This window comes from Ambystoma mexicanum, chromosome 14, assembly GCF_040938575.1.
Source record: "Ambystoma mexicanum isolate Mex_15411 chromosome 14, UKY_AmexF1_1, whole genome shotgun sequence".
Classification (NCBI taxonomy): domain Eukaryota; kingdom Metazoa; phylum Chordata; class Amphibia; order Caudata; family Ambystomatidae; genus Ambystoma; species Ambystoma mexicanum.
In genome coordinates, this window is record NC_090940.1 from 655,921,632 (window position 1) to 655,991,361 (window position 69,730).

Genomic DNA, 69,730 nt, shown 5'->3' on the forward strand with positions numbered 1-69,730 from the left:
GAGAAAGTAATGTAAGTTGCCATCTTGGATTAAGCCGCCATTTTAGGTTCTCTTGTTATTTGGAAGTCACCCTGAACATCAAAATGGAGGCCGAATGACATTCTGAGTAAGATTCTGGCCGTTGTGACCTCCGTACACATGAATAATTAATATGCCTGCAGGTCACTTGTTGGGGTCGCGAACTGAGACCTTGTCCTACTGTTGACCTATGTGTAAATGTACAACTATATCAGTGAAACTAATCAAAATGCATATATTATAGGATTGACCTGGCAAGGAACCCATAAGCCCGATCCCTAGAATGGTTAACCCGCAAGAGGGTTGGCCAAGGGCTGGACAAATCATATAAAAGACCCAAGTATTCCAATGTACGGTCTCTCTTACTAATGCATCGAACCTTCGTTGAAGTTCGTTACGTTACTCTGAGAGCCGAATAGCTATCCGTTTGTCAGTTGACTTTGGTAACTGTTGTAGCTTTTAAATAAAGCACTTGTATGTTCTTTGTAACCTGTGTTGGTGTGCTTCTTTTGGGCTTCCCGGCCTCATATTATTTTTATGTTTTCACAGGAGGAGGAGGGGGAATTTGCGTGTTTCAGGGCACTGAAAGGGCAATGTTTGACTGTTCTATGTTGGATGTAGTGTGGACTGGCAACGCAGGAGGCTTGGTGCATAATGCAGCAAGCTGTGAAGGTGATTCGCTTTTCCCCAGGGAGCTAGTGCAGGGATTATAAAACCGGTGTATATGGTCTCTCACTTTCAGCCTCGATATCAGGGTGGAGGCTTGATTGGAGATCACTTTCAGCTGGAGTAATAAGTCTTTGGAGAGTGATAAATACAAGCTGTTACAAAAGTAGATGCACGAGAGAACCGGAAGCTCTTTGGCCTCCATTTTATGTGACATGCGTTTCGACATGTGGAGTTGGCAGTGGGATTTGTTTGCAATGTCATGAATGTCTGGTGCCAAAGAGAGAAGGCATGAAGAAGTCAGGCCATGTTAGGAAGTCTGGTGCCAAAGAGAGAAGGCATGCACGGTACGTCCTATGGTTTTGGCAGGTGAGAATAGAAGGAGTCAGGCCAAGTTAGGAGGTCTGGTGCCAGAGAGAGAAGGCATGCACGATATAACCTATGGTTTTGGCAGGTGAGAATGGAAGGAGTCGATCCATGTTAGGAGGTCTGGTGCCAAAGAGAGAAGGCATGCACGGTTTGTCCTATGGTTTTGGTAGGTGACAATGGAAGGAGTCAGATCATGTTGGGAGGTCTGGTGCCAAAGAGAGAAGGCATGCACGGTATATCCTATGGTTTTGGCAGGTGAGAATGGAAGGAGTCGGGCCATGTTGGGAGGTCTGGTGTCAAAGAGAGAAGGCATGCACGGTATATCTTATGGTTTTGGCAGGTGACAATGGAAGGGGTCAGGCTATGTTAGGAGGTCTGGTGCCAAAGAGAGAACGCATGCACAGTATGTCCTATGGTTTTGGCAGGTGAGAATAGAAGGAGTCAGGCCACGTTAGGAGGTCTGGTGCCAGAGAGAGAAGGCATGCACAATATATCCTATGGTTTTGGCAGGTGAGAATGGAAGGAGTCGGCCCACGTTAGGAGGTCTGGTGCCAGAGAGAGAAGGCATGCACCGTATATCGTATGGTTCTGGCAGGTGACAATGGAAGGAGTCATTCCACGTTGGGAGGTCTGGTGCCAAAGAGAGAAGGCATGCACGGTATATCCTATGGTTCTGGCAGGTGACAATGGAAGGAGTCAAGCCATGTTGGGAGGTCTGGTGCCAAAGAGAGAAGGCATGCACGGTATATCCTATGGTTCTGGCAGGTGACAATGGAAGGAGTCAGGCCATATTGGGAGGTCTGGTGCCAAAGAGAGAAGGCATGCGTGGTATATCCTATGGTTTTGGCAGGTGAGAATGGAAGTAGTGGCCGAGTGAATGGCATGGGAGAGCTAGTCTAGGTGGATCTCAGTTTTAGCACAGTTCCGGAAGACGGCGTTGCCTTTCCCCAAATCATTGATACTGGATAGGAACGCATACAATGCTGCTGCACCGAGCATAGGGTTGCCCAGATTAAAGGTGTTCTGGCTATCACTGACTTAGGTGTGGAGGGACATCGACCAAAGGGTAATGAGGTCATCAAGTGGCTTAAGGTATGCATCAAAAAGTAGTGGAGAAAGGACAGAGCCTTGGGGTACCCTACAGGGAAAGATTGTTGGTCTGAAGAAGAATGGTCCAGACCACTCAGATGGAGGAAGGTAGGAATCCAGACCAGAGCTCAGCAGGTGATGCTTAGCGAGTCCTTCCGGTGGTTTAGAGGCGCCAGCCTCACTTTGCTCATGGACCGTGCCTAAGCGAATCTCCCCTGCCTCTGCTTCTCATCCTGTACCTCTATGACGCTTCACTGTGTGCACGTATTTCCAGCCTGTTCATATTTTATATTATATATCCATGGGTAGAACACTTTGTACATTCCACGTGGCAGACAGATATGATATGGCATTTATAACGCGCCTATACACAAGTGTTCCAAGGCGCGACGAGGCAAGGGGGGGAAACAAAGGGACGACATACAATGATCCTACTAGGCCAGGTGTCATTCAGATCACGCAAGTGCATGGGAGGCGGGGAAAAGGTAAAAGTGCGAGGGGGGAAAGGGGAGGGGAAAGTGCAGTACAAGGGCTAGTAGAATAAATAAGATAATAAAACAGCCAGCTGGTGGCAAGTGCAAGGTAAGTGCAGACATAAGTGCTGGTAGGGGACTTCAGGGAGACAGAAACAGTCCCTTGGTGCAGGGTTGGCAGGAAAGGCAGTGCAGGTGTGCAGCTGGCAGTGCCTGCGCCCGAATCAGACAAAGTGGGCAGATGGTTTTGAACAGTGCAGATTTAGCCAGGAATTCAGCAGGGGAGAGGGGGAGAGAAAGCAGAAGCAAAGAGGAAGGTTTTGAGGTGCTTACGGAACCGGAGATAGTTCTCCTCAAGTTTCAGGGAGGCAGGAAGGCTGTTCCAGAGGGAGGCCCCTGCCGAAGAGAGAGATCTACCACCAACTCGTTGCTTAGAGAAGCGACTGACACTGAGGGAGTTGGAGCCAGATGAGCGAAGAGCTTGAGAAGGAAGATATTTAGGAAGAGAGAGTTGAAGGTAATTCGGCCCCAGGCCCCAGTAGGCCTTGTGGACAATGCAGAGGCTTTTGAACTTAATCCTTGCAGACACTGGGAGCCAGTGTAGAGATTTCAGTCCTGGAGAGATATGATCCCTGGGCTTGAGTCCAAGGACAAGTCTTGCAGTCCTGTTCTGGATAAGTTGCAAAGGGCGGAGAGTAGAGGCAGGAAGATTTAGATAGAGGCTGTTACAATAGTCCAGCCTAGAGAGAACCAGGGCTCTGGAGACGGTGAGCTTCTGGGGGAAGGAGAGGAAAGGAAGAATACCTCTGAGGAGGTGCAGCTGGTAGTGTGACTTCTTAGAGACGTCGGAGATGTGAGGAGAGAAGGATAGTGTGGAGTCGAAGATGACCCCGAGGTTCTTAGCCTTGCAGGTGGGAGCAGGAAGCCGGCCAAGAGAGGCCGGCCAGAGGGCTCCAGGGAAGGAGGGAGTGGGTGTGCCGATGGGTAGGATCTCAGTCTTACTGGCATTAAGGCAGAGGTCATTGGCGGCGCACCACTCCTTGATAGAAGACAGACAGTCTGAGATGAGGGATGGAGAAGAGGTGGCCGAAGGTAGCCTGAAAATGAGCTGAGTGTCATCCACATAGCACTGAAAGTTGGGGCAGAGAGTGGCAATGTGGTGGGCAAGGAGTGCCAGGTACTGGTTGAACAGCCAGGGAGAGAGGTTAGATCCCTGGGGGACACCACAGGTAGAGAAAAAAATATCGGAGAGGAAGGACCCAAGTTGGACCTGGGAGGTTCGGTCAGAGAGGAAAGAAGTCAGCAACGCCAGAGCCTGACCGGTGATACCCAGGTTATCACGGAGACGGTTGAGCAGGATGGCATGGTTGACAGTGTCAAAGGCAGAGGAGTGATCACGTAAGATGAGGACACAGAGGGTATTGGAGTCAAGGTTGGAGACAGGTCTTCACGGATGTTCAGGAGAGCAGTTTCCGTGCTTCTGGCAGCTCTGAAGCTAGACTGATGATCATGAAGATAACCAACAGATTCGGTGTGAAGATTTAGCTGGGAGATGGCCAGTTTCTCCAGGAGCTTGCCCAGGAAGGGAGTGATGGAGATTGGGCGATAGTTAGCCAGGCAGGAGGGGTCAGCAGAGGCTTTCTTAAGGAGAGGGTGCACAAGGGAGTGCTTCAGGGGGGAAGGGAAGACTCCAATGGCGAAGGAGTGATTGCAAAAATCGGCCAGAGCAGGAGCCAAGGAGTTGATGTGGTCCTTGATTGTTTTGGAGGAACAGGGGGGAACCTGTTTCGATGAGGCTTTCATAGATCGGACCTTTCTAGAAACCTTGTCTGCAGAGAAAAGGGGAAAGGCAGAGAAGGAGGGCGGGGAGTGGCTGAAGAAGGGCCAGAGGATGAGCAAGGAGTAGAGGGAGGGAGGCGATAGGAGGAGAGTGAGGACAGGATGTCCTGAGTTTTAGAAATTAAGTGAGAGGCCAGAGCCGTGCAGAGGGCCTGGGAAGGGACAGGAGAGGTGGAGACTGCAGCAGGATTGGCCAGTTCCTTGCAGATTTTAAAGAGTTCAGCCGGGTTGTTTGATGTCGCAGAGAGCCAGTATTGCCTTTGCAGCAGGCGGCAGGCCAGTTTGTCAGAGGATGAGCAGGAAGCACGCCATTTCCTCTCGACCACCCTCTGGGACATCTGAATTGACATCTGAATTGACTGTGGCACACCCAGGGATTTGGTTTACCCCATTATAGGGCTACAGATGGAAAATACGGCCCATGCCAAATTGCTCACAATGGGAGCCTTACACACAAAGTTTCCATTAAACATGGAGTCCAACAAGGGTGTGTTCTCGCCTGTTGGCTTTTTGCTTTCTATATTAGTGCTCTTCCAACTACACAGTTACACCAGATGGTGCAAGCTGTGAATGGCGACGTCTTCCATGCCGTGCGATCAACGGGACACTACGTTCAAAGTAATGATGTTATAGTTAAAGAAGATATTGTCAGAGCACCTAAAGCTGGTAAGTGAATGGATTTGTGCCATGGTCAAGTTTCATTTACCATTAGTTCCCATAGAGAAACCTTGATTACCCCTTTGCGACAATTAATCGCTATAAAAGCTGCTCTCTTTTAGTCCATCTTCACCTGGGCTGTTAATCTTTGAGGAAGCCAGGCCCACAATGGAGAAAAGAAAACATGTTTCGCCTGCTCGCCCTTCTTCAGGGAGTCAGTGGCACATTTGATGCTTTCTGGTTCTTTACGTAATAAACAAAGGGAAGACATATGGAAACATTTCCTTAAGGAGACAGGATTTGCAGGTTGATAAGTAGCTTTGCACTGCCTTTTGTTCATGCTGGGTGTGTTAACCTTTGGGTCATAGAAAACTAGGTCAACGTTGCTTTTTCCATTAGAATTAAATGCATTAAATAGCTGCAGGCATTGGGTGCACGTTGGGAAACATTGTATTTGTCAAATGCTTTTATGGAAAATGTTGAACTCTGAAGTAAAGCTCTTGATTGATTGGTGGCAAAGCAAACACATGGCAGTCTGAGCTCCTGGATCCCCGCTTCTACGGGATCTGCCAGCGTGGTTGTGCTTGGAGTTGGGTGAATGCATGTCTTACTGAATGTTGTCCCTTCGGCATGATAGCACCACCTTATATCCTTGTTAGGATCAGCTGAGTGCGTCAAGAGTTGGTCTCATCCCCACCACAATTTCACTGGCCGCATTCACACCAGACGATGATATGGAATCATATGGACGCAACGTTAACATGTATGCCAACGCCACCATCATCTACATGTGCATGGGTAATCATGTGGGTGTCGCAACTCATACAGACGCTAGGAAGCGGATCCGCCTCAATCCACTAAAAGTCAATTTATTGACGAACTAGACACCTGAATCCCTTTCCAATCATCAGACCGGAAGTGGCCTGCATTCTGTTCCGTGTTTACTGACGTCTCCTCCCTCTTCATACACTGCCGAAAACTCTACAGACCAAATGACTCAGAGTTCACTTGGCCGGTCGCCCACCTAACATTCCATTCATATCCCAATTCTGCTTCCTTCACCTTCGCCTGCCGAAGAGAAGGTATTTCTTTTAATCCTTTCACTAGGCTACTGGCCTTCATAGTTCCATATCTTTGTGTTTAATTATTGCAAAGCCCTTTACCTGTACCCGCCCAAGCGTGCCATGACAGACTGTTGCTCCGACACAAAATCAGAAGCATGGCTGCTCTTCCCTGCGAAATGGGACGTATATGTTCAATAAAAAGTCATGTAAGGACATTGCATGAACTTAGAGGTTACAAAGACCTGAGTTGGCCAAAACACTAAAGGCACCATTTCTTACACCTCTCCTGAACTATTTATTTGTTTATTTATTTATAGCATTTAATTATACGCCCAGACCCCAAGGTATCGCGACATAGGTTGCAGAATTACAGTAGTACTTTCTGGTTACAAGGCAAAGATGTACAGTGATAAGACAATGAGAAGGGCATAGTAGTTACAGAGACTATGAAGATCATTGGAAGGCTGGCAGTAGACTTTTCAGGAATCATGTAAACTGGGTTGAGCGCAGCCATGACACCATGGCTCGTATCGCGATAGAGGAGCACGCTGGCCTTCTTCTAACAGGCGTCGACATGTCGCAAGTGCATTGTCAATAATTTCCTGAAACGATGGAGTTTGGTCTAACACGGACAGACCGTGGACGGTGGAGTGCCTACCACCCCTGCTGGGTCGATACAAATCTTCATGCCTGGAAACATCTGAGCCACCGTCACCTGCCTGAACATTTTGTAAGTGCCCTTTCACGCCTTCACGCTCAACGCTAAGGTTGGGCATCTGCCAGTGAGCACATTCCATCAATTCCTGAAAACTGCTTCTCTTCAAGCGCAAATTGGAATTCCTTCCACTGACACATTTTTGGCCAACACGCCACCCAGCTGCCTCGCCCTCTAATGCCTGCTGTGAAGCGTGCCCCTGTTCAAAGGCTTTGCGCTGTGTGCAATGCCATGTTGGTCTTTGTTGAGTCCTTTGCCTCGGGTCTTTGGGCTTCCTGGCTCCCGCCGCTGTCTCCTTGATCACAACCGACGACCACCGCAAAGGCTGAATGTGATTAACCACACACTGCTACACCAAGACCCCCTCTGCCTGCCACTTCATGTTTAACAAAGAATATTTCTGCCAGAGGATCCAGCAAAGGGATTCGGCATCAGGCCCAGACCCCCTCAGTATCAATGATCATTCATTTACGGGGGTGGGTGAGGGGATGTGGGGGGGTCATCTCACCCACTGATAGAAGAAGGCGTGGCTCTACCCAGCTCGGTCTAAAACAGATTTATGAACACCAGGGCTTGGCTCAGAGACCCACCAAGTGTAAAGGAAGGCTTTTCAGGATATCCACACAGAAGACCCGCATGACAACATCTACAGCTAAAAGGTGTCACCACAGATTCCATGGAGAACTTACAGGTGATTCTAAAAACCCAAGCACATTCCCCCAACCGCTTGGTCTGCGAGGCCAACCCTAAATGAAAGAATCCCTCGAAAGGTTAAAAACAGACGTTCCTCAGATAAACAAGTTTCCTGGGCATGCGTCCTCCACACGAGCCTTCTAATGTGACCCGTGTCATGGCACAAACCCGCGGGGCCCTCTCGGACCTCCTGTCCCAAGTTCTGCAAAGGACCTGACCTGATGGTGAGGAGGCATTGAAAGGACGGAGCAGGAAGGCCACGCGCAGGAACTTTACCCTTGTGTTATCCAATCAAAAGAGGGCTTATAGGACACATCTCTTCATTCATGGTAATTACTGGCCACCAACGATGGATGTGTGACAACACAAACAACTCCTTTATGGAAATTAAAATGCATTTTTACTAGGCTAAAGATAAGCCAGCCAACAACGAATAACTTTTTGAAACGCACTCCCACCTCAAATCTCTATCTCGAGGGCAATTTTCGCTTCCAGCAGAAAACGAATATATACCCACCACGCATGCGTGCGCCCGACGCACAGCCGCAACAGTGACGTGTCCAGACTCTTTTGACTGGGGCACTGACTTCTGCAGGGGTGGCATGAAGTATGTGCGCGCGCACGCGCACACACACACACTCTCTCTCTCTCTCTCTCTCTCTGATCATAGCTTAGGATAATAATGGGGTGGCACCCGGGGTGGCCAATCAGATTCCAGGGTGGCACGTACCACCCCAAGCCACTCCCTGGACACGCCCCTAGGCCAAAAAACTGCTCATGCTGCAGGAGTAAGAAAACGCTATTGGCAGAGGCGTTGCTAGGGGGGGGGGAGGGGCCTATAGCCCCTGGTCTCTTGGCTCTAGCCCCGGATAGAATCTCAGGAGCTACAGCCAAAAGGCTAGCTAGCCCCCAGTCCCGACAGTTCCGGCATCAGCGTAGCCCCGGGTCTTTTCCAGACCTGGCACCTGCCCTGGCTATTGGACATTCATACACCAGGATTGGCACAGAAATGTTTATAGTGCCAAACGTGGGGATTGTGCACTTAGGTCCTGCTAGGCCAAGGTTTCAATCACCACGTGCGCTGCGTGGTGTGTGACGCTCCCAAGTGTGTTGCCTCTTTAATGTGATGCGTCCCTCCCATGGGTATTGCCCTTCTAAGATGGGCCATGACAGATAAAAGGTGCCCCTGCGGGCAGGTGCGTCAGAACGGCTGCAGACTCCCAAAGAGGAACGACTGAGTCCGTCTCTCATTTAGGCCTGAAGGCCCACACCGTGTGAGCACGGGCCTGCAGGCCATGATGCAGTGGGGCCCTCGTGCCAGCAAGGTGGCAAGGATCTTCATGGTCATGGGTATGGCCTGCCCTGCCCCCACTTAAGACCAGGTGTCCCCAGGCAAGCCCATGAGGCACTGGGCCTCCAGGGTGCTGGTGTCCCATAGCACCCATGGGGGCTGGCTTCATGCCAATAGCTGGCCCCTACAACAATAGCGATGAGGAGCAAGAACCGCCGCTAGGTTCCTTGTCCCCGTTGTCCCTCAAACTTTTAAATTTTATCCTCGCCGAGGAAAGGAGGAGGGAGAAAGGTGGAGGCGGCTTCCATTGCTACGAGAAAGGAGGAAGGAGCTGTCTCCCGCGGGGGAAATAAGCGGCTGGGCCGTCACCGCCACCCGCCCTGCAGTAGCAAGATACCCCCCCTGGTGGAGGAGGGAGTCCCGCTGTGCAACCTTCGTCCTCAGTGGGAGTAAAGGAGAGGACGCAGCATCCATCATTATCTGAGGAGGAGTAGATGCCAGGCCTAGCACTCTGCTGGCGGATCTTCCCTGGCCACGGCACCCCTGAGAGGAGGGTGCTCATGCGGTCAGGGTAAGGGTTTGTCCGCAGCCCCTGAGGCTGCCATCAAGTACATCGAGTCCATCTGGGAGAGGATACCTAACTCTTGCTGCAGCAGAAGAGGACAAGCAGCCCCCCACCCCTTGTCAGTGGTGGCATCAGGCTGCGGTCTACAGCTGAGCCCCAGAGCCGTCCCGGCCCGTGGGTGGCGAAGAGACTGTCCACAAACCCTAACAGCACACCCGGGCCGCCGAGCAGTGAAAAAGGAAAGAAGGGCAGTGCGCGTGTGATCCACACCCATTTCCCCTTCAGTGACGGCATTTGGGACACTGCTGAGGCCCCCCATCCAGATCCCGGGGCCCATCCGAAGGTGAAGCACCGCCCATTAGAGCAGATGACAGGAACAACGTACTCCATGCCAGCGCTCGCCCTGTATATCCTGGGCCGCTAGGCAGTAATGAAAGTACGCTCAGGTACAGAGCGGGAGGGCAGGTGGCCCGTGTCCACCGGCACTACGGGGCAGTCTCTGCCAGTGCTGTTTTGTTAGCCCTTGCAAGATCCCAGGGCCATGGCGGTAAACATTATAAAATGCTCCAGACCAGAGCGAAAAGAGGGTGGCGGATCGCCTTTGCAAGGACGACAGCCTGTCTGTGAGGGATCACCCAGCCGGACAACCAGAGGCCGTATTGCCTGCGCGTGTGTGGCCTTCTGCGCTCAACTGTGCAGCGTCCCGCCATGCAGGAGACCCGCGTCTGCATGAGGTTTGGGATACCCCACCCGGCATCAGAGAAGGTGAGCGCCAGATCCCCCGCAAGCAGACCATCAGCGGGTGTTCGCGGTGCTGCCGGAGCTCCAAGAAAGACCCGGGCCCGTAGGGTGGTGAGCTGCCTGGCTATCATACAGTGCTCCACGTCAGAGCATGCACAAGAGAATGCCCACAGTGCTCTCCAGACCCCTAGGCCCATCAGCGGTGAATAGAAGAAGCGCTCCATGCAGCGGGGCCTCATTACGACACTGCTGGTCCGGGAAGAATGGTGGCGGTAAAAACGGGCCGGCTAATTAAGAGTCCTGCAGGCGGGAGGTGTCACTTCCGCCAGGTCTGACCTGGCGGGATTTACACCACCCGCCTGCAGGCGCAAATGGAAACACCGGCTCTGTCATAGATGGAACCATTGTCCCCATCCCACTATGGGACTCCATGGGAATGGGGATTTACAGAATTCCGCCTCTGGAATTCCCTGGTCACCGGGGTCGTAATGCCCCAGTGATTCCGGGAATCACAGAGGCGGAATGGTAATACTGGTCTGGCGGTAGCCTGCCAGTTTTTCCGGCACGGTTACCACTGGACTCGTAATGAGGCCCATGGCCATCAACAGAATCCCAGGCAAGTCGGCGGTGACTGGCAACGTGCTCTGTCCAGGAGCAACATGAACAAGGAAATCGCTCCATGAAAGCACTGCTGTGGCAGAAAAATAAGTACATCGAGGGAAGCCCCAGCAAGATCCCGGGCCATGAGGCGATGAATGGGAAACACAAGAAGGAGGCAGCTGCTGTGTGGGTGTATATGCACCCGGGGTCGGAGATCGGAGCTTCTCAATAAAAACAGCAAAGTGAAGTGTGCCTCTTGAGTACTCGGGGCACAAGAGTGTTAGGAGTGCGCAGAAAAAGCGCAAGACTCCATCTGCTCGCAGTGGCAGGGCCTGGGTATTTTAAGTGACTTATCATCCGAGCAACCAGGTGCATTGGGAAGGTACACACTCTGCGTACCATGCTTCCACACGTGTCACGATGAGTGACACCTTTATAGATCAAGTGAAGAGTGTACCACAATGCGGGAACTGGGGGCTGCATGCAAGCTCCACCGTGAGAGCTCAAGAAAGAGTAGCACTCCTGCCTGGGGGAGAGGACTAAACACCAAGTGGCCCCAACACCCGGCCATTGATGTCGCCCTGCCCTGTCCGGCATCTATAGAACAGGCTGACATGCCCCGGGGCCATTCCTGCCAGCCCCGAACTGGGACATCACCTGCCCAATTGTCCTGCCTGGAAGAAGGACTGGCCAGGACTGCTGCTCCATCAACAGCAGTGACGCCTGCCTGGGGGGAAGAAAAGGAAAGACCCAGACACCTCGTCACCTGTGTCTGGCCAACCAACATCATGCGGCATTGACGCCCGCCACCAGGAAGAAGTGCAACGAGCAAGTGAGCGTTGCAGCTCTGCAAGAGTGCTTGTGGACCCTCCTGTGCCTAAAGTGACACTCCTGCCTGCGGGAGCGTGATAAAGGAAAAGGGGGCGTGAGTAACATGCTGTCACCCCATTGTTATGACTTGATGGTCGTGAAGATTATGGGGCCTCTGTCCACAAGTTCAGCTCAGAAAGATACAAATAACTTCCTGAGCAATCCTTGAGGCCAAAGGTTTTTTGAGTGCCGAAGAACGCCAGGAACCAGGAACACCGGTGACCCCTCGACCGCTGTAAAGCAAGAAATGGGTCAGTACAATGGCAAACAATATACTGAATAACGAGGTAACAATTATCAAGGGGCTTACCAAGGGTCTGGGGACATGAAGAACAAAGATGAGAATGGAGGTGTTCCGTGGGGCTGCAGAGTGTAGCAAGCGGCAGTGGATAGGCGTAGATTGTTGTAGAAATAGGCACTGCAAGACCTGTATGGAAAGGGTACTCCAGCAGGTAACAGAAGAGGAAATCCGAAAACAGTCCGTTAAGAGTTCCAAGATCAAAAGCCAGCCAAGTTCGTCGTAACCAGGGGATAATCCAAAGGAGTCCAAAAATACAGTTCAAAGGTCCTGAAACAGCAGAGCAAAACAATATCCAAGGGCTTGACAGAGGAATCCAAGAAGAACAGTCCGTAGTCCAGGTTCAAGATGTGGAGACAGGAAGACGCCGAACAGTGCCTGATTGGGTCAGCTGTGAAGCACTGAATGAGCGTTCCCTCTCCGGTTTTAAAGGGGCCTAGGAGTGTCACATGACCCATCGCGTGACTGATGATGTAGCACGTTTCCTTGTCACATGACCCACGTTTTCAAAACGCTGCCGGGTCTTCCTGAGGGTGGGACAAAGCAAAGGAAAAAGCTGGCGTCTCCGTCGACTGTCTCCAAGATGCCAGGGCAACTGCCAACGTTGCAATGGGTGGATATGACCATGGTACGTTAGATGCCCTCGTGTGCGCCGCTGCCGTGCTGCTTGAGGGAGTGAGGACATGAGGTCAGAAGAGGAAGGCAGATCAGAACCTGAGATGGAGGGATTGGTGACAGCACGGGCGTTCGTGTGCGTAAGGTGACCAGTGGATAACACCCATATCCCTGTCAACATCAGGGGGCACAGCCTAGACGCCCTGCTACCAGCGTCTCGCTGCGTGCCATAACATCAAGGCACTACGCCAATGTGGCCCCTTGTACCGCCATGTGCGGCTTTGCCGGCTTGTGAGCTGTATCGCGCACTGACCTGGACCCGTGGTAGTGACTATCCTGAACGGACGCTGAAGCAAAGTGACCTGGTCTCCTGCAGTCCTGCAGGTGCTGCAGAAGATGCTGGGGGCTGCATGGAAAGTATGTGCTTAAAGTGGTCCCACCCAGTTACATGGATGTGAAGCTGTGCTGCCCTACGTGGCAGGCGCACTCTAAATGCTGCTGCCTTCCCAGCTAGCTGTGTGTTACATAAACCCAGAGGAGAATACACATTTGTACAATTAATTAAAAACCTGACAGTACATGGCTTTAAAAAAGCAGACATATGGACTCCTCCTGGATGGAGCACAGGTTTTGACATTACTAGCCTAGTTGCCCCGTAAATAACCCTTCTACCTGCCTGAGCAAACCCCGTCCACGTGAAGGGACAGATACATGAAAAGGGGGGAAAGTGAAAAAAGCGCAGCGAAGGCGCTTTTGCCCCTTGTGCCACTTTAAGAAACGTGCAGGTGCCCTTATTCACAAAGTGGACCTGCGCTTTTCTTGGGGCCCTGAAGGAGGAGCGCAACAGATGGGCTGGCGGCCCCCCATACATACACAAGTACACGTGGATGCTGGGAAAGCAACGCATACCCCATTTGCCGATTTTGAAGGGCATTTTATTGTGAAAAGTTACACAAAACAACATTTCTATTCTTGTTTGGGGGATAGAAATGCAACTCTACAGAAGCAGTTCAAATCACTGCCGTCTGTCGTGCTTTGTGCGCCCCCTCCCACACTCCCCCCCACCTACAAGCTGGGGAATGTGTCATTTGTGTGCATTTCACAGTGCATTGCATTTGGGCTGTGCACTGAAATTCACAGACATGCCCCCTAATGTGTGCAAAGGGGGTAGCAAAGGGCCTCTGGAGAACACGCAAAGGCCCTGCGAGGGTAGGATATTGGGTTTAGGAATCCAGCCCAATTCCGTAGCCTTCAAGTCCTGCTTCTTAGTGGTCGGCGTAAAGGGGCGCTGGAAGAAGAGATGGCCTGGGAGCCGGGGTGCAGGCGGCACCACATTCCAGCGGAGCGTCGCCGCATTGTCGACACCTGGTCATTGACCTAGAACCCTAATGGGCACACTCTGGGGCGCGCCTATCTGATGGGCACCTGTGCGCATATCTGAAATCAATGAGCGCGCGCAGGGACGGAGTGTCTCGACTCGTCAAGGTTGGAGTCCCTGGAGCAGGTGGTGTTAACTTGGGCAGGCCTGGGCCTGTCGGCTGACCCCACCGAGGTGTTCGATTGTGCGGCAGAGGGGTAGGCCAACCTGCAAGGCCAGAGTGGCACAAGGCGGGCAGAGCTTCTGTGGATGAGTGATGGCGCCAACGGGAGGCTTCAAGCCGACGGGAGGTGGTCGTGCCCTGAAAGAGACAGAGCAGGGTCTCGTGTCCTGAAAGAGAGAGAGCAGGGGTCCTGAAAGAGACAGAGCAGGGCCTCGTGTCCTGAAAGAGACGGAGCAGGGTCTCCTCTCCTGAAAGAGACATAGCAGGGTCTCCTCTCCTGAAAGACACAGAGCAGGGCCCCATGTCCTGAAAGAGACAGAGCGGGGTCTCGTGTCCTGAAAGAGACAGAGCAGGGCCTCGTGTCCTGAAAAAGACAGAGCAGGGTCTCGTGTCCTGAAAGAGACATAGCAGGGTCTCCTCTCCTGAAAGACACAGAGCAGGGCCTTGTGTCCTGAAAGAGACAGAACAGGGTCTCCTCTCCTGAAAGAGACAGAGCAGGGCCTCGTGTCCTGAAAGAGACAGAGCAGGGTCTCCTGTCCTGAAAGAGACAGAGCAGGGTTTCCTCTCCTGAAAGAGACAGAGCAGGGCCCCATGTCCTGAAAGAGACAGAGCGGGGTCTCGTGTCCTGAAAGAGACAGAGCAGGGCCTCGTGTCCTGAAAGAGACAGAGCAGGGTCTCGTGTCCTGAAAGAGACAGGGAAGGGTCTCGAAAAAGAGCAGGGTCTTGTGTCCTGAAAGTGACAGAGCAGGGTCTTGTGTCCTGAAAGAGACAGAGAAGGGTCTCAAGACAGAGCAGGGTCTCCTGTCCTGAAAGAGACAGAGCAGGGTCTTGTGTCCTGAAAGAGACAGAGCAGGGTCTCCTCTCCTGAAAGAGACAGAGCAGGGCCTCGTGTCTTGAAAGAGACAGAACAAGGTCTCCTCTCCTGAAAGAGACAGAGCAGGGCCTCGTGTCCTGAAAGAGACAGAGCAGGGCCTCGTGTCCTGAAAGAGACAGAGCTGGGTCTCGTGTCCTAAAAGAGACAGGGCAGGGTCTCGTATCCTGAAAGAGACAGAGCAGGGTCTCGTGTCCTGAAAGAGACAGGGCAGGGTCTCGTGTCCTGAAAGCGACAGAGCAGGGTCTTGTGTCCTGAAAGAGACAGGGCAGGGTCTTGTGTCCTGAAAGAGACAGAGAAGGGTCTTGAGACAGAGCTGGGTCTCGTATCCTGAAAGAGACAGAGCAGGGTCTCCTGTCCTGAAAGAGACAGGGCAGGGCCTCCTGTCCTGAAAGAGATAGGACACAAACTCGTATCCTGAAAGAGACAGAGCAGGGTCTCCTCTCCTGAAAGAGACAGGGCAAGGCCTCCTGTCCTGAAAGAGACAGGGCAGGGCCCCCTGTCCTGAAAGAGACAGGGCAGGGTCTCGTGTCCTGATTGAGACAGGGCAGGGTCTCATGTCCTGAAAGAGACAGAGAAGGGTCTCGAGACAGAGCAGGGACTCGTATCCTGAAAGAGACAGAGCAGGGTCTCGTGTCCTGAAATAGACAGAGCAGGGTCTTGTGTCCAGAAAGACACAGAACGGGGTCTCGTGTCCTAAAAGAGACATGGCAGGGTCTCGTGTCCTGAAAGAGACAGAGCAGGGTCTCGTGCCCTGAAAGAGACAGAGAAGGGTCTCGAAATAGAGCAGGGTCTCGTGTCCTGAAAGTGACAGAGCAGGGTTTCGTGTCCTGAAAGCGAGAGAAGGGTCTCGAGACAGAGTAGGGTCTCTTGTCCTGAAAGAGACAGGGAAGGGCCTCATGTCCTGAAAGAGACAGAGCAGGGCCTTGTGTCCTGAAAGAGACAGAGCAGGGTCTCGTGTCCTGAAAGAGACAGAGCAGGGCCTTGTGTCCTGAAAGAGACAGAGCAGGGTCTCGTGTCCTGAAAGAGACATAGCAGGGTCTCCTCTCCTGAAAGACACAGAGCAGGGCCTTGTGTCCTGAAAGACACAGAACAGGGTCTCCTCTCCTGAAAGAGACAGAGCAGGGCCTCGTGTCCTGAAAGAGACAGAGCAGGGTCTCCTCTCCTGAAAGAGAAAGAGCAGGGCCTCGTGTCCTGAAAGAGACAGAGCAGGGTCTCGTGTCCTGAAAGAGACAGAGCAGGGTTTCCTCTCCTGAAAGAGACAGAGCAGGGCCCCATGTCCTGAAAGAGACAAAGCGGGGTCTCGTGTCCTGAAAGAGACAGAGCAGGGCCTCATGTCCTGAAAGAGACAGAGCAGGGTCTCGTGTCCTGAAAGAGACAGAGAAGGGTCTCGAAATAGAGCAGGGTCTTGTGTCCTGAAAGTGACAGAGCAGGGTCTTGTGTCCTGAAAGAGACAGAGAAGGGTCTCAAGACAGAGCAGGGTCTCCTGTCCTGAAAGAGACAGAGCAGGGTCTTGTGTCCTGAAAGAGACAGAGCAGGGTCTCCTCTCCTGAAAGAGACAGAGCAGGGCCTCGTGTCTTGAAAGAGACAGAACAAGGTCTCCTCTCCTGAAAGAGACAGAGCAGGGCCTCGTGTCCTGAAAGAGACAGAGCAGGGCCTCGTGTCCTGAAAGAGACAGAGCTGGGTCTCGTGTCCTGAAAGAGACAGGGCAGGGTCTCGTATCCTGAAAGAGACAGAGCAGGGTCTCGTGTCCTGAAAGAGACAGGGCAGGGTCTCGTATCCTGAAAGCGACAGAGCAGGGTCTTGTGTCCTGAAAGAGACAGGGCAGGGTCTTGTGTCCTGAAAGAGACAGAGAAGGGTCTTGAGACAGAGCTGGGTCTCGTATCCTGAAAGAGACAGAGCAGGGTCTCCTGTCCTGAAAGAGACAGGGCAGGGCCTCCTGTCCTGAAAGAGATAGGACATGAACTCGTATCCTGAAAGAGACAGAGCAGGGTCTCCTCTCCTGAAAGAGACAGGGCAAGGCCTCCTGTCCTGAAAGAGACAGGGCAGGGCCCCCTGTCCTGAAAGAGACAGGGCGGGGTCTCGTGTCCTGATTGAGACAGGGCAGGGTCTCATGTCCTGAAAGAGACAGAGAAGGGTCTCGAGACAGAGCAGGGACTTGTATCCTGAAAGAGACAGAGCAGGGTCTCGTGTCCTGAAATAGACAGAGCAGGGTCTTGTGTCCAGAAAGACACAGAACGGGGTCTTGTGTCCTAAAAGAGACAGGGCAGGGTCTCGTGTCCTGAAAGAGACAGAGCAGGGTCTCATGCCCTGAAAGAGACAGAGAAGGGTCTCGAAATAGAGCAGGGTCTTGTGTCCTGAAAGTGACAGAGCAGGGTTTCGTGTCCTGAAAGCGAGAGAAGGGTCTCGAGACAGAGTAGGGTCTCGTGTCCTGAAAGAGACAGAGCAGGGTCTCCTCTCCTGAAAGAGACAGAGCAGGGCCTCGTGTCTTGAAAGAGACAGAACAAGGTCTCCTCTCCTGAAAGAGACAGAGCAGGGCCTCGTGTCCTGAAAGAGACAGAGCAGGGTCTCGTGTCCTGAAAGAGACAGAGCAGGGCCTTGTGTCCTGAAAGAGACAGAGCAGGGTCTCGTGTCCTGAAAGAGACATAGCAGGGTCTCCTCTCCTGAAAGACACAGAGCAGGGCCTTGTGTCCTGAAAGACACAGAACAGGGTCTCCTCTCCTGAAAGAGACAGAGCAGGGCCTCGTGTCCTGAAAGAGACAGAGCAGGGTCTCCTCTCCTGAAAGAGAAAGAGCAGGGCCTCGTGTCCTGAAAGAGACAGAGCAGGGTCTCGTGTCCTGAAAGAGACAGAGCAGGGTTTCCTCTCCTGAAAGAGACAGAGCAGGGCCCCATGTCCTGAAAGAGACAGAGCGGGGTCTCGTGTCCTGAAAGAGACAGAGCAGGGCCTCGTGTCCTGAAAGAGACAGAGCAGGGTCTCGTGTCCTGAAAGAGACAGAGAAGGGTCTCGAAATAGAGCAGGGTCTTGTGTCCTGAAAGAGACAGAGCAGGGTCTTGTGTCCTGAAAGAGACAGAGAAGGGTCTCAAGACAGAGCAGGGTCTCCTGTCCTGAAAGAGACAGAGCAGGGTCTTGTGTCCTGAAAGAGACAGAGCAGGGTCTCCTCTCCTGAAAGAGACAGAGCAGGGCCTCGTGTCTTGAAAGAGACAGAACAAGGTCTCCTCTCCTGAAAGAGACAGAGCAGGGCCTCGTGTCCTGAAAGAGACAGAGTAGGGCCTCGTGTCCTGAAAGAGACAGAGCTGGGTCTCGTGTCCTGAAAGAGACAGGGCAGGGTCTCGTATCCTGAAAGAGACAGAGCAGGGTCTCGTGTCCTGAAAGAGACAGGGCAGGGTCTCGTATCCTGAAAGCGACAGAGCAGGGTCTTGTGTCCTGAAAGAGACAGGGCAGGGTCTTGTGTCCTGAAAGAGACAGAGAAGGGTCTTGAGACAGAGCTGGGTCTCGTATCCTGAAAGAGACAGAGCAGGGTCTCCTGTCCTGAAAGAGACAGGGCAGGGCCTCCTGTCCTGAAAGAGATAGGACACGAACTCGTATCCTGAAAGAGACAGAGCAGGGTCTCCTCTCCTGAAAGAGACAGGGCAAGGCCTCCTGTCCTGAAAGAGACAGGGCAGGGCCCCCTGTCCTGAAAGAGACAGGGCAGGGTCTCGTGTCCTGATTGAGACAGGGCAGGGTCTCATGTCCTGAAAGAGACAGAGAAGGGTCTCGAGACAGAGCAGGGACTCGTATCCTGAAAGAGACAGAGCAGGGTCTCGTGTCCTGAAATAGACAGAGCAGGGTCTTGTGTCCAGAAAGACACAGAACGGGGTCTCGTGTCCAAAAAGAGACAGGGCAGGGTCTCGTGTCCTGAAAGAGACAGAGCAGGGTCTCGTGCCCTGAAAGAGACAGAGAAGGGTCTCGAAATAGAGCAGGGTCTCGTGTCCTGAAAGTGACAGAGCAGGGTTTCGTGTCCTGAAAGCCAGAGAAGGGTCTCGAGACAGAGTAGGGTCTCGTGTCCTGAAAGAGACAGGGAAGGGCCTCATGTCCTGACAGAGACAGAGAAGGGTCTCGAGACAGAGCAGGGTCTTGTGTCCCGAAAGAAACAGAGCAGGGTCTCGTGTCCTGAAAGAGACAGGGAAGGGCCTCCTGTCCTGAAAGAGACAGGGCAGGGTCTCGTGTCCTGAAAGAGACAGAGCAGGGTCTTGTGTCCTGAAAGAGACAGGGTAGGGTCTCATGTCCTGAAAGAGACAGAGAAGGATCTCGAGACAGAGCAGGGTCTTGTGTCCTGAATGAGACAGAGCAGGATCTCGTGTCCTGAAAGAGACAGGGTAGGATCTCATGTCCTGAAAGAGACAGAGAAGAGTCTCGAGACAGAGCAGGGTCTTGTGTCTTGAAAGAGACAGAGAAGGGTCTCGGGGCAGAGCAGGGTCTCGTATACTGAAAGAGACAGAGCAGGGTCTCCTGTCCAGAAAGAGACAGGGCTGGGTCTCCTGTCCTGAAAGAGACAGGGCAGGGCCTCCTGTCCTGAAAGAGACAGAACAAAGTCTCCTCTCCTGAAAGAGACAGAGCAGGGCCTCGTGTCCTGAAAGAGACAGAGCAGAGTCTCATGTCCTGAAAGAGACAGAGCAGGGCCTTGTGTCCTGAAAGAGACAGAGTAGGGTCTCGTGTCCTGAAAGAGACAGAGCAGGGCCTCGTGTCCTGAAAGAGACAGGGCAGGGTATCGTGTCCTGAAAGAGACAGAGCAGGGCCTCGTGTCCTGAAAAAGGCAGAGCAGGGCCTCGTGTCCTGAAAGAGACAGAGCAGGGTCTCGTGTCCTGAAAGAGACAGGGCAGGGTCTCGTATCCTGAAAGAGACAGAGAAGGGTCTTGAGACAGAGCAGGGTCTCGTATCCTGAAAGAGACAGAGCAGGGACTCCTGTCCTGAAAGAGACAGGGCGGGGCCTCCTGTCCTGAAAGAGACAGGGCAGGGTCTCGTATCCTGAAAGAGACAGAGCAGGGTCTCCTGTCCTGAAAGAGACAGGGCAGGGCCTCCTGTCCTGAAAGAGACAGGGCAGGGCCCCTTGTCCTGAAAGAGACAGGGCAGGGTCTCGTGTCCTGAAAGAGACAGGGCAGGGTCTCATGTCCTGAAAGAGACAGAGAAGGGTCTCGAGACAGCGAGCAGGGACTCCTATCCTGAAAGAGACAGAGCAGGGACTCCTATCCTGAAAGAGACAGGGCAGGGTCTCGTGTCCTGAAAGAGACAGAGCAGGGTCTCGTGTCCTGAAAGAGACAGAGAAGGGTCTCGAAATAGAGCAGGGTCTTGTGTCCTGAAAGTGACAGGGCAGGGTTTCGTGTCCTGAAAGAGAGAGAAGGGTCTTGAGACAGAGTAGGGTCTCGTGTCCTGAAAGAGACAGGGTAGGGCCTCATGTCCTTAAAGAGACAGAGAAGGGTCCCGAGACAGAGCAGGGTCTCGTGTCCCAAAAGAAACAGAGCAGGGTCTCGTGTCCTGAAAGAGACAGGGAAGGGCCTCCTATCCTGAAAGAGACAGGACAGGGTCTCGTGTCCTGAAAGAGACAGGGTAGGGTCTCATGTCCTGAAAGAGACAGAGAAGGGTCTCGAGACAGAGCAGGGTCTCGTGTCCTGAATGAGACAGAGCAGGATCTTGTGTCCTGAAAGAGAAATGGTAGGGTCTCATGTCCTGAAAGAGACAGAGAAGAGTCTTGAGACAGAGCAGGGTCTCGTGTCCTGAAAGAGACAGAGAAGGGTCTCGGGACAGAGCAGGGTCTCGTATACTGAAAGAGACAGAGCAGGGTCTCCTGTCCTGAAAGAGACAGGGCAGGGCCTCCTGTCCTGAAAGAGACAGGGCAGGGTCTCGTATCCTGAAAGAGACAGAGCAGGGTCTCTTGTCCTGAAAGAGACAGGGCAGGGTCTCGTGTCCTGAAAGAGACAGGGCAGGGTCTCGTGTCCTGAAAGAGACAGAGAAGGGTCTTGAGACAGAGCAGGGACTCGTATCCTGAAAGAGACAGAGCAGGGTCTCGTGTCCTGAAAGAGACAGAGCAGGAGGGTCTTGTGTCCTGAAAGAGACAGAGCATGGTCTTGTGTCCTGAAAGACACAGAACAGGGTCTCCTCTCCTGAAAGATACAGAGCAGGGCCTTGTGTCCTGAAAGAGACCGAGCAGAGTCTCGTGTCCTGAAAGAGACAGAGCAGGGCCTCGTGTCCTGAAAGAGACAGAGCAGGGTCTCGTGTCCTGAAAGAGACAGAGCAGGGACTCATGTCCTGAAAGAGACAGGGCAGGGTCTCGTGTCCTGAAAGAGACAGAGCAGGGCTTCCTGTCCTGAAAAAGGCAGAGTAGGGTCTTTTGTCCTGAAAGAGACAGAGCAGGGTCTCGTGTCCCAAAAGAAACAGAGCAGGGTCTCGTGTCCTGAAAGAGACAGGGAAGGGCCTCTTGTCCTGAAAGAGACAGGACAGGGTCTCGTGTCCTGAACGAGACAGAGCAGGATCTTGTGTCCTGAAAGAGACAGGGTAGGGTCTCATGTCCTGAAAGAGACAGAGAAGAGTCTTGAGACAGAGCAGGGTCTCGTGTCCTAAAAGAGACAGAGAAGGGTCTCGGGACAGAGCAGGGTCTCGTATACTGAAAGAGACAGAGCAGGGTCTCCTGTCCTGAAAGAGACAGGGCAGGGCCTCCTGTCCTGAAAGAGACAGGGCAGGGTCTCGTATCCTGAAAGAGACAGAGCAGGGTCTCGTGTCCTGAAAGAGACAGGGCAGGGTCTCGTGTCCTGAAAGAGACAGAGAAGGGTCTTGAGACAGAGCAGGGACTCGTATCCTGAAAGAGACAGAGCAGGGTCTCGTGTCCTGAAAGAGACAGAGCAGGAGGGTCTTGTGTCCTGAAAGAGACAGTGCATGGTCTTGTGTCCTGAAAGACACAGAACGGGGTCTCGTGTCCTAAAAGAGACAGGGCAGGGTCTCGTTTCCTGAAAGAGACAGAGAAGGGTCTCGAAATAGATCAGGGTCTCGTGTCCTGAAAGTGACAGAGCAGGGTCTCGTGTCCTGAAAGAGACAGAGAAGGGTCTCGAAATAGATCAGGGTCTCGTGTCCCGAAAGAGACAAAGCAGGGTCTCGTGTCCCGAAAGAGACAGGGCAGGGCCTTCTGTCCTGAAAGAGACAGGGCAGGGTCTCATGTCCTGAAAGAGACAGAGCAGGGTCTCGTGTCCTGAAAGAGACAGGGTAGGGTCTCATGTCCTGAAAGAGACAGAGAAAGGACTCGAGACAGAGCAGGGTCTCGTGTCCTGAAAGAGACAGAACAGGGTCTCGTGTCCTGAAAGAGACAGAGCAGGGGTCCTGAAAGAGACAGAGCAGGGCCTTGTGTCCTGAAAGAGACAGGACAGGAGGGGCTCGTGTCCTGAAAGAGACAGAGGAAGGTCTCATGTCCTGAAAGAGACAGAGCAGGGCCTCGTGTCCTGAAAGAGACAGAGCAGGGCCTTGTGTCCTGAAAGAGACAGAGCAGGGTCTCATGTACTGAGACAGAGCAGGGTCTCCTCTCCTGAAAGAGACAGAGCAGGGCCTCGTGTCCTGAAAGAGACAGAGCAGGGTCTCCTCTCCTGAAAGAGACAGAGCAGGGCCTCGTGTCCTGAAAGAGACAGAGCAGGGTCTTGTGTCCTGAAAGAGACAGAGCAGGGTCTCCTGTCCTGAAAGACACAGAGCAGGGCGACAGGACAGGGTCTCCTCTCCTGAAAGAGACAGAGCAGGGCCTCGTGTCCCGAAAGAGACAGAGCAGGGTCTTGTGTCCTGAAAGAGACAGAGCAGGGTTTCCTCTCCTGAAAGAGACAGAGCAGGGCCCCATGTCCTGAAAGAGACAGAGCAGGGTCTCGTGTCCTGAAAGAGACAGAGGAGGGCCTTGTGTCCTGAAAGAGACAGAGCAGGGTCTCGTGTCCTGAAAGAGACAGAGCAGGGCCTCGTGTCCTGAAAGAGACAGAGAAGGGTCTCGAAATAGAGCAGGGTCTTGTGTCCTGAAAGTGACAGAGCAGGGTCTTGTGTCCTGAAAGAGACAGAGAAGGGTCTCGAGACAGAGAAGGGTCTCGAGACAGAGCAGGGTCTCGTGTCCTGAAAGAGACGGGGTAGGGTCTCATGTCCTGAAAGAGACAGAGCAGGTTCTTGTGTCCTGAAAGAGACAGAGCAGGGTCTCCTCTCCTGAAAGAGACAGAGCAGGGCCTCTTGTCCTGAAAGAGACAGAACAAGGTCTCCTCTCCTGAAAGATACAGAGCAGGGCCTTGTGTCCTGAAAGAGACAGAGCAGAGTCTCCTGTCCTGAAAGAGACAGAGCAGGGCCTCGTGTCCTGAAAGAGACAGAGCAGGGTCTCATGTCCTGAAAGAGACAGAGCAGGTTCTTGTGTCCTGAAAGAGACAGAGCAGGGTCTCCTCTCCTGAAAGAGACGGAGCAGGGCCTTGTGTCCTGAAAGAGACAGAACAAGGTCTCCTCTCATGAAAGAGACAGAGCAGGGCCTCATGTCCTGAAAGAGACAGAGCAGAGTCTCGTGTCCTGAAAGAGACCGAGCAGGGCCTCGTGTCCTGAAAGAGACAGAGCAGGGTCTCGTGTCCTGAAAGAGACAGAGCAGGGACTCGTGTCCTGAAAGAGACAGGGCAGGGTCTCGTGTCCTGAAAGAGACAGAGCAGGGCCTCGTGTCCTGAAAAAGGCAGAGTAGGGTCTTGTGTCCTGAAAGAGACAGAGCAGGGCCTCGTGTCCTGAAAGAGACAGAGCAGGGTCTTTTGTCCTGAAAGAGACAGGGCAGGGTCTCGTCTCCTGAAAGAGACAGAGAAGGGTCTCGAGACAGAGCAGGGTCTCGTATCCTGAAAGAGACAGAGCAGGGACTCCTGTCCTGAAAGAGACAGGGCAGGGTCTCCTGTCCTGAAAGAGACAGGGCAGGGTCTCGTATCCTGAAAGAGACAGAGCAGGGTCTCCTGTCCTGAAAGAGACAGGGCAGGGCCTCCTGTCCTGAAAGAGACAGGGCAGGGCCCCTTGTCCTGAAAGAGACAGGGCAGGGTCTCTTGTCCTGAAAGAGACAGGGCAGGGTCTCATGTCCTGAAAGAGACAGAGAAGGGTCTCGAGACAGAGCAGGGACTCCTACCCTGAAAGAGACAGAGCAGGGTCTCGTGACCTGAAAGAGACAGAGCAGGAGGGTCTTGTGTCCTGAAAGAGACAGAGCCGGGTCTTGTGTCCAGAAAGACACAGAACGGGGTCTTGTGTCCTAAAAGAGACAGGGCAGGGTCTCGTGTCCTGAAAGAGACAGAGCAGGGTCTCGTGTCCTGAAAGAGACAGAGAAGGGTCTCGAAATAGAGCAGGGTCTTGTGTCCTGAAAGTGACAGGGCAGGGTTTCGTGTCCTGAAAGAGAGAGAAGGGTCTTGAGACAGAGTAGGGTCTTGTGTCCTGAAAGAGACAGGGTAGGGCCTCATGTCTGTAAAGAGACAGAGAAGGGTCTCGAGACAGAGCAGGGCCTCGTGTCCCAAAAGAAACAGAGCAGGGTCTCGTGTCCTGAAAGAGACAGGGAAGGGCCTCCTGTCCTGAAAGAGACAGGACAGGGTCTCGTGTCCTGAACGAGACAGAGCAGGATCTTGTGTCCTGAAAGAGACAGGGTAGGGTCTCATGTCCTGAAAGAGACAGAGAAGAGTCTTGAGACAGAGCAGGGTCTCGTGTCCTGAAAGAGACAGAGAAGGGTCTCGGGACAGAGCAGGGTCTCGTATACTGAAAGAGACAGAGCAGGGTCTCCTGTCCTGAAAGAGACAGGGCAGGGCCTCCTGTCCTGAAAGAGACAGGGCAGGGTCTCGTATCCTGAAAGAGACAGAGCAGGGTCTCTTGTCCTGAAAGAGACAGGGCAGGGTCTCGTGTCCTGAAAGAGACAGGGCAGGGTCTCGTGTCCTGAAAGAGACAGAGAAGGGTCTTGAGACAGAGCAGGGACTCGTATCCTGAAAGAGACAGAGCAGGGTCTCGTGTCCTGAAAGAGACAGAGCAGGAGGGTCTTGTGTCCTGAAAGAGACAGAGCATGGTCTTGTGTCCTGAAAGACACAGAACGGGGTCTCGTGTCCTAAAAGAGACAGGGCAGGGTCTCGTTTCCTGAAAGAGACAGAGAAGGGTCTCGAAATAGATCAGGGTCTTGTGTCCTGAAAGTGACAGAGCAGGGTCTCGTGTCCTGAAAGAGACAGAGAAGGGTCTCGAGACAGAGCAGGGTCTCGTGTCCTGAAAGAGACAGGGTAGGGCCGCATGTCCTGAAAGAGACAGAGAAGGGTCTCGAGACAGAGCAGGGTCTCGTGTCCCGAAAGAGACAAAGCAGGGTCTCGTGTCCCGAAAGAGACAGGGCGGGGTCTTCTGTCCTGAAAGAGACAGGGCAGGGTCTCATGTCCTGAAAGAGACAGAGCAGGGTCTCGTGTCCTGAAAGAGACAGGGTAGGGTCTCACGTCCTGAAAGAGACAGAGAAAGGTCTCGAGACAGAGCAGGGTCTTGTGTCCTGAAAGAGACAGAGCAGGGTCTCGTGTCCTGAAAGAGACAGAGCAGGGGTCCTGAAAGAGACAGAGCAGGGCCTCGTGTCCTGAAAGAGACAGGACAGGAGGGGCTTGTGTCCTGAAAGAGACAGAGGAAGGTCTCATGTACTGAGACAGAGCAGGGCCTCGTGTCCTGAAAGAGACAGAGCAGGGCCTTGTGTCCTGAAAGAGACAGAGCAGGGTCTCATGTACTGAGACAGAGCAGGGTCTCCTCTCCTGAAAGAGACAGAGCAGGGCCTCGTGTCCTGAAAGAGACAGAGCAGGGTCTTGTGTCCTGACTGAGACAGAGCATGGCCTCGTGTCCCGAAAGAGACAGAGCAGGGTCTTGTGTCCTGAAAGAGACAGAGCAGGGTTTCCTCTCCTGAAAGAGACAGGGCAGGGCCCCATGTCCTGAAAGAGACAGAGCAGGGTCTCGTGTCCTGAAAGAGACAGAGCAGGGCCTTGTGTCCTGAAAGAGACAGAGCAGGGTCTCGTGTCCTGAAAGAGACAGAGCAGGGCCTCGTGTCCTGAAAGAGACAGAGAAGGGTCTCGAAATAGAGCAGGGTCTTGTGTCCTGAAAGTGACAGAGCAGGGTCTTGTGTCCTGAAAGAGACAGAGAAGGGTCTCGAGACAGAGCAGGGTCTCGTGTCCTGAAAGAGACAGGGTAGGGTCTCATGTCCTGAAAGAGACAGAGCAGGTTCATGTGTCCTGAAAGAGACAGAGCAGGGTCTCCTCTCCTGAAAGAGACAGAGCAGGGCCTCTTGTCCTGAAAGAGACAGAACAAGGTCTCCTCTCCTCAAAGATACAGAGCAGGGCCTTGTGTCCTGAAAGAGACCGAGCAGAGTCTCGTGTCCTGAAAGAGACAGAGCAGGGCCTCGTGTCCTGAAAGAGACAGAGCAGGGTCTCGTGTCCTGAAAGAGACAGAGCAGGGACTCATGTCCTGAAAGAGACAAGGCAGGGTCTCGTGTCCTGAAAGAGACAGAGCAGGGCTTCCTGTCCTGAAAAAGGCAGAGTAGGGTCTTTTGTCCTGAAAGAGACAGAGCAGGGCCTCGTGTCCTGAAAGAGACAGGGCAGGGTCTTGTCTCCTGAAAGAGACAGAGAAGGGTCTCCAGACAGAGCAGGGTCTCGTATCCTGAAAGAGACAGAGCAGGGTCTCCTGTCCTGAAAGAGACAGGGCAGGGTCTCGTATCCTGAAAGAGAGAGAGCAGGGTCTCTTGTCCTGAAAGAGACAGGGCAGGGCCTCCTGTCCTGAAAGAGACAGGGCAGGGCCCCCTGTCCTGAAAGAGACAGGGCAGGGTCTCGTGTCCTGAAAGAGACAGGGCAGGGCCTCATGTCCTGAAAGAGACAGAGCAGGGCCTCGTGTCCTGAAAGAGACAGAGCAGGGCCTCGTGTCCTGAAAGAGACAGAGCGGGGTCTCGTGTCCTGAAAGAGACAGAGCAGGGCCTCGTTTCCTGAAAGAGACAGAGAAGGGTCTCGAAATAGAGCAGGGTCTTGTGTCCTGAAAGTGACAGAGCAGGGTCTTGTGTCCTGAAAGAGACAGAGAAGGGTCTCGAGACAGAGCCGGGTCTCGTGTCCTGAAAGAGACAGGGTAGGGTCTCATGTCCTGAAAGAGACAGAGCAGGTTCTTGTGTCCTGAAAGAGACAGAGCAGGGCCTCGTGTCCTGAAAGAGACAGAACAAGGTCTCCTCTCCTGAAAGAGACAGAGCAGGGCTTTGTGTCCTGAAAGAGACAGAGCAGAGTCTTGTGTCCTGAAAGAGACAGAGCAGGGCCTCGTGTCCTGAAAGAGACAGAGCAGGGTCTCGTGTCCTGAAAGAGACAGAGCAGGGACTCATGTCCTGAAAGAGACAGGGCAGGGCCTCGTGTCCTGAAAAAGGCAGAGTAGGGTCTTGTGTCCTGAAAGAGACAGAGCAGGGCCTCGTGTCCTGAAAGAGACAGAGCAGGGTCTCGTGTCCTGAAAGAGACAGGGCAGGGTCGCGTCTCCTGAAAGAGACAGAGAAGGGTCTCGAGACAGAGCAGGGTCTCGTATCCTGAAAGAGACAGAGCAGGGTCTCCTGTCCTGAAAGAGACAGGGCAGGGTCTCCTGTCCTGAAAGAGACAGGGCAGGGTCTTCTATCCTGAAAGAGACAGAGCAGGGTCTCTTGTCCTGAAAGAGACAGGGCAGGGCCTCCTGTCCTGAAAGAGACAGGGCAGGGCCCCCTGTCCTGAAAGAGACAGGGCAGGGTCTCGTGTCCTGAAAGAGACAGGGCAGGGCCTCATGTCCTGAAAGAGACAGAGGAAGGTCTCATGTCCTGAAAGAGACAGAGCAGGGCCCCCTGTGCTGAAAGGGACAGAGCAGGGCCTCGTGTCCTGAAAGAGACAGAGCAGGGTCTCATGTACTGAAAGAGACAGAGCAGGGTCTCGTGTCCTGAAAGAGACAGGACAGGAGGGGCTCGTGTCCTGAAAGAGACAGAGGAAGGTCTCATGTCCTGAAAGAGACAGAGCAGGGTCTCGTGTCCTGAAAGAGACAGGGTAGGGCCTCATGTCCTGAAAGAGACAGAGAAGGGTCTCGAGACAGAGCAGGGTCTCGTGTCCCGAAAGAGACAAAGCAGGATCTCGTGTCCTGAAAGAGACAGGGCAGGGCCTTCTGTCCTGAAAGAGACAGGGCAGGGTCTCGTGTCCTGAAAGAGACAGAGCAGGGTCTCGTGTCCTGAAAGAGACAGCGTAGGGTCTCATGTCCTGAAAGAGACAGAGAAAGGTCTCGAGACAGAGAAGGGTCTCGTGTCCTGAAAGAGACAGAGCAGGATCTCGTGTCCTGAAAGAGACAGAGCAGGGTCTCATGTCCTGAAAGAGACAGAGCAGGGGTCCTGAAAGAGACAGAGCAGGGCCTCGTGTTCTGAAAGAGACAGGGCAGGAGGGGCTCGTGTCCTGAAAGAGACAGAGGAAGGTCTCATGTTCTGAAAGAGACAGAGCAGGGCCTCGTGTCTTGAAAGAGACAGAGCAGGGCCTTGTGTCCTGAAAGAGACAGAGCAGGGTCTCATGTACTGAAAGAGACAGAGCAGGGTCTCCTCTCCTGAAAGAGACAGAGCAGGGCCTCGTGTCCTGAAAGAGACAGAGCAGGGTCTCCTCTCCTGAAAGAGACAGAGCAGGGCCTCGTGTCCTGAAAGAGACAGAGCAGGGTCTTGTGTCCTGAAAGAGACAGAGCAGGGCCTCGTGTCCTGAAAGAGACAGAGCAGGGTCTTGTGTCCTGAAAGAGACAGAGCAGGGTTTCGTGTCCTGAAAGACACAGAGCAGGGCGACATGACAGGGTCTCCTCTCCTGAAAGAGACAGAGCAGGGCCTCGTGTCCTGAAAGAGACAGAGCAGGGTCTCGTGTCCTGAAAGAGACAGAGCAGGGTTTCCTCTCCTGAAAGAGACAGAGCAGGGTCTTGTGTCCTGAAAGAGACAGAACAGGGCCTTGTGTCCTGAAAGTGACAGAGCAGGGTCTTGTGTCCTGAAAGAGACAGAGAAGGGTCTCAAGACAGAGCAGGGTCTCCTGTCCTGAAAGAGACAGAGCAGGGTCTTGTGTCCTGAAAGAGACAGAACAAGGTCTCCTCTCCTGAAAGAGACAGTGCAGGGCTTTGTGTCCTGAAAGAGACAGAGCAGAGTCTTGTGTCCTGAAAGAGACAGAGCAGGGCCTCGTGTCCTGAAAGAGACAGAGCAGGGTCTCGTGTCCTGAAAGAGACAGAGCAGGGACTCGTGTCCTGAAAGAGACAGGGCAGGGTCTCGTGTCCTGAAAGAGACAGAGCAGGGCCTCGTGTCCTGAAAAAGGCAGAGTAGGGTCTTGTGTCCTGAAAGAGACAGAGCAGGGCCTCGTGTCCTGAAAGAGACAGAGCAGGGTCTCGTGTCCTGAAAGAGACAGGGCAGGGTTGCGTCTCCTGAAAGAGACAGAGAAGGGTCTCGAGACAGAGCAGGGTCTCGTATCCTGAAAGAGACAGAGCAGGGTCTCCTGTCCTGAAAGAGACAGGGCAGGGTCTCCTGTCCTGAAAGAGACAGGGCAGGGTCTTGTATCCTGAAAGAGACAGAGCAGGGTCTCTTGTCCTGAAAGAGACAGGGCAGGGCCTCCTGTCCTGAAAGAGACAGGGCAGGGCCCCCTGTCCTGAAAGAGACAGGGCAGGGTCTCGTGTCCTGAAAGAGACAGGGCAGGGCCTCATGTCCTGAAAGAGACAGAGGAAGGTCTCATGTCCTGAAAGAGACAGAGCAGGGCCCCCTGTCCTGAAAGGGACAGAGCAGGGCCTCGTGTCCTGAAAGAGACAGAGCAGGGTCTCATGTACTGAAAGAGACAGAGCAGGGTCTCGTGTCCTGAAAGAGACAGGACAGGAGGGGCTCGTGTCCTGAAAGAGACAGAGGAAGGTCTCATGTCCTGAAAGAGACAGAGCAGGGTCTCGTGTCCTGAAAGAGACAGGGTAGGGCCTCATGTCCTGAAAGAGACAGAGAAGGGTCTCGAGACAGAGCAGGGTCTCGTGTCCCGAAAGAGACAAAGCAGGATCTCGTGTCCTGAAAGAGACAGGGCAGGGCCTTCTGTCCTGAAAGAGACAGGGCAGGGTCTCGTGTCCTGAAAGAGACAGAGCAGGGTCTCGTGTCCTGAAAGAGACAGCGTAGGGTCTCATGTCCTGAAGGAGACAGAGAAAGGTCTCGAGACAGAGCAGGGTCTCGTGTCCTGAAAGAGACAGAGCAGGATCTCGTGTCCTGAAAGAGACAGAGCAGGGTCTCATGTCCTGAAAGAGACAGAGCAGGGGTCCTGAAAGAGACAGAGCAGGGCCTCGTGTTCTGAAAGAGACAGGGCAGGAGGGGCTCGTGTCCTGAAAGAGACAGAGGAAGGTCTCATGTTCTGAAAGAGACAGAGCAGGGCCTCGTGTCTTGAAAGAGACAGAGCAGGGCCTTGTGTCCTGAAAGAGACAGAGCAGGGTCTCATGTACTGAAAGAGACAGAGCAGGGTCTCCTCTCCTGAAAGAGACAGAGCAGGGCCTCGTGTCCTGAAAGAGACAGAGCAGGGTCTCCTCTCCTGAAAGAGACAGAGCAGGGCCTCGTGTCCTGAAAGAGACAGAGCAGGGTCTTGTGTCCTGAAAGAGACAGAGCAGGGCCTCGTGTTCTGAAAGAGACAGAGCAGGGTCTTGTGTCCTGAAAGAGACAGAGCAGGGTTTCGTGTCCTGAAAGACACAGAGCAGGGCGACAGGACAGGGTCTCCTCTCCTGAAAGAGACAGAGCAGGGCCTCGTGTCCTGAAAGAGACAGAGCAGGGTCTCGTGTCCTGAAAGAGACAGAGCAGGGTTTCCTCTCCTGAAAGAGACAGAGCAGGGCCCCATGTCCTGAAAGAGACAGAGCAGGGTCTCGTGTCCTGAAAGAGACAGAGCAGGGTCTTGTGTCCTGAAAGAGACAGGGTAGAGTCTCATGTCCTGAAAGAGACAGAGAAGGGTCTCGAGACAGAGCAGGGTCTCGTGTCCTGAACGAGACAGAGCAGGATCTCGTGTCCTGAATGAGACAGGGTAGGGTCTCATGTCCTGAAAGAGACAGAGAAGAGTCTTGAGACAGAGCAGGGTCTCGTGTCCTGAAAGAGACAGAGAAGGATCTTGGGACAGAGCAGGGTCTCGTATACTGAAAGAGACAGAGCAGGGTCTCCTCTCCTGAAAGAGACAGGGCAGGGCCTCCTGTCCTGAAAGAGACAAGGCAGGGTCTTGTATCCTGAAAGAGACAGAGCAGGGTCTCCTGTCCTGAAAGAGACAAGGCAGGGACTCCTGTCCTGAAAGAGACAGGGCAGGGTCTTGTGTCCAGAAAGAGACAGGGAAGGGTCTCATGTCCTGAAAGAGACAGAGAAGGGTCTCGAGACAGAGCAGGGACTGGTATCCTGAAAGAGAAAAAGCAGGGGTCCTGAAAGAGACCGAGCAGGGCCTCGTGTCCTGAAAGAGACAGGACAGGAGGGGCTCGTCTCCTGAAAGAGACAGAGGAAGGTCTCATGTCCTGAAAGAGACAGAGCAGGGCCTCGTGTCCTGAAAGAGACAGAGCAGGGTCTCATGTACTGAAAGAGACAGAGCAGGGTCTTGTGTCCTGAAAGAGACAGGACAGGAGGGGCTCGTGTCCTGAAAGAGACAGAGGAAGGTCCCATGTCCTGAAAGAGACAGAGCAGGGTCTCGTGTCCTGAAAGAGACAGAGAAGGGTCTCGAGACAGAGCAGGGTCTTGTGTCCCGAAATAGACAAAGCAGCGTCTCGTGACCTGAAAGAGACAGGGTAGGGTCTCATGTCCTGAAAGAGACAGAGAAATGTCTCGAGACAGAGCAGGGTCTCGTGTCCTGAAAGAGACAGAGCAGGATCTCGTGTCCTGAAAGAGACAGAGCAGGGTCTCGTGTCCTGAAAGAGACAGAGCAGGGGTCCTGAAAGAGACAGAGCAGGGCCTCGTGTCCTGAAAGAGACAGAGCAGGGTCTCATGTCCTGAAAGAGACAGAGCAGGGTCTCGTGTCCTGAAAGAGACAGGGTAGGGCCTCATGTCCTGAAAGAGACAGAGAAGGGTCTCGAGACAGAGCAGGGTCTCGTGTCCTGAAAGAGACAAATCAGCGTCTCGTGTCCTGAAAGAGACAGGGTAAGGTCTCATGCCCTGAAAGAGACAGAGAAAGGTCTCGAGACAGAGCAGGGTCTTGTGTCCTGAAAGAGAAAGAGCAGGATCTCGTGTCCTGAAAGAGGCAGAGCAGGGTCTCGTGTCCTGAAAGAGACAGAGCAGGGGTCCTGAAAGAGACAGAGCAGGGGCTCGTGTCCTGAAAGAGACAGGACAGGAGGGGCTCATGTCCTGAAAGAGACAGAGGAAGGTCTCATGTCCTGAAAGAGACAGAGCAGGGCCTCGTGTCCTGAAAGAGACAGAGCAGGGTCTCATGTACTGAAAGAGACAGAGCAGGGTCTCCTCTCCTGAAAGAGACAGATCAGGGCCTCGTGTCCTGAAAGAGACAGAGCAGGGTCTCCTCTCCTGAAAGAGGCAGAGCAGGGCCTCGTGTCCTGAAAGAGACAGAGCAGGGTCTTGTGTCCTGAAAGAGACAGAGCAGGGCCTCGTGTCCTGAAAGAGACAGAGCAGGGTCTTGTGTCCTGAAAGAGACAGAGCAGGGTCTCGTGTCCTGAAAGACACAGAGCAGGGCGACAGGACAGGGTCTCCTCTCCTGAAACAGACTGAGCAGGGCCTCGTGTCCTGAAAGAGAAAGAGCAGGGTTTCCTCTCCTGAAAGAGACAGAGCAGGGCCCCATGTCCTGAAAGAGACAGAGCAGGGTCTTGTGTCCTGAAAGAGACAGAGCAGGGCCTTGTGTCCTGAAAGAGACAGAGCAGGGTCTCGTGTCCTGAAAGAGACAGAGCAGGGCCTCGTGTCCTGAAAGAGACAGACAGGGTCTCGTATACTGAAAGAGACAGAGCAGGGTCTCCTCTCCTGAAAGAGACAGGGCAGGGCCTCCTGTCCTGAAAGAGACAAGGCAGGGTCTTGTATCCTGAAAGAGACAGAGCAGGGTCTCCTGTCCTGAAAGAGACAGGGCAGGGCCTCCTGTCCTGAAAGAGACAGGGCAGGGTCTCGTGTCCAGAAAGAGACAGGGAAGGGTCTCATGTCCTGAAAGAGACAGAGCAGGGTCTCGAGACAGAGCAGGGACTGGTATCCTGAAAGAGACAGAGCAGGGTCTCGTGTCCTGGAAATGACAGAGCAGGAGGGTCTTGTGTCCTGAAAGAGAAAAAGCAGGGGTCCTGAAAGACACAGAGCAGGGCCTCGTGTCCTGAAAGAGACAGGACAGGAGGGGCTCGTCTCCTGAAAGAGACAGAGGAAGGTCTCATGTCCTGAAAGAGACAGAGCAGGGCCTCGTGTCCTGAAAGAGACAGAGCAGGGTCTCATGTACTGAAAGAGACAGAGCAGGGTCTCGTGTCCTGAAAGAGACAGGACAGGAGGGGCTCGTGTCCTGAAAGAGACAGAGAAGGGTCTCGAGACAGAGCAGGGTCTCGTGTCCCGAAAGAGACAAAGCAGCGTCTCGTGTCCTGAAAGAGACAGGGTAGGGTCTCATGTCCTGAAAGAGACAGAGAAATGTCTCGAGACAGAGCAGGGTCTCGTGTCCTGAAAGAGACAGAGCAGGATCTCGTGTCCTGAAAGAGACAGAGCAGGGGTCCTGAAAGAGACAGAGCAGGGCCTCGTGTCCTGAAAGAGACAGAGCAGGGTCTCGTGTCCTGAAAGAGACAGAGCAGGGTCTCGTGTCCTGAAAGAGACAGGGTAGGGCCTCATGTCCTGAAAGAGACAGAGAAGGGTCTCGAGACAGAGCAGGGTCTCGTGTCCCAAAAGAGACAAAGCAGCGTCTCGTGTCCTGAAAGAGACAGGGTAGGGTCTCATGTCCTGAAAGAGACAGAGAAAGGTCTCGAGACAGAGCAGGGTCTTGTGTCCTGAAAGAGACAGAGCAGGATCTCGTGTCCTGAAAGAGACAGAGCAGGGTCTCGTGTCCTGAAAGAGACAGATCAGGGGTCCTGAAAGAGACAGAGCAGGGGCTCATGTCCTGAAAGAGACAGGACAGGAGGGGCTCGTCTTCTGAAAGAGACAGAGGAAGGTCTCATGTCCTGAAAGAGACAGAGCAGGGTCTCCTCTCCTGAAAGAGACAGATCAGGGCCTCGTGTCCTGAAAGAGACAGAGCAGGGTCTCGTGTCCTGAAAGAGACAGAGCAGGGCCTTGTGTCCTGAAAGAGACAGAGCAGGGTCTCGTGTCCTGAAAGAGACAGAGCAGGGCCTCGTGTCCTGAAAGAGACAGAGAAGGGTCTCGAGACAGAGCAGGGTCTCGTGTCCCGAAAGAGACAAAGCAGCGTCTCGTGTCCTGAAAGAGACAGGGTAGGGTCTCATGCCCTGAAAGAGACAGAGAAAGGTCTCGAAACAGAGCAGGGTCTTGTGTCCTGAAAGAGACAGAGGAAGGTCTCATGTCCTGAAAGAGACAGAGCAGGGCCTCGTGTCCTGAAAGAGACAGAGCAGGGTCTCATGTACTGAAAGAGACAGAGCAGGGTCTCGTGTCCTGAAAGAGACAGGACAGGAGGGGCTCGTGTCCTGAAAGAGACAGAGAAGGGTCTCGAGACAGAGCAGGGTCTTGTGTCCCGAAAGAGACAAAGAAGCGTCTCGTGTCCTGAAAGAGACAGGGTAGGGTCTCATGTCCTGAAAGAGACAGAGAAATGTCTCGAGACAGAGCAGGGTCTCGTGTCCTGAAAGAGACAGAGCAGGATCTCGTGTCCTGAAAGAGACAGAGCAGGGGTCCTGAAAGAGACAGAGCAGGGCCTCGTGTCCTGAAAGAGACAGAGCAGGGTCTCGTGTCCTGAAAGAGACAGGGTAGGGCCTCATGTCCTGAAAGAGACAGAGAAGGGTCTCGAGACAGAGCAGGGTCTCGTGTCCCGAAAGAGACAAAGCAGCGTCTCGTGTCCTGAAAGAGACAGGGTAGGGTCTCATGTCCTGAAAGAGACAGAGAAAGGTCTCGAGACAGAGCAGGGTCTTGTGTCCTGAAAGAGACAGAGCAGGATCTTGTGTCCTGAAAGAGACAGAGCAGGGTCTCGTGTCCTGAAAGAGACAGATCAGGGGTCCTGAAAGAGACAGAGCAGGGGCTCATGTCCTGAAAGAGACAGAGCAGGGTCTCCTCTCCTGAAAGAGACAGATCAGGGCCTCGTGTCCTGAAAGAGACAGAGCAGGGTCTCGTGTCCTGAAAGAGACAGAGCAGGGCCTTGTGTCCTGAAAGAGACAGAGCAGGGTCTCGTGTCCTGAAAGAGACAGAGCAGGGCCTCGTGTCCTGAAAGAGACAGAGAAGGGTCTCGAGACAGAGCAGGGTCTCGTGTCCCGAAAGAGACAAAGCAGCGTCTCGTGTCCTGAAAGAGACAGGGTAGGGTCTCATGCCCTGAAAGAGACAGAGAAAGGTCTCGAAACAGAGCAGGGTCTTGTGTCTTGAAAGAGACAGAGAAGGGTCTCGAGACAGAGCAGGGTCTCGTGTCCTGAAAGAGACAGGGTAGGGCCTCATGTCCTGAAAGAGACAGAGCAGGTTCTTGTGTCCTGAAAGAGACAGAGCAGGGTCTCCTCTCCTGAAAGAGACGGAGCAGGGCCTTGTGTCCTGAAAGAGACAGAACAAGGTCTCCTCTCCTGAAAGAGACAGAGCAGGGCCTCATGTCCTGAAAGAGACAGAGCAGGGTCTCGTGTCCTGAAAGAGACAGATCAGGGGTCCTGAAAGAGACAGAGCAGGGGCTCATGTCCTGAAAGAGACAGGACAGGAGGGGCTCGTCTTCTGAAAGAGACAGAGGAATGTCTCATGTCCTGAAAGAGACAGAGCAGGGTCTCCTCTCCTGAAAGAGACAGATCAGGGCCTTGTGTCCTGAAAGAGACAGAGCAGGGTCTCGTGTCCTGAAAGAGACAGAGCAGGGCCTTGTGTCCTGAAAGAGACAGAGCAGGGTCTCGTGTCCTGAAAGAGACAGAGCAGGGCCTCGTGTCCTGAAAGAGACAGAGAAGGGTCTCGAGACAGAGCAGGGTCTCGTGTCCCGAAAGAGACAAAGCAGCGTCTCGTGTCCTGAAAGAGACAGGGTAGGGTCTCATGCCCTGAAAGAGACAGAGAAAGGTCTCGAAACAGAGCAGGGTCTTGTGTCTTGAAAGAGACAGAGAAGGGTCTCGAGACAGAGCAGGGTCTCGTGTCCTGAAAGAGACAGGGTAGGGCCTCATGTCCTGAAAGAGACAGAGCAGGTTCTTGTGTCCTGAAAGAGACAGAGCAGGGTCTCCTCTCCTGAAAGAGACGGAGCAGGGCCTTGTGTCCTGAAAGAGACAGAACAAGGTCTCCTCTCCTGAAAGAGACAAAGCAGGGCCTCATGTCCTGAAAGAGACAGAGCAGAGTCTCGTGTCCTGAAAGAGACCGAGCAGGGCCTCGTGTCCTGAAAGAGACAGAGCAGGGTCTCGTGTCCTGAAAGAGACAGAGCAGGGACTCGTGTCCTGAAAGAGACAGGGCAGGGTCTCGTGTCCTGAAAGAGACAGAGCAGGGCCTCGTGTCCTGAAAAAGGCAGAGTAGGGTCTTGTGTCCTGAAAGAGACAGAGCAGGGCCTCGTGTCCTGAAAGAGACAGAGCAGGGTCTCGTGTCCTGAAAGAGACAGGGCAGGGTCTCGTCTCCTGAAAGAGACAGAGAAGGGTCTTGAGACAGAGCAGGGTCTCGTATCCTGAAAGAGACAGAGCAGGGTCTCCTGTCCTGAAAGAGACAGGGCAGGGTCTCCTGTCCTGAAAGAGACAGGGCAGGGTCTCATATCCTGAAAGAGACAGAGCAGGGTCTCTTGTCCTGAAAGAGACAGGGCAGGGCCTCCTGTCCTGAAAGAGACAGGGCAGGGCCCCCTGTCCTGAAAGAGACAGGGCAGGGTCTCGTGTCCTGAAAGAGACAGGGCAGGATCTCATGTCCTGAAAGAGACAGAGAAGGGTCTCGAGACAGAGCAGGGACTCGTATCCTGAAAGAGACAGAGCAAGAGGGTCTCATGTCCTGAAAGAGACAGAGCAAGAGGGTCTTGTGTCCTGAAAGAGACAGAGCCGGTCTCGTGTCCTGAAAGAGACAGAGCAGGGTCTTGTGTCCCGAAAGAGACAGGGCAGGGTCTCGTGTCCTGAAAGAGACAGGGCAGGGTCTCATGTCCTGAAAGAGACAGAGCAGGGTCTCGTGTCCTGAAAGTGACAGAGCAGGGTTTCGTGTCCTGAAAGAGAGAGAAGGGTCTCGAGACAGAGTAGGGTCTCGTGTCCTGAAAGAGACAGGGTAGGGCCTCATGTCCTGAAAGAGACAGAGAAGGGTCTCGAGACAGAGCAGAGTCTCGTGTCCTGAACGAGACAGAGCAGGATCTCGTGTCCTGAATGAGACAGGGTAGGGTCTCATTTCCTGAAAGAGACAGAGAAGAGTCTTGAGACAGAGCAGGGTCTCGTGTCCTGAAAGAGACAGAGAAGGGTCTCGGGACAGAGCAGGGTCTCGTATACTGAAAGAGACAGAGCAGGGTCTCCTGTCCTGAAAGAGACAGGGCAGGGTCTCGTATCCTGAAAGAGACAGAGCAGAGTCTCCTGTCCTGAAAGAGACAGGGCCTCCTGTCCTGAAAGAGACAGGGCAGGGCCTCCTGTCCTGAAAGAGACAGGGCAGGGTCTTGTGTCCTGAAAGAGACAGGGAAGGGTCTCATGTCCTGAAAGAGACAGAGAAGGGTCTCGAGACAGAGCAGGGACTTGTATCCTGAAAGAGACAGAGCAGGGTCTCGTGTCATGGAAATGACAGAGCAGGAGAGTCTTGTGTCCTGAAAGAGACAGAGCAGGGTCTTGTGTCCTGAAAGACACAGAACGGGGTCTCGTGTCCTAAAAGAGACAGGGCAGGGTCTTGTGTCCTGAAAGAGTCAGAGAAGGGTCTGGAGACAGAGCAGGGTCTCGTGTCCTGAAAGAGACAGAGCAGGATCTTGTGTCCTGAAAGAGACAGGGCCCCCGGTCCTGAAAGAGACAGGGCAGGGTCTCGTGTCCTGAAAGAGACAGGGCAGGGTCTCGTGTCCTGAAAGAGACAGAGCAGGGTATTGTATCCTGAAAGAGAAAGGGTAGGGTCTCATGTCCTGAAAGAGACAGAGAAGGGTCAAGAGACAGAGCAGGGTCTCGTGTCCTGAAAGAGACAGAGAAGGGTCTCGAGACAGAGCAGGGTTTCGTGTCCTGAAAGAGACAGAGCAGGGTCTTGTGTCCTGAAAGAGACAGGGCCCCCGGTCCTGAAAGAGACAGGGCATGGTCTCGTGTCCTGAAAGAGACAGAGCAGGGTCTCGTGTCCTGAAAGAGACAGAGCAGGACCTCGTGTCCTGAAAGAGACAGGGTAGGGTCAGAGAAGGGTCTCGAGACAGAGCAGGGTCTCGTGTCCTGAAAGAGACAGAGCAGGGTCATGTGTCCCAAAAGAGACAGAGCCGGGTCTCGTGTCCTGAAAGAGACAGTGCAGGGCCTCGTGTCCTGAAAAAGGCAGAGTAGGGTCTTGTGTCCTGAAAGAGACAGAGCAGGGCCTCGTATCCTGAAAGAGACAGAGCAGGGTCTCGTGTCCTGAAAGAGACAGGGCATGGTCTCGTCTCCTGAAAGAGACAGAGAAGGGTCTCGAGACAGAGCAGGGTCTCGTATCCTGAAAGAGACAGAGCAGGGTCTCCTGTCCTGAAAGAGACATGGCAGGGTCTCCTGTCCTGAAAGAGACAGGGCAGGGTCTCGTATCCTGAAAGAGACAGAGCAGGGTCTCTTGTCCTGAAAGAGACAGGGAAGGGCCCCCTGTCCTGAAAGAGACAGGGCAGGGTCTCATGTCCTGAAAGAGACAGAGCAAGAGGGTCTCGTGTCCTGAAAGAGACAGAGAAAGAGGGTCTTGTGTCCTGAAAGAGACAGAGCCGGTCTCGTGTCCTGAAAGAGACAGAGCAAGGTCTTGTGTCCCGAAAGAGACAGCGCAGGGTCTCGTGTCCTGCAAGAGACAGGGCAGGGTCTCATGTCCTGAAAGAGACAGAACAGGTTCTCGTGTCCTGAAAGAGACAGAGAAGGGTCTCGAAATAGAGCAGGTTCTCGTGTCCTGAAAGTGACAGAGCAGGGTTTCGTGTCCTGAAAGAGAGAGAAGGGTCTCGAGACAGAGTAGGGTCTCGTGTCCTGAAAGAGACAGGGTAGGGCCTCATGTCCTGAAAGAGACAGAGAAGGGTCTCGAGACAGAGCAGGGTCTCGTGTCCTGAAAGAAACAGAGCAGGGTCTCGTGTCCTGAAAGAGACAGGGCAGGGTCTCGTGTCCTGAAAGAGACAGAGCAGGGTCTTGTGTCCTGAAAGAGACAGGGTAGAGTCTCATGTCCTGAAAGAGACAGAGAAGGGTCTCGAGACAGAGCAGAGTCTCGTTTCCTGAACGAGACAGAGCAGGATCTTGTGTCCTGAATGAGACAGGGTAGGGTCTCATGTCCTGAAAGAGACAGAGAAGAGTCTTGAGACAGAGCAGGGTCTTGTGTCCTGAAAGAGACAGAGAAGGGTCTCGGGACAGAGCAGGGTCTCGTATACTGAAAGAGACAGAGCAGGGTCTCCTGTCCTGAAAGAGACAGGGCAGGGCCTCCTGTCCTGAAAGAGACAGGGCAGGGTCTCGTATCCTGAAAGAGACAGAGCAGAGTCCCCTGTCCTGAAAGAGACAGGGCAGGGCCTCCTGTCCTGAAAGAGACAGGGCAGGGTCTCGTGTCCTGAAAGAGACAGGGAAGGGTCTCAGGTCCTGAAAGAGACAGAGAAGGGTCTCGAGACAGAGCAGGGACTTGTATCCTGAAAGAGACAGAGCAGGGTCTCGTGTCCTGGAAATGACAGAGCAGGAGAGTCTTGTGTCCTGAAAGAGACAGAGCAGGGTCTTGTGTCCTGAAAGACACAGAAAGGGGTCTCGTGTCCTAAAAGAGAGAGGGCAGGGTCTTGTGTCCTGAAAGAGTCAAAGCAGGGTCTCGTTTCCTGAAAGAGACAGAGAAGGGTCTCGAAATAGAGCAGGGTCTCGTGTCCTGAAAGTGACAGAGCAGGGTCTTGTGTCCTAAAAGAGACACAGAAGGGTCTCGAGACAGAGCAGGGTCTCGTGTCCTGAAAGAGAGAGGGTAGGGCCTCATGTCCTGACAGAGACAGAGAAGGGTCTCGAGACAGAGCAGGGTCTTGTGTCCCGAAAGAGACAAAGCAGGGTCTTGTGTCCTGAAAGAGACAGGGCAGGGCCTCCTGCCCTGAAAGAGACAGGGCAGGGTCTCGTGTCCTGAAAGAGACAGAGCAGGGTCTTGTATCCTGAAAGAGACAGGGTAGGGTCTCATGTCTTGAAAGAGACAGTGAAGGGTCTCGAGACAGAGCAGGGTCTCGTGTCCTGAAAGAGACAGAGAAGGGTCTCGAGACAGAGCAGCGTCTTGTGTCCTGAAAGAGACAGAGCAGGGTCTTGTGTCCTGAAAGAGACAGGGCCCCCGGTCCTGAAAGAGACAGGGCAGGGTCTCGTGTCCTGAAAGAGACAGAGCAGTGTCTCGTGTCCTGAAAGAGACAGAGCAGGACCTCGTGTCCTGAAAGAGACAGGGTAGCGTCAGAGAAGGGTCTCGAGACAGAGCAGGGTCTCGTGTCCTGAAAGAGACAGAGCAGGGTCATGTGTCCCAAAAGAGACAGAGCCGGGTCTCGTGTCCTGAAATAGACAGTGCAGGGCCTCGTGTCCTGGAAGAGACAGAGCCGGTCTCGTGTCCTGAATGAGACAGAGCAGGGTCTTGTGTCCCGAAAGAGACAGGGCAGGGTCTCGTGCCCTGAAAGAGACAGGGCAGGGTCTCATGTCCTGAAAGAGACAGAGCAGGGTCTCGAGACAGAGCAGGGTCTCGTGTCCTGAAATAGACAGAGTGGGGTCTCGTGTCCTGAAAGAGACAGGGCAGGGTCTCGTGTCCTGAAAGAGACAGAGCAGGGTCTCGTGTCCTGAAAGAGACAGATAAGGGTCTCGAAATAGAGCAGGGTCTCGTGGCCTGAAAGTGACAGAGCAGGATCTCGTGTCCTGAAAGAGACAGAGAAGGGTCTCGAGACAGAGCAGGGTCTCGTGTCCTGAAAGAGACAGGGTAGGGCCTCATGTCCTGAAAGAGACAGAGAAGGGGGGTCTCGAGACAGAGCAGGGTCTTGTGTCCTGAAAGAGACAGAGCAGGGTCTCGTGTCCTGAAAGAGACAGGGCAGGGCCTCCTGTCCTGAAAGAGACAGAGCAGGGTCTTGTGTCCTGAAAGAGACAGGGTAGGGTCTCATGTCCTGAAAGAGACAGAGAAGGGTCTCGAGACAGAGCAGGGTCTCGTGTCCTGAAAGAGACAGAGCAGGATCTCGTGTCCTGAAAGAGACAGGGCAGGGTCTCATGTCCTGAAAGAGATAGAGAAGGGTCTTCAGACAGAGCAGGGTCTCGTGTCCCGAAAGAGACAGAGCCGGGTCTCGTGTCCTGAAAGAGACAGTGCAGGGCCTTGTGTCCTGAAAGAGACAGAGCAGGGTCTTTTGTCCCAAAAGAGACAGAGCAGGGTCTTGCATCCTGAAAGAGACAGGGCAGGGTCTCATGTCTTGAAAGAGACAGAGCAGGAGCTCGAAGCAGAGCAGGGTCTCATGTCTTGAAATAAACAGAGCAGGGTCCCATGTCCCGAAAGAGACAGAGCAGGAGGGTCTCATGTCCTGAAGAGACAGGGCAGGGCCTCATGTCCTGAAAGAGACAGAGCAGGGTCTCAAGACAGAGCAGGGTCTCGTGTCCTGAAAGAGACAGGGTAGGGTCTCATGTCCTGAAAGAGACAGAGAAGGGTCTCGAGACAGAGCAGGGTCTCCTGTCCTGAAAGAGACAGGGCAGGGCCTCCTGTCCTGAAAGAGACAGGGCAGGGTCTCGTATCCTGAAAGAGACAGAGCAGAGTCTCCTGTCCTGAAAGAGACAGGGCCTCCTGTCCTGAAAGAGACAGGGCAGGGCCTCCTGTCCTGAAAGAGACAGGGCAGGGACTTGTGTCCTGAAAGAGACAGGGAAGGGCCTCATGTCCTGAAAGAGACAGAGCAGGGTCTCAAGACAGAGCAGGGTCTCCTGTCCTGAAAGAGACAGGGCAGGGCCTCCTGTCCTGAAAGAGACAGGGCAGGGTCTCGTATCCTGAAAGAGACAGAGCAGAGTCTCCTGTCCTGAAAGAGACAGGGCCTCCTGTCCTGAAAGAGACAGGGCAGGGCCTCCTGTCCTGAAAGAGACAGGGCAGGGTCTTGTGTCCTGAAAGAGACAGGGAAGGGTCTCATGTCCTGAAAGAGACAGAGAAGGGTCTCGAGACAGAGCAGGGACTTGTATCCTGAAAGAGACAGAGCAGGGTCTCGTGTCATGGAAATGACAGAGCAGGAGAGTCTTGTGTCCTGAAAGAGACAGAGCAGGGTCTTGTGTCCTGAAAGACACAGAACGGGGTCTTGTGTCCTAAAAGAGACAGGGCAGGGTCTTGTGTCCTGAAAGAGTCAGAGAAGGGTCTGGAGACAGAGCAGGGTCTCGTGTCCTGAAAGAGACAGAGCAGGATCTTGTGTCCTGAAAGAGACAGGGCCCCCGGTCCTGAAAGAGACAGGGCAGGGTCTCGTGTCCTGAAAGAGACAGGGCAGGGTCTCGTGTCCTGAAAGAGACAGAGCAGGGTATTGTATCCTGAAAGAGAAAGGGTAGGGTCTCATGTCCTGAAAGAGACAGAGAAGGGTCAAGAGACAGAGCAGGGTCTCGTGTCCTGAAAGAGACAGAGAAGGGTCTCGAGACAGAGCAGGGTCTCGTGTCCTGAAAGAGACAGAGCAGGGTCTTGTGTCCTGAAAGAGACAGGGCCCCCGGTCCTGAAAGAGACAGGGCATGGTCTCGTGTCCTGAAAGAGACAGAGCAGGGTCTCGTGTCCTGAAAGAGACAGAGCAGGACCTCGTGTCCTGAAAGAGACAGGGTAGGGTCAGAGAAGGGTCTCGAGACAGAGCAGGGTCTCGTGTCCTGAAAGAGACAGAGCAGGGTCATGTGTCCCAAAAGAGACAGAGCCGGGTCTCGTGTCCTGAAAGAGACAGTGCAGGGCCTCGTGTCCTGAAAAAGGCAGAGTAGGGTCTTGTGTCCTGAAAGAGACAGAGCAGGGCCTCGTATCCTGAAAGAGACAGAGCAGGGTCTCGTGTCCTGAAAGAGACAGGGCAGGGTCTCGTCTCCTGAAAGAGACAGAGAAGGGTCTCGAGACAGAGCAGGGTCTCGTATCCTGAAAGAGACAGAGCAGGGTCTCCTGTCCTGAAAGAGACAGGGCAGGGTCTCCTGTCCTGAAAGAGACAGGGCAGGGTCTCGTATCCTGAAAGAGACAGAGCAGGGTCTCTTGTCCTGAAAGAGACAGGGAAGGGCCCCCTGTCCTGAAAGAGACAGGGCAGGGTCTCATGTCCTGAAAGAGACAGAGAAGGGTCTCGAGACAGAGCAGGGACTCGTATCCTGAAAGAGACAGAGCAAGAGGGTCTCGTGTCCTGAAAGAGACAGAGAAAGAGGGTCTTGTGTCCTGAAAGAGACAGAGCCGGTCTCGTGTCCTGAAAGAGACAGAGCAAGGTCTTGTGTCCCGAAAGAGACAGCGCAGGGTCTCGTGTCCTGCAAGAGACAGGGCAGGGTCTCATGTCCTGAAAGAGACAGAACAGGTTCTCGTGTCCTGAAAGAGACAGAGAAGGGTCTCGAAATAGAGCAGGTTCTCGTGTCCTGAAAGTGACAGAGCAGGGTTTCGTGTCCTGAAAGAGAGAGAAGGGTCTCGAGACAGAGTAGGGTCTCGTGTCCTGAAAGAGACAGGGTAGGGCCTCATGTCCTGAAAGAGACAGAGAAGGGTCTCGAGACAGAGCAGGGTCTCGTGTCCTGAAAGAAACAGAGCAGGGTCTCGTGTCCTGAAAGAGACAGGGCAGGGTCTCGTGTCCTGAAAGAGACAGAGCAGGGTCTTGTGTCCTGAAAGAGACAGGGTAGAGTCTCATGTCCTGAAAGAGACAGAGAAGGGTCTCGAGACAGAGCAGAGTCTCGTTTCCTGAACGAGACAGAGCAGGATCTTGTGTCCTGAATGAGACAGGGTAGGGTCTCATGTCCTGAAAGAGACAGAGAAGAGTCTTGAGACAGAGCAGGGTCTTGTGTCCTGAAAGAGACAGAGAAGGGTCTCGGGACAGAGCAGGGTCTCGTATACTGAAAGAGACAGAGCAGGGTCTCCTGTCCTGAAAGAGACAGGGCAGGGCCTCCTGTCCTGAAAGAGACAGGGCAGGGTCTCGTATCCTGAAAGAGACAGAGCAGAGTCCCCTGTCCTGAAAGAGACAGGGCAGGGCCTCCTGTCCTGAAAGAGACAGGGCAGGGTCTCGTGTCCTGAAAGAGACAGGGAAGGGTCTCAGGTCCTGAAAGAGACAGAGAAGGGTCTCGAGACAGAGCAGGGACTTGTATCCTGAAAGAGACAGAGCAGGGTCTCGTGTCCTGGAAATGACAGAGCAGGAGAGTCTTGTGTCCTGAAAGAGACAGAGCAGGGTCTTGTGTCCTGAAAGACACAGAAAGGGGTCTCGTGTCCTAAAAGAGAGAGGGCAGGGTCTTGTGTCCTGAAAGAGTCAAAGCAGGGTCTCGTTTCCTGAAAGAGACAGAGAAGGGTCTCGAAATAGAGCAGGGTCTCGTGTCCTGAAAGTGACAGAGCAGGGTCTTGTGTCCTAAAAGAGACACAGAAGGGTCTCGAGACAGAGCAGGGTCTCGTGTCCTGAAAGAGAGAGGGTAGGGCCTCATGTCCTGACAGAGACAGAGAAGGGTCTCGAGACAGAGCAGGGTCTTGTGTCCCGAAAGAGACAAAGCAGGGTCTTGTGTCCTGAAAGAGACAGGGCAGGGCCTCCTGCCCTGAAAGAGACAGGGCAGGGTCTCGTGTCCTGAAAGAGACAGAGCAGGGTCTTGTATCCTGAAAGAGACAGGGTAGGGTCTCATGTCTTGAAAGAGACAGTGAAGGGTCTCGAGACAGAGCAGGGTCTCGTGTCCTGAAAGAGACAGAGAAGGGTCTCGAGACAGAGCAGCGTCTTGTGTCCTGAAAGAGACAGAGCAGGGTCTTGTGTCCTGAAAGAGACAGGGCCCCCGGTCCTGAAAGAGACAGGGCAGGGTCTCGTGTCCTGAAAGAGACAGAGCAGTGTCTCGTGTCCTGAAAGAGACAGAGCAGGACCTCGTGTCCTGAAAGAGACAGGGTAGCGTCAGAGAAGGGTCTCGAGACAGAGCAGGGTCTCGTGTCCTGAAAGAGACAGAGCAGGTCATGTGTCCCAAAAGAGACAGAGCCGGGTCTCGTGTCCTGAAATAGACAGTGCAGGGCCTCGTGTCCTGGAAGAGACAGAGCCGGTCTCGTGTCCTGAATGAGACAGAGCAGGGTCTTGTGTCCCGAAAGAGACAGGGCAGGGTCTCGTGCCCTGAAAGAGACAGGGCAGGGTCTCATGTCCTGAAAGAGACAGAGCAGGGTCTCGAGACAGAGCAGGGTCTCGTGTCCTGAAATAGACAGAGTGGGGTCTCGTGTCCTGAAAGAGACAGGGCAGGGTCTCGTGTCCTGAAAGAGACAGAGCAGGGTCTCGTGTCCAGAAAGAGACAGATAAGGGTCTCGAAATAGAGCAGGGTCTCGTGGCCTGAAAGTGACAGAGCAGGATCTCGTGTCCTGAAAGAGACAGAGAAGGGTCTCGAGACAGAGCAGGGTCTCGTGTCCTGAAAGAGACAGGGTAGGGCCTCATGTCCTGAAAGAGACAGAGAAGGGGGGTCTCGAGACAGAGCAGGGTCTTGTGTCCTGAAAGAGACAGAGCAGGGTCTCGTGTCCTGAAAGAGACAGGGCAGGGCCTCCTGTCCTGAAAGAGACAGAGCAGGGTCTCGTGTCCTGAAAGAGACAGGGTAGGGTCTCATGTCCTGAAAGAGACAGAGAAGGGTCTCGAGACAGAGCAGGGTCTCGTGTCCTGAAAGAGACAGAGCAGGATCTCGTGTCCTGAAAGAGACAGGGCAGGGTCTCATGTCCTGAAAGAGATAGAGAAGGGTCTTGAGACAGAGCAGGGTCTCGTGTCCCGAAAGAGACAGAGCCGGGTCTCGTGTCCTGAAAGAGACAGTGCAGGGCCTTGTGTCCTGAAAGAGACAGAGCAGGGTCTTGTGTCCCAAAAGAGACAGAGCAGGGTCTCGCATCCTGAAAGAGACAGGGCAGGGTCTCATGTCTTGAAAGAGACAGAGCAGGAGCTCGAAGCAGAGCAGGGTCTCATGTCTTGAAATAAACAGAGCAGGGTCCCATGTCCCGAAAGAGACAGAGCAGGAGGGTCTCATGTCCTGAAGAGACAGGGCAGGGCCTCATGTCCTGAAAGAGACAGAGCAGGGTCTCAAGACAGAGCAGGGTCTCGTGTCCTGAAAGAGACAGGGTAGGGTCTCATGTCCTGAAAGAGACAGAGAAGGGTCTCGAGACAGAGCAGGTTCTCGTGTCCTGAAAGAGTCAGAGCAGGATCTTGTGTCCTGAAAGAGACAGGGCAGGGTCTCATGTCCTGAAAGAGACAGAGAAGGGTCTCGAGACAGAGCAGGGTCTCGTGTCCCGAAAGAGACAGAGCCGGGTCTCGTGTCCTGAAAGAGACAGTGCAGGGCCTTGTGTCCTGAAAGAGACAGAGCCGGGTCTCGTGTCCTGAAAGAGACAGAGCAGGGTCTCGTGTCCCAAAAGAGACAGAGCAGGGTCTCGCATCCTGAAAGAGACAGGGCAGGGTCTCATGTCCTGAAAGAGACAGAGCAGGGGCTCGAAGCAGAGCAGGGTCTCGTGTCCTGAAAGAAACAGAGCAGGGTCCCGTGTCCCGAAAGAGACAGAGCAGGAGGGTCTCATGTCCTGAAGAGACAGGGCAGGGCCTCATGTCCTGTAAGAAACAGAGCAGGGTCCCGGGTCCCGAAAGAGACAGAGCAGGGGGTTGCATGTCCTGAAGAGATAGGGCATGGTCTCGTGTCCTGAAAGAGACAGGGCATGGTCCCGTGTCCTGAAAGCGACAGAGCAGGGTCTTGTGTCCTAAAAGGGACAGAGCAGGAGGGTCTTGTGTCCTGAAAGAGACAAAGCAGTGTCTCGAGACAGAGCAGGGCCTCCTGTCCTGAAAGAGACAGAGCAGGGTCTTGTGTCCTGAAAGAGACAGAGCGGGGTCTCGTGTCCTGAAAGAGAAAGGGCAGGGTCTCGTGTCCTGAAAGAGAAAGGGCAGGGTCTCGTGTCCTCAAAGAGACAGAGAAGGGTCTCATGTCTGGAAAGAGACAGAGAAGGGTCTTGAGACAGAGCAGGGTCTCGTGTCCTGAAAGAGACAGGGTAGGGTCCCGTGTCCTGAAAGCGACAGAGCAGGGTCTTGTGTCCTAAAAGGGACAGAGCAGGAGGGTCTTGTGTCCTGAAAGAGACAAAGCAGTGTCTCGAGACAGAGCAGGGCCTCCTGTCCTGAAAGAGACAGAGCAGGGTCTTGTGTCCTGAAAGAGACAGAGCAGGGTCTCGTATCCTGAAAGAGACAGAGCAGGGTCTCCTGTCCTGAAAGAGACAGGGCAGGGTCTCCTGTCCTGAAAGAGACAGGGCAGGGTCTCGTATCCTGAAAGAGACAGAGCAGGGTCTCTTGTCCTGAAAGAGACAGGGAAGGGCCCCCTGTCCTGAAAGAGACAGGGCAGGGTCTCATGTCCTGAAAGAGACAGAGAAGGGTCTCGAGACAGAGCAGGGACTCGTATCCTGAAAGAGACAGAGCAAGAGGGTCTCATGTCCTGAAAGAGACAGAGAAAGAGGGTCTTGTGTCCTGAAAGAGACAGAGCCGGTCTCGTGTCCTGAAAGAGACAGAGCAAGGTCTTGTGTCCCGAAAGAGACAGCGCAGGGTCTCGTGTCCTGCAAGAGACAGGGCAGGGTCTCATGTCCTGAAAGAGACAGAACAGGTTCTCGTGTCCTGAAAGAGACAGAGAAGGGTCTCGAAATAGAGCAGGTTCTCATGTCCTGAAAGTGACAGAGCAGGGTTTCGTGTCCTGAAAGAGAGAGAAGGGTCTCGAGACAGAGTAGGGTCTCGTGTCCTGAAAGAGACAGGGTAGGGCCTCATGTCCTGAAAGAGACAGAGAAGGGTCTCGAGACAGAGCAGGGTCTCGTGTCCTGAAAGAAACAGAGCAGGGTCTCGTGTCCTGAAAGAGACAGGGCAGGGTCTCGTGTCCTGAAAGAGACAGAGCAGGGTCTTGTGTCCTGAAAGAGACAGGGTAGAGTCTCATGTCCTGAAAGAGACAGAGAAGGGTCTCGAGACAGAGCAGAGTCTCGTTTCCTGAACGAGACAGAGCAGGATCTTGTGTCCTGAATGAGACAGGGTAGGGTCTCATGTCCTGAAAGAGACAGAGAAGAGTCTTGAGACAGAGCAGGGTCTTGTGTCCTGAAAGAGACAGAGAAGGGTCTCGGGACAGAGCAGGGTCTCGTATACTGAAAGAGACAGAGCAGGGTCTCCTGTCCTGAAAGAGACAGGGCAGGGCCTCCTGTCCTGAAAGAGACAGGGCAGGGTCTCGTATCCTGAAAGAGACAGAGCAGAGTCCCCTGTCCTGAAAGAGACAGGGCAGGGCCTCCTGTCCTGAAAGAGACAGGGCAGGGTCTCGTGTCCTGAAAGAGACAGGGAAGGGTCTCAGGTCCTGAAAGAGACAGAGAAGGGTCTCGAGACAGAGCAGGGACTTGTATCCTGAAAGAGACAGAGCAGGGTCTCGTGTCCTGGAAATGACAGAGCAGGAGAGTCTTGTGTCCTGAAAGAGACAGAGCAGGGTCTTGTGTCCTGAAAGACACAGAAAGGGGTCTCGTGTCCTAAAAGAGAGAGGGCAGGGTCTTGTGTCCTGAAAGAGTCAAAGCAGGGTCTCGTTTCCTGAAAGAGACAGAGAAGGGTCTCGAAATAGAGCAGGGTCTCGTGTCCTGAAAGTGACAGAGCAGGGTCTTGTGTCCTAAAAGAGACACAGAAGGGTCTCGAGACAGAGCAGGGTCTCGTGTCCTGAAAGAGAGAGGGTAGGGCCTCATGTCCTGACAGAGACAGAGAAGGGTCTCGAGACAGAGCAGGGTCTTGTGTCCCGAAAGAGACAAAGCAGGGTCTTGTGTCCTGAAAGAGACAGGGCAGGGCCTCCTGCCCTGAAAGAGACAGGGCAGGGTCTCGTGTCCTGAAAGAGACAGAGCAGGGTCTTGTATCCTGAAAGAGACAGGGTAGGGTCTCATGTCTTGAAAGAGACAGTGAAGGGTCTCGAGACAGAGCAGGGTCTCGTGTCCTGAAAGAGACAGAGAAGGGTCTCGAGACAGAGCAGCGTCTTGTGTCCTGAAAGAGACAGAGCAGGGTCTTGTGTCCTGAAAGAGACAGGGCCCCCGGTCCTGAAAGAGACAGGGCAGGGTCTCGTGTCCTGAAAGAGACAGAGCAGTGTCTCGTGTCCTGAAAGAGACAGAGCAGGACCTCGTGTCCTGAAAGAGACAGGGTAGCGTCAGAGAAGGGTCTCGAGACAGAGCAGGGTCTCGTGTCCTGAAAGAGACAGAGCAGGGTCATGTGTCCCAAAAGAGACAGAGCCGGGTCTCGTGTCCTGAAATAGACAGTGCAGGGCCTCGTGTCCTGGAAGAGACAGAGCCGGTCTCGTGTCCTGAATGAGACAGAGCAGGGTCTTGTGTCCCGAAAGAGACAGGGCAGGGTCTCGTGCCCTGAAAGAGACAGGGCAGGGTCTCATGTCCTGAAAGAGACAGAGCAGGGTCTCGAGACAGAGCAGGGTCTCGTGTCCTGAAATAGACAGAGTGGGGTCTCGTGTCCTGAAAGAGACAGGGCAGGGTCTCGTGTCCTGAAAGAGACAGAGCAGGGTCTCGTGTCCTGAAAGAGACAGATAAGGGTCTCGAAATAGAGCAGGGTCTCGTGGCCTGAAAGTGACAGAGCAGGATCTCGTGTCCTGAAAGAGACAGAGAAGGGTCTCGAGACAGAGCAGGGTCTCGTGTCCTGAAAGAGACAGGGTAGGGCCTCATGTCCTGAAAGAGACAGAGAAGGGGGGTCTCGAGACAGAGCAGGGTCTTGTGTCCTGAAAGAGACAGAGCAGGGTCTCGTGTCCTGAAAGAGACAGGGCAGGGCCTCCTGTCCTGAAAGAGACAGAGCAGGGTCTCGTGTCCTGAAAGAGACAGGGTAGGGTCTCATGTCCTGAAAGAGACAGAGAAGGGTCTCGAGACAGAGCAGGGTCTCGTGTCCTGAAAGAGACAGAGCAGGATCTCGTGTCCTGAAAGAGACAGGGCAGGGTCTCATGTCCTGAAAGAGATAGAGAAGGGTCTTCAGACAGAGCAGGGTCTCGTGTCCCGAAAGAGACAGAGCCGGGTCTCGTGTCCTGAAAGAGACAGTGCAGGGCCTTGTGTCCTGAAAGAGACAGAGCAGGGTCTTGTGTCCCAAAAGAGACAGAGCAGGGTCTCGCATCCTGAAAGAGACAGGGCAGGGTCTCATGTCTTGAAAGAGACAGAGCAGGAGCTCGAAGCAGAGCAGGGTCTCATGTCTTGAAATAAACAGAGCAGGTTCCCATGTCCCGAAAGAGACAGAGCAGGAGGGTCTCATGTCCTGAAGAGACAGGGCAGGGCCTCATGTCCTGAAAGAGACAGAGCAGGGTCTCAAGACAGAGCAGGGTCTCGTGTCCTGAAAGAGACAGGGTAGGGTCTCATGTCCTGAAAGAGACAGAGAAGGGTCTCGAGACAGAGCAGGGTCTCCTGTCCTGAAAGAGACAGGGCAGGGCCTCCTGTCCTGAAAGAGACAGGGCAGGGTCTCGTATCCTGAAAGAGACAGAGCAGAGTCTCCTGTCCTGAAAGAGACAGGGCCTCCTGTCCTGAAAGAGACAGGGCAGGGCCTCCTGTCCTGAAAGAGACAGGGCAGGGTCTTGTGTCCTGAAAGAGACAGGGAAGGGCCTCATGTCCTGAAAGAGACAGAGCAGGGTCTCAAGACAGAGCAGGGTCTCCTGTCCTGAAAGAGACAGGGCAGGGCCTCCTGTCCTGAAAGAGACAGGGCAGGGTCTCGTATCCTGAAAGAGACAGAGCAGAGTCTCCTGTCCTGAAAGAGACAGGGCCTCCTGTCCTGAAAGAGACAGGGCAGGGCCTCCTGTCCTGAAAGAGACAGGGCAGGGTCTTGTGTCCTGAAAGAGACAGGGAAGGGTCTCATGTCCTGAAAGAGACAGAGAAGGGTCTCGAGACAGAGCAGGGACTTGTATCCTGAAAGAGACAGAGCAGGGTCTCGTGTCATGGAAATGACAGAGCAGGAGAGTCTTGTGTCCTGAAAGAGACAGAGCAGGGTCTTGTGTCCTGAAAGACACAGAACGGGGTCTCGTGTCCTAAAAGAGACAGGGCAGGGTCTTGTGTCCTGAAAGAGTCAGAGAAGGGTCTGGAGACAGAGCAGGGTCTCGTGTCCTGAAAGAGACAGAGCAGGATCTTGTGTCCTGAAAGAGACAGGGCCCCCGGTCCTGAAAGAGACAGGGCAGGGTCTCGTGTCCTGAAAGAGACAGAGCAGGGTATTGTATCCTGAAAGAGAAAGGGTAGGGTCTCATGTCCTGAAAGAGACAGAGAAGGGTCAAGAGACAGAGCAGGGTCTCGTGTCCTGAAAGAGACAGAGAAGGGTCTCGAGACAGAGCAGGGTCTCGTGTCCTGAAAGAGACAGAGCAGGGTCTTGTGTCCTGAAAGAGACAGGGCCCCCGGTCCTGAAAGAGACAGGGCATGGTCTCGTGTCCTGAAAGAGACAGAGCAGGGTCTCGTGTCCTGAAAGAGACAGAGCAGGACCTCGTGTCCTGAAAGAGACAGGGTAGGGTCAGAGAAGGGTCTCGAGACAGAGCAGGGTCTCGTGTCCTGAAAGAGACAGAGCAGGGTCATGTGTCCCAAAAGAGACAGAGCCGGGTCTCGTGTCCTGAAAGAGACAGTGCAGGGCCTCGTGTCCTGAAAAAGGCAGAGTAGGGTCTTGTGTCCTGAAAGAGACAGAGCAGGGCCTCGTATCCTGAAAGAGACAGAGCAGGGTCTCGTGTCCTGAAAGAGACAGGGCAGGGTCTCGTCTCCTGAAAGAGACAGAGAAGGGTCTCGAGACAGAGCAGGGTCTCGTATCCTGAAAGAGACAGAGCAGGGTCTCCTGTCCTGAAAGAGACAGGGCAGGGTCTCCTGTCCTGAAAGAGACAGGGCAGGGTCTCGTATCCTGAAAGAGACAGAGAAGGGTCTCTTGTCCTGAAAGAGACAGGGAAGGGCCCCCTGTCCTGAAAGAGACAGGGCAGGGTCTCATGTCCTGAAAGAGACAGAGAAGGGTCTCGAGACAGAGCAGGGACTCGTATCCTGAAAGAGACAGAGCAAGAGGGTCTCGTGTCCTGAAAGAGACAGAGAAAGAGGGTCTTGTGTCCTGAAAGAGACAGAGCCGGTCTCGTGTCCTGAAAGAGACAGAGCAAGGTCTTGTGTCCCGAAAGAGACAGCGCAGGGTCTCGTGTCCTGCAAGAGACAGGGCAGGGTCTCATGTCCTGAAAGAGACAGAACAGGTTCTCGTGTCCTGAAAGAGACAGAGAAGGGTCTCGAAATAGAGCAGGTTCTCGTGTCCTGAAAGTGACAGAGCAGGGTTTCGTGTCCTGAAAGAGAGAGAAGGGTCTCGAGACAGAGTAGGGTCTCGTTTCCTGAAAGAGACAGGGTAGGGCCTCATGTCCTGAAAGAGACAGAGAAGGGTCTCGAGACAGAGCAGGGTCTCGTGTCCTGAAAGAAACAGAGCAGGGTCTCGTGTCCTGAAAGAGACAGGGCAGGGTCTCGTGTCCTGAAAGAGACAGAGCAGGGTCTTGTGTCCTGAAAGAGACAGGGTAGAGTCTCATGTCCTGAAAGAGACAGAGAAGGGTCTCGAGACAGAGCAGAGTCTCGTTTCCTGAACGAGACAGAGCAGGATCTTGTGTCCTGAATGAGACAGGGTAGGGTCTCATGTCCTGAAAGAGACAGAGAAGAGTCTTGAGACAGAGCAGGGTCTTGTGTCCTGAAAGAGACAGAGAAGGGTCTCGGGACAGAGCAGGGTCTCGTATACTGAAAGAGACAGAGCAGGGTCTCCTGTCCTGAAAGAGACAGGGCAGGGCCTCCTGTCCTGAAAGAGACAGGGCAGGGTCTCGTATCCTGAAAGAGACAGAGCAGAGTCCCCTGTCCTGAAAGAGACAGGGCAGGGCCTCCTGTCCTGAAAGAGACAGGGCAGGGTCTTGTGTCCTGAAAGAGACAGGGAAGGGTCTCAGGTCCTGAAAGAGACAGAGAAGGGTCTCGAGACAGAGCAGGGACTTGTATCCTGAAAGAGACAGAGCAGGGTCTCGTGTCCTGGAAATGACAGAGCAGGAGAGTCTTGTGTCCTGAAAGAGACAGAGCAGGGTCTTGTGTCCTGAAAGACACAGAAAGGGGTCTTGTGTCCTAAAAGAGAGAGGGCAGGGTCTTGTGTCCTGAAAGAGTCAAAGCAGGGTCTCGTTTCCTGAAAGAGACAGAGAAGGGTCTCGAAATAGAGCAGGGTCTCGTGTCCTGAAAGTGACAGAGCAGGGTCTTGTGTCCTAAAAGAGACACAGAAGGGTCTCGAGACAGAGCAGGGTCTCGTGTCCTGAAAGAGAGAGGGTAGGGCCTCATGTCCTGACAGAGACAGAGAAGGGTCTCGAGACAGAGCAGGGTCTTGTGTCCCGAAAGAGACAAAGCAGGGTCTTGTGTCCTGAAAGAGACAGGGCAGGGCCTCCTGCCCTGAAAGAGACAGGGCAGGGTCTCGTGTCCTGAAAGAGACAGAGCAGGGTCTTGTATCCTGAAAGAGACAGGGTAGGGTCTCATGTCTTGAAAGAGACAGTGAAGGGTCTCGAGACAGAGCAGGGTCTCGTGTCCTGAAAGAGACAGAGAAGGGTCTCGAGACAGAGCAGCGTCTTGTGTCCTGAAAGAGACAGAGCAGGGTCTTGTGTCCTGAAAGAGACAGGGCCCCCGGTCCTGAAAGAGACAGGGCAGGGTCTCGTGTCCTGAAAGAGACAGAGCAGTGTCTCGTGTCCTGAAAGAGACAGAGCAGGACCTCGTGTCCTGAAAGAGACAGGGTAGCGTCAGAGAAGGGTCTCGAGACAGAGCAGGGTCTCGTGTCCTGAAAGAGACAGAGCAGGGTCATGTGTCCCAAAAGAGACAGAGCCGGGTCTCGTGTCCTGAAATAGACAGTGCAGGGCCTTGTGTCCTGGAAGAGACAGAGCCGGTCTCGTGTCCTGAATGAGACAGAGCAGGGTCTTGTGTCCCGAAAGAGACAGGGCAGGGTCTCGTGCCCTGAAAGAGACAGGGCAGGGTCTCATGTCCTGAAAGAGACAGAGCAGGGTCTCGAGACAGAGCAGGGTCTCGTGTCCTGAAATAGACAGAGTGGGGTCTCGTGTCCTGAAAGAGACAGGGCAGGGTCTCGTGTCCTGAAAGAGACAGAGCAGGGTCTCGTGTCCAGAAAGAGACAGATAAGGGTCTCGAAATAGAGCAGGGTCTCGTGGCCTGAAAGTGACAGAGCAGGATCTCGTGTCCTAAAACAGACAGAGAAGGGTCTCGAGACAGAGCAGGGTCTCGTGTCCTGAAAGAGACAGGGTAGGGCCTCATGTCCTGAAAGAGACAGAGAAGGGGGGTCTCGAGACAGAGCAGGGTCTTGTGTCCTGAAAGAGACAGAGCAGGGTCTCGTGTCCTGAAAGAGACAGGGCACGGCCTCCTGTCCTGAAAGAGACAGAGCAGGGTCTCGTGTCCTGAAAGAGACAGGGTAGGGTCTCATGTCCTGAAAGAGACAGAGAAGGGTCTCGAGACAGAGCAGGGTCTCGTGTCCTGAAAGAGACAGAGCAGGATCTCGTGTCCTGAAAGAGATAGAGAAGGGTCTTGAGACAGAGCAGGGTCTCGTGTCCCGAAAGAGACAGAGCCGGGTCTCGTGTCCTGAAAGAGACAGTGCAGGGCCTTGTGTCCTGAAAGAGACAGAGCAGGGTCTTGTGTCCCAAAAGAGACAGAGCAGGGTCTCGCATCCTGAAAGAGACAGGGCAGGGTCTCATGTCTTGAAAGAGACAGAGCAGGAGCTCGAAGCAGAGCAGGGTCTCATGTCTTGAAATAAACAGAGCAGGGTCCCATGTCCCGAAAGAGACAGAGCAGGAGGGTCTCATGTCCTGAAGAGACAGGGCAGGGCCTCATGTCCTGAAAGAGACAGAGCAGGGTCTCAAGACAGAGCAGGGTCTCGTGTCCTGAAAGAGACAGGGTAGGGTCTCATGTCCTGAAAGAGACAGAGAAGGTTCTCGAGACAGAGCAGGTTCTCGTGTCCTGAAAGAGTCAGAGCAGGATCTTGTGTCCTGAAAGAGACAGGGCAGGGTCTCATGTCCTGAAAGAGACAGAGAAGGGTCTCGAGACAGAGCAGGGTCTCGTGTCCCGAAAGAGACAGAGCCGGGTCTCGTGTCCTGAAAGAGACAGTGCAGGGCCTTGTGTCCTGAAAGAGACAGAGCCGGGTCTCGTGTCCTGAAAGAGACAGGGTAGCGTCAGAGAAGGGTCTCGAGACAGAGCAGGGTCTCGTGTCCTGAAAGAGACAGAGCAGGGTCATGTGTCCCAAAAGAGACAGAGCCGGGTCTCGTGTCCTGAAATAGACAGTGCAGGGCCTTGTGTCCTGGAAGAGACAGAGCCGGTCTCGTGTCCTGAATGAGACAGAGCAGGGTCTTGTGTCCCAAAAGAGACAGAGCAGGGTCTCGCATCCTGAAAGAGACAGGGCAGGGTCTCATGTCCTGAAAGAGACAGAGCAGGGGCTCGAAGCAGAGCAGGGTCTCGTGTCCTGAAAGAAACAGAGCAGGGTCCCGTGTCCCGAAAGAGACAGAGCAGGAGGGTCTCATGTCCTGAAGAGACAGGGCAGGGCCTCATGTCCTGTAAGAAACAGAGCAGGGTCCCGGGTCCCGAAAGAGACAGAGCAGGGGGTTGCATGTCCTGAAGAGATAGGGCATGGTCTCGTGTCCTGAAAGAGACAGGGCATGGTCCCGTGTCCTGAAAGCGACAGAGCAGGGTCTTGTGTCCTAAAAGGGACAGAGCAGGAGGGTCTTGTGTCCTGAAAGAGACAAAGCAGTGTCTCGAGACAGAGCAGGGCCTCCTGTCCTGAAAGAGACAGAGCAGGGTCTTGTGTCCTGAAAGAGACAGAGCGGGGTCTCGTGTCCTGAAAGAGAAAGGGCAGGGTCTCGTGTCCTGAAAGAGAAAGGGCAGGGTCTCGTGTCCTCAAAGAGACAGAGAAGGGTCTCATGTCTGGAAAGAGACAGAGAAGGGTCTTGAGACAGAGCAGGGTCTCGTGTCCTGAAAGAGACAGGGTAGGGTCCCGTGTCCTGAAAGCGACAGAGCAGGGTCTTGTGTCCTAAAAGGGACAGAGCAGGAGGGTCTTGTGTCCTGAAAGAGACAAAGCAGTGTCTCGAGACAGAGCAGGGCCTCCTGTCCTGAAAGAGACAGAGCAGGGTCTTGTGTCCTGAAAGAGACAGAGCGGGGTCTCGTGTCCTGAAAGAGAAAGGGCAGGGTCTCGTGTCCTGAAAGAGAAAGGGCAGGGTCTCGTGTCCTCAAAGAGACAGAGAAGGGTCTCATGTCTGGAAAGAGACAGAGAAGGGTCTTGAGACAGAGCAGGGTCTCGTGTCCTGAAAGAGACAGGGTAGGGTCTCGTGTCCTGAAAGAGACAGGGCAGGGTCTCATGTCCTGAAAGAGACAGAGCAGGGGCTCGAAGCAGAGCAGGGTCTCGTGTCCTGAAAGAAACAGAGCAGGGTCCCGTGTCCCGAAAGAGACAGAGCAGGAGGGTCTCATGTCCTGAAGAGACAGGGCAGGGCCTCATGTCCTGTAAGAAACAGAGCAGGGTCCCGGGTCCCGAAAGAGACAGAGCAGGGGGTTGCATGTCCTGAAGAGATAGGGCATGGTCTCGTGTCCTGAAAGAGACAGGGCATGGTCCCGTGTCCTGAAAGCGACAGAGCAGGGTCTTGTGTCCTAAAAGGGACAGAGCAGGAGGGTCTTGTGTCCTGAAAGAGACAAAGCAGTGTCTCGAGACAGAGCAGGGCCTCCTGTCCTGAAAGAGACAGAGCAGGGTCTTGTGTCCTGAAAGAGACAGAGCGGGGTCTCGTGTCCTGAAAGAGAAAGGGCAGGGTCTCGTGTCCTGAAAGAGAAAGGGCAGGGTCTCGTGTCCTCAAAGAGACAGAGAAGGGTCTCATGTCTGGAAAGAGACAGAGAAGGGTCTTGAGACAGAGCAGGGTCTCGTGTCCTGAAAGAGACAGGGTAGGGTCCCGTGTCCTGAAAGCGACAGAGCAGGGTCTTGTGTCCTAAAAGGGACAGAGCAGGAGGGTCTTGTGTCCTGAAAGAGACAAAGCAGTGTCTCGAGACAGAGCAGGGCCTCCTGTCCTGAAAGAGACAGAGCAGGGTCTTGTGTCCTGAAAGAGACAGAGCGGGGTCTCGTGTCCTGAAAGAGAAAGGGCAGGGTCTCGTGTCCTGAAAGAGAAAGGGCAGGGTCTCGTGTCCTCAAAGAGACAGAGAAGGGTCTCATGTCTGGAAAGCGACAGAGAAGGGTCTTGAGACAGAGCAGGGTCTCGTGTCCTGAAAGAGACAGGGTAGGGTCTCGTGTCCTGAAAGAGACAGAGAAGGGTCTTGAGACAGAGCAGGGTCTCGTGTCCTGAAAGAGACAGGGTAGGGTCTCGTGTCCTGAAAGAGACAGAGAAGGGTCTCGAGACAGAGCAGGGTCTCTTGTCCCGAAAGAGACAGAGCCGGGTCTCGTGTCCTGAAAGAGACAGTGCAGGGCCTTGTGTCCTGAAAGAGACAGAGCCGGGTCTCGTGTCCTGAAAGAGACAGAGCAGGGTCTCGTGTCCCAAAAGAGACAGAGCAGGGTCTCGCATCCTGAAAGAGACAGGGCAGGGTCTCATGTCCTGAAAGAGACAGAGCAGGGGCTCGAAGCAGAGCAGGGTCTCGTGTCCTGAAAGAAACAGAGCAGGGTCCCGTGTCCCGAAAGAGACAGAGCAGGAGGGTCGCATGTCCTGAAGAGACAGGGCAGGGCCTCATGTCCTGTAAGAAACAGAGCAGGGTCCCGGGTCCCGAAAGAGACAGAGCAGGGGGGTTGCATGTCCTGAAGAGATAGGGCAGGGTCTCGTGTCCTGAAAGAGACAGGGCATGGTCCCGTGTCCTGAAAGCGACAGAGCAGGGTCTTGTGTCCTAAAAGGGACAGAGCAGGAGGGTCTTGTGTCCTGAAAGAGACAAAGCAGTATCTCGAGACAGAGCAGGGCCTCCTGTCCTGAAAGAGACAGAGCAGGGTCTTGTGTCCTGAAAGAGACAGAGCGGGGTCTCGTGTCCTGAAAGAGAAAGGGCAGGGTCTCGTGTCCTGAAAGAGAAAGGGCAGGGTCTCGTGTCCTCAAAGAGACAGAGAAGGGTCTCATGTCTGGAAAGAGACAGAGAAGGGTCTTGAGACAGAGCAGGGTCTCGTGTCCTGAAAGAGACAGGGTAGGGTCCCATGTCCTGAAAGCGACAGAGCAGGGTCTTGTGTCCTAAAAGGGACAGAGCAGGAGGGTCTTGTGTCCTGAAAGAGACAAAGCAGTGTCTCGAGACAGAGCAGGGCCTCCTGTCCTGAAAGAGACAGAGCAGGGTCTTGTGTCCTGAAAGAGACAGAGCGGGGTCTCGTGTCCTGAAAGAGAAAGGGCAGGGTCTTGTGTCCTGAAAGAGAAAGGGCAGGGTCTTGTGTCCTCAAAGAGACAGAGAAGGGTCTCATGTCTGGAAAGAGACAGAGAAGGGTCTTGAGACAGAGCAGGGTCTCGTGTCCTGAAAGAGACAGGGTAGGGTCTCGTGTCCTGAAAGAGACAGAGAAGGGTCTTGAGACAGAGCAGGGTCTCGTGTCCTGAAAGAGACAGGGTAGGGTCTCGTGTCCTGAAAGAGACAGAGAAGGGTCTCGAGACAGAGCAGGGTCTCTTGTCCTGAAAGAGACAGAGCGGGGTCTCGTGTCCTGAAAGAGACAGAGCAGGGCCTCGTGTCTGAAAGAGACAGAGCAGGGTCTCGTGTCCTGAAAGAGACAGAGCAGAGTCCTTCCACTTAGTTGGTGTCATTTCAGGTGCTTGCTTGAAGAGTTGAAATAGATCTAAACAAAATACACGCCTGTCCACTGCCAGACACCCGTGTGCAGCACAACCAACAGTTTAAGAAAGAGTAGGGTTTTCAAAGAGTGTTTTATCTTGCTTAAGGCATTGGGCGTTCGGGAGGTAAGAAAATACAAGGGGGGAAAGGTGAGTTTTAGAATTCTGCAGAATGCCCGCCTGGCTAAGTAAGGTTAGTCTTCCTGTCTGCCAGTAAGATCTAGCGCCTTCTTTTGCTGCTCTGCCAGTGCCACAAGGCCTGGGTTGCCAGCAGCCTGGAGCTCGCCGCACTCTGGCTCTTTTTGGATGCATGCTTGCTCTTTAACTTATCTGTGTTTCAGGGGTCGGCAAGCTTCGGCAACTTTCGGCTCTCTGTATGTATTTGACTACAACTCCCATGAGCACTGACCAGCAGAGTCTACAGTGAGGCCCCATGTGAGGCGTAGCACAAAATATCTGTCGAGACAAAGTGGCTCATTATAACTTTGCCGGTGCGGAATTAACATGCTGGTATTACCGTATCCCGGGACGTTTCCTCACCGGCATAGTAGAAGTTTGACGGTGGGGTGGAGGAATTACCCTACCAGCACAAATAGTCAGTATTACCAGCACTGGTGTGGCACCGGTATTACCAGTGCCGGAAATACCGACAAATCCACCCATGGAGTCCCGTAGGACTCCATGAAATGGGCAATTTCATTCGATCTTCCATAGCATAGCGTGTACACCACTCACAATAGCATGGCGTGTACACCAATCACATTCGATCTTCCATAGCATGGCGTGTACACCACTCACATTCGATCTTCCATAGCACGGTGTGTACACCACTCACATTCGATCTTCCATAGCATGATGTGTACACAACTAACCGTGGATCTTCCATGACATGACATGTACACCACTCACCATTGATCTTCCATGGCATCGTCCATGGCATGGCGTGTATACCACTCACCATCGATCTTCTATAGCATGAAGTGTACACCACTCGCCATTGATCTTCCATAGCATGATGTGTACATCACTCACCGTGGATCTTCCATGGCATCTTCCATGGCATGGCGTGTACACCACTCACCGTCGATCTTCTATCGCATGAAGTGTACACCACTCGCCATCGATCTTCCATGCCATGACTTGTACACCACTCACCATCGATCTTCCATGGCATGACGTGTACACCACTCACCATCGATCTTCTGTGGTTTGATGTGAACACCACTCACCATCGATCTTCCATAGCATGACGTGTACAGCACTCACCGTTGATCTTCCATGGCATGGCGTGTACAGCACTCACCGTTGATCTTCCATAGCATGACGTGTACACCACTCACCATTGATCTTCCATGGCATGACGTGTACACCACTCACCATCGTTCTTCCATGGCATGGCATGTACACCACTCACCACTGATCTTCTATAGCATGGCGTGTACACCACTCACCATCGATCTTCCATGGCATTATGTGTACACCACTCACCATTGATCTACCATGGCATGACGTGTACACCACTCACCATCGATCTTCCATAGCATGACGTGTACACCACTCTCCATCGATCTTTCATGGCATGATGTGTACACCACTCACCATCGATCTTCCATAGCATGACGTGTACACCACTCACCATCGATCTTCTATGGCATGACGTGTACATCAATCACCGTCGATCTTCCATAGAATGACGTATAGACAACTCACCATCGATATGGCATGACGTGTACACCACTCACCATTGAACTTCCGCTGTGAGCACCACTCACCATCGATCTTCAATAGCATGACATGTACACCACTCACCATCGATCTTCCATAGCATGATGTGTACACCACTCACCATCGATCTTCCATGGCAAGATGTGAGCACCACTCTCCATCGATCTTCCATAGCATGACGTATACACCACTCACCATCGATCTTCCATGGCATGACGTGTACATCACTCACCGTCGATCTTCCATAGAATGACGTATACACCACTCACCATCGATCTTCCATGGCATGACGTGTACATCACTCACCATCGATCATCCATGGCATGACATGTACACCACTCACCATTGATCTTCCGTTGTGAGCACCACTCACCATCGATCTTCAATAGCATGACATGTACACCACTCACCATCGGTCTTCCATAGCATGACGTGTACACCATTCACCATTGATCTTCCGTGGAAAGATGTGAGCACCACTCACCATCGATCTTCCCTTGCATGACGTGTACACCACTCACCATCGATCTTCCATAGCATGACGTGTACACCACTCACCATCGATCTTCCATGGCATGACGTGTACACCACTCACCATCGATTTTCCCTTGCATGACGTGTACACCACTCACCATCGATCTTCCATAGCATGACGTGTACGCCACTCACCATCGATCTTCCATGGCATGACGTGTACACCACTCACCATCGATTTTCCCTTGCATGACGTGTACACCACTCACCATCGATCTTCCATAGCATGACGTGTACACCACTCACCATCGATCTTCCATGGCATGACGTGTACATCACTCACCATCGATCTTCCATGGCAAGATGTGAACACCACTCACCATCGATCTTCCATGGCATGACGTGTACACCACTCACCATCGATCTTCCATGGCATGACGTGTACACCACACACCATCGATCTTCCATGGCATGACGTGTACACCACTCACCATTGATCTTCCATGGCATGACGTGTACACCACTCACCATCGTTCTTCCATGGCATGACGTGTACACCACTCTCCATCGATCTTCCATGGCATGGCGTGTACAGCACTCACCGTCGATCTTCCATGTCATGGCATGTACACCACTCTCCATCGATCTTCCATGGCATGGCGTGTACAGCACTCACCGTCGATCTTCCATAGCATGACGTGTACAGCACTCACCGTCGATCTTCCATGGCATGACGTGTACAGCACTCACCGTCGATCTTCCATGGCATGGCGTGTACAGCACTCACCGTCGATCTTCCATAGCATGACGTGTACAGCACTCACCGTTGATCTTCCATGGCATGACGTGTACAGCACTCACCGTCGATCTTCCATGGCATGGCGTGTACAGCACTCACCGTCGATCTTCCATGGCATGACGTGTACAGCACTCACCGTTGATCTTCCATAGCATGACGTGTACAGCACTCACCGTCGATCTTCCATGGCATGACGTGTACAGCACTCACCGTTGATCTTCCATGGCATGACGTGTACAGCACTCACCGTCGATCTTCCATGGCATGACGTGTACAGCACTCACCGTTGATCTTCCATGGCATGGCGTGTACAGCACTCACCATCGATCTTCCATGGCATGACGTGTACACCACTTGCCAGAACCCTGGATGTTCCTCTGCTACAGCAGGGAGCAGAAATCCCACTTGCAAGCTACTAGCCAGCTTTAAAAAAAATGTCCCTTGCCACCTCGGTTCTCTGCATACATACAGCACGCCATTTCTTACTCACCAGGAGCCAAATTTCACTAGCCAAGCTTGTGGCAAGTGCACATTTTGCACCCGGCCCTACAGGTTTTTTATTCAGTGTCTGCTTCAGTGCCCGGATATTTTGCTTCGTTGGTGCAACAGCTTGGAGACTAAACACGAGACCTGTGGTGTGCAAGGACGAGGGGTGGAGATGGAGGAATTCAGTGCAAGGAACAGATGGGCTGGGACTGCAGTGGCATAACACAGTGAGGAATATGCAGAAAGGCCGCGTGGAAGCAGAACACGTGCCCTGTAAAAGGGCACAAGGCGGATGGATCAGCCATCAAGCACCGAAGCACGTGTCGAGGGTCCGAGGAGCTACAGTGGGCAATGTGCATACAAGGCACTATGGGCAGCGGTAGCATAGAAGCAGCGCCCCAAAGTCCTTGATTTCTTCCCCTGTGGATCCAGCATTTTGGGAGTGCTACTCTGATGTCCCTCCGCAGGCCTGACTGGCTCCTAGCCAGAAGGGAACCAGCTCGTCTGTTGGGAGGATCCGCGAGCTCGTCTCTTCTGGTCTGAGCCGAGGTTTGTTGTGAAGCTGCGTATGAGGAGAACCTTTGCTGAAGGCCTCACTTAAAGACTATAAAGCAAAGAGCAGGTGTCTATGGGGAGCCCAGCCTGGTGTTGGACCAGTGATGGCTCAGCTCCCTTGAAATATGTACCTTGCAGCCGTAATCGAGTTTCTAGGCACTATAGAGTCAACAGCGTCACAGTCACCAACAGTGGTCCACTTCCACGCCTGAACCCGGGCTCCCCCTAGTATTAAGATGACCCTGAGAAGCACGTGTTTGGCAGCACAGCGCCCACGGGTACAGAAGTGGTTTGGTGGGGCGTTCCGGGTAAGCAAGATTCACCTGCAGGTGTAACTCCCCACATGGCTGGGTTCATGGGGGAGTGCAGGCCATGGCAAGTCCTACATTTCTCCCTTCGGCTGGAGATTAATTAGAATCGGCCCTATTTAAGAAAGGCAGAACTTTAGAAAATCCATCCGCATTGATTGGGAGACGGCGGCTTTCTCACCCTAGAGCCAAAGCACATAGTTATATGTCAGGCCATGTTTCAAGTGAGGGGCACTTTACTTGTAAACTTCCCATCAAAGATTTCATTATTTTTAATGATTATTCGTGTCATTGTAAGCAGAATACATGTGGACGTTCACCAAATGCATAACACAAGTGCCAGCCGACTCAGCTTCACAGCCCCAAGCTGCGGCTTAGCGCAAACGCATGACAAGTTTAAAGTTAACTTAGAATAGCGCCAAGACGCTGGGAAGGCAGGATAGTGCTTCATCAGCCAAGGGATCCAAAAGGATGGAAATGGGAATATATAATATTCTAGTGAGGACGATTGAACTAATGTACGCTGCCCTAACTTCACAATACACTCACATTTGTGTACAGTGATTCCAAGCATAGCTTAAGCGCAGTTAAAACCCTGCGTTTCTATGCATTCTCAGCCACCACCATCACCAGTGCCCTGGGGGTGGGTCCTACCTGGTAGCATTTGGTTCCTGGCCAATAAGAAAGGGGCTGGTGAGGGGTGCACGTGCAACGGAAATAGCCATATCCTCCTCAATTGGTGTTTCGCCCCCACCACTGCACCCCCCCCAAGGGCACAGGAGGTAACACCGGTCTTTCTGACCACGCTCTCCGAAGACGCAGAGTGCGTAGAATACTTGTGTGATAAATACGCAGCTGCAGTGGCAGCGTTGCATGGACAGGACCAGGTCTAGGGAAGCCACTGGAGGGGCCCTGGTCCCGGGGGACGATCCAGGCAGTAGGTCGGAGGACTGGAGAAAAGCGACTACCCACTGGGCAACGATGGTCTTGATGGCTACTCTCCCAGTCTCCAAACCTCCAGAAGCGAGAAACACCACCCCGAAGACCTTACTTGCATTGCGCTTCCAGTTGGGGCAATAAGGCAGGGCGTGTTTCAGGAAATGAGGCAGGCGGATCTTGCTGAGAAGAAATGGTCTCAAAACGGAAGTACAGTGAGAGCCATTTTGAAAGGTTGTGTTGTGATGGACGGGTGCATCTTAATCCTTTCTTAAATGAAGTATTTTCACTGAATGTCAAGGTATTTGTGATCATATATCTTCTCCAGGACCCAATGACCTTCAGATAGTGGCCCACTAGCCAAGGCCTCAGGCCACGGCCAGTGGCCCCTGGCAAACCAGTAATATTCAGCCCTGGCCACCGTCCATGCTCCCCAACCCTCCGCAAACTCTCATACGCCCCATGTGTGGTCATCTTGCACCCCCGCCTTTACCCTCATCTGGCACCATCCCTTTCCCGCCTCCAAATATCGGTTTGAGCCGTGATTTGTTTTTGGCTTTCTGCTTCATTACCATGGGAATCAGTGACATTGCGCAAAAAGAAGAAACAAAATGGCTGCTTTTCATTTCTGAAAAGGTCTCTGTTGTAACACATCATGTGAGATATATTAACGTTTTTCAGGAATGGGATACCCCTTCCCCATTTAATTATTTAAATACTACAAGACGGATTTACACAAACCCCCCAAAAAAGGAATGGTGACACTTTTTGACCAAGTTGTTTCTGATTTTGTGAAAATCCGTTAAGAGTTTTTTGTGGCATAAGTGTTCAATGGAAGACCGTTTTCTTTAAGGAGGAAATGGATGGAAGTAGGCTGAAAACAGATTTTCATGTTTGCTTAATAGCTTTTCAACCATTTAACAAATTGGCCCCCATGTTAGAAATTGTTATTGCACATATTCAGCCAGGTTGGGCCAGTGAGTCAATAGTTATTAGCAATAGAATTTTGGGAAAAGTCAATGCAAATTGGTTTTATTTGAACTATAGGGCGGTGAGCACTGCCAACTGCTGAAGAGTCCCAAAAACGCTGAAAGAAAAATCTGGGCACATAGCTGGCCCAAGCACTCGGTTAAAAAACTAGAAGCTTGTCAAAAACACGAGAGAGAGAGAGAGAGAGAGAGAGAGAGAGAGAGAAAAAAAAAAAAACAAGGTGAGTGGGTGATGAACCGGTAATCACCTGCACTGGGCGCATATCCGTATATCAAGAATATTGCTGAGGAGTTCAAAGAGCTTGCCGCACATACCTTAGTGTGGGGCCACACCCTAAGTGCCCCGACAAGTTAACTTGGGGAAAAGAGGGACCAAAGGCAACTTTGCGCTTGCAATGTTTGTCAAGGAGTTCTCTCCTGTGTTTTATTAGTCGGCAATATAATGTCACATTTAGTATACACAAGTAACAATGCATCAGTTCCAGACCTGTCCTTGTGACAGGTTACAATTATAATCATCGAAGCAGTAGTGCATTTGTGAAGGAACAGAACCGCCAACACGTGTTTCGACCTAAGTGTCATTATCAAGGCTTTGGTATTTAGTGAGGTGTTATTTTACCAGAGTGACAACGGAAACTCACATTGATTGGTTCAAGAGCGCTTGAGCGCTTTTAAACACTTGCCTGTGTATAGGCGCTATATAAATAAACAATACCAACCAACCAAGAGCATGGTCACAAGTTAATAAATATGTTTACATTATTTGGTGTACAATATCGTTCACAGCGGTGATAGATAATTCTGCGATTCATGGGAACATATATATACAACTAGCATTTATTGAGGCCAATGGCATACTAGTCGGAGGGGAGAGAGGAAGAGAGGAAAGCAGGGAAGAAAACAGGATTAGCAAATAGTGATTTCTGCCATCTATATTTATGTTTTAGCTGCTGGAGGGCAGGTGAGTGTGATGTGGTGCTTTGTCTATAGTGGTACAATGGGGGTCCACATATGTGGTAGGAGCATATGAGTGACATTTCTCTGAGGTGCTTGGCTCATGCTTCACTACACATATTTGCCCTACTTCTGCCGGTGGTTCCATTGTTTGACAATGTGAATGGGTGTCCCCAATGGAGGGTTCGGTGACATGCATGATTTATTCACATCATGGGTCTTGTGCAGATTAGGATAAATTGGGCGACATGTCGTGCCTCTGGATTGGGCAGATTGCTGTGGGTTGGTGTTTAGTGATTTATTGGGCTGGTGATCAAGTTGCGCCACAGGGTCTCATTTTGTCTTACCAAGGTGATTTCTTTTTTTAAAAAAACTTTTATTTTTGGCGGCAGAGGTTTACAAGGCACATACATCAAGGCAACAAATATGCATGATAAACACATGATGGAGCAACACATGATGGAGCAACACATTGATCACAGTACATTAATCACAACAATGTCAAACAAGCTTCACATGAGAGGAGAGTAAGTAGGAGTTCATGATGCAGGAGTGGTCCCTGATGGAATGGGGGATGAGCCGGACCCAGGCGTGCCATCACTTTGATTGTTAAGATATGTATTGAATTCAACCCAGATGTTTTTGGGGAGAGAATGGGCGGGGAGCATCGACAGGTATTCCTCCTCACAGTTTTGTGACCAAGTTAGCATGTGGAGCCATTTCTGGTAGACCGGGGGAGGGACTTCTCCAGCTCTGAAGTATGCATTTTTTGGCTATCATACACCCTATGTTCAGAAATGTAGCCAAACGTCTGGTGCCATCCGTTTTCCAGGCTCCGAACAGAACTGCCAAACGATCAGGATCAACCACAGTTTCAGTAATAACAGTGAGTGATTCTAGAATGCTTTCCCAGACTACAAACAGTTTATCGCAGGTCCAGAACATGTGTAGGTGATCAGCGTCTGTTGCCCAGCAACGGGGGCAGGGGTGCACCGAGGCGCGGGCGAACCTCGAAGTCCTGTGTGGAGTATAATAAAGCCTGTTTAGAAGTTTATATTGTATGGCGCAATGAAGGAAATTGAGGGAGACTTTTTGGGTGTGTAGGCACATTTCACCCCAGACCTTGTCGGATATCTCTAGGCCCAGTTCATCAGCCATTCATCGCGTGCTCTGAGAGCAGGAGTAGGGGTAGCGTCCTGTAGGATCTTATATAGTGAGGATACTACTCCCCGGGCGCCGCCAGAGTTGGCAATATATTCAATCGCCGGGTTGTCTGGGGGCTCATTTGGGAATGTGGGCCATTTGGTGCGGAACGCGGCCCGCAGTCTATAGAATTGGACGGTCTCTAAGGCGGACCTGGTGTGCCCTTGTTTCCATGTTTGGGGGTCAATGAACCTGCCTTCGGGGTAGAAGTCCGAAAGTGCTTGGTATCCCAACGCCCCCCAGTGTCGGGCCAACGCTGTGTGGGCTCCAGGCCGGGGAAGGCCCACACAGGGAGCCACTTATAGTATGGGGAGGCCTCAGGTGCCGGATATAGCAGGCGCCTCCAGGCTTGAAGGGTCGTGTTGATTGGATCAATGGGAGAGTCAGGTGTGTAATGCTGGTGTAGTGTGAGGGACATGATGTTGATACCAGCGGCTGCCAGTCTTTCCAGTTTGACGTGGGGACGCGCCGGAGTGCCAGGGTACCAATGAGTGGCGTGTTGGGCTTGAGCCGCAGACCAGTAGAGCGTCAGATCTGGAGCCGTGAGTCCCCCTTGACTGTATGGGAGCACCATGTCAGTCCACTTCTTGCGTACTGCGCCAGAATGCCAGAGGAACTGTGCACATAGTGTGTGTAGTCTAGCGAAGTATTCCCTCCCAGGCCATACGGGTACGTTACTGAAAGTGTAAAGGAGTTTGGGGAGTAGAATCATTATAATGAGGGAAAGCCGACCAGAAATGGATAATGGAAGGGTACCCCACCGTAAGACTTTAGTCTCGACTGTTTGTGCTACCGCAGAGTAATTATCGGCAAGCAGGGTGGATTTGGTTTAGGATATTTGTAAACCCAGATATCTGACACCATTCAGGGACCAGCAGAGGGGGAATTCGGTGGTGGGTTGTTGAGTGGATTTAGTGAGCGGGAAGATCTCTGAATTTGAATAATTAATAGTGAAACCGGAGTGGGTGCCGATACCGGTAATATCTCTCAATATAAGGTCAAGATGGGTTGTGGGATCTCTGATGTACAGTAGAACGTCGTCAGCATATAGGGATATCATTTCGGGGTTGTCTTCCAGTCTTATTCCTCTGCGGGCGTGATGTGCATGGACATAGTCTGCCATCGGCTCTATTGCTTGAGCAAATAGAATTGGAGAGAAGGGGCATCCCTGTCGGGTACCTCTGAAGAGTGTGAAAAGGTCAGATGTCGGTGCATTAGCTCTTACCCACGCCACAGGAGAAGTGTATAACAATTTGATGAACCCAATCATGTTTGGGCTGACGCCCATAGTCTCCAGCACCAGCCACAGATATCTCCAAGAGACCATAATAAAGGCCTTCTGAGCATCCAGCGTGACCGCCACAGCTTGTGCCTTTGGTCTATGCGGGACATAACATTAAACGGTCTTCTGATATTATGGGAGGTAGACCTTCCAGGTACGAAGCTAGCCTGGTCTTCATGGACTAGATATGTCATGATGGGCAGAAAGTGATTCGCTATGATTTTAGCAAAGATTTTTGTGTCAAGGTTCATAAGGGAGAGGGATCTATAAGACCTGCATTCATCATCAGGCTTGCCAGGCTTGAGCAGCACTGTGATGACAGCTTCACGCATGGAAAGGGGAAGGATAGAGACACGAAGTGATTCATCCCAGACCTCAAGCAACCTGGGGGCTAACATGGCGATGTGCTCTTGATAGAAATCGGCGGTTAGCCCATCAGGGCCCGGGGCCTTGCCTTTGGGCAAGTCCGAGATGGCTGTTACTATCTCCTCTAGTGTAATTGGGGAATCCAACTGGTCCCGGGTAGTGGCGGAGATCTCTGTGGTGGGGATCTGGTCGAGAAGCTCTCGTATATGTTGTTCGGTGTGGTCGGCAGTCTGGGAGTAGAGAAACCTGTAAAACTCAGTGAATATATCTAGGATTTGTTGGTCAGCCTATTGTGCATTGCCATGTTTATCTTTAATAGAGGTGATTTGTGTCTGGCCAGATTCCCTTTTAAGTAGTGTCGCTAATGTTTTCCCCGGCCTGTCCCCCTCGCGATATTTCCTGGTGGCCTGTGGGCGGCTAAAGTATTGGACTTCGTTGATGGCAAGTGTGTTGTATGCCTGGAGTTCGTCACTGATTTGGGCGAGTATGGCGGGGTCAGTCCCAACGGAACATCGCAGCTCCAATTGCTTCAGTTTGGCTTCCGAGCGACCGAGGGCGGCTCTGATTGCTTTCCATACCCCGGCCTCCCGGGAGATAGACATACCCCTAATATACACTTTGAAGGCGTCCCACCTAACCGCAGCTGAGGTATCCTGAAGAGTGTTGTGCTCAAAGAAAGACACAATGTCTGCAA